This window comes from Prionailurus bengalensis, chromosome A2, assembly GCF_016509475.1.
Source record: "Prionailurus bengalensis isolate Pbe53 chromosome A2, Fcat_Pben_1.1_paternal_pri, whole genome shotgun sequence".
Lineage (NCBI taxonomy): Eukaryota > Metazoa > Chordata > Mammalia > Carnivora > Felidae > Prionailurus > Prionailurus bengalensis.
This window is the reverse complement of record NC_057348.1, coordinates 158,827,642-158,899,730: the sequence shown is the minus strand read 5'-3', so window position 1 is coordinate 158,899,730 and position 72,089 is coordinate 158,827,642.

Below are 72,089 nucleotides of genomic sequence, written 5' to 3'. Positions count from 1 at the left end.
TCCTAGAATGTTTTTGATATTATCTGTGTTGTCTTTGAGATCTCTTGCTTCCTGAAATGAAAAAAAAATACTCTGGAATCATCCTATATATTTCCTTCACTAAATGTAGAACCAGACACATGTCCAATGACTCTTTGTTCATTTACCACTATTCAGATCGGAAATATGGCTGTTGGGATGCTTCATGTGTTGGTCATTATTTTTAAATGTTTTTAGTGGAGAAGGCAAGGAAATATGTGGATTTCTTTTTTCATAAAATACAGTATGAGTTCATGATGATGCTTCTGATGCAAAATCAGAAAAATTAAAAAAAATTTTTTTACCTGATTTCATCAATCTTACATTTGTACTCCCTTTTTCCCATGACCTTAAGAGTATTCTCAATGAAATAAACACAGTACTTATTAGCTACCTTTAAAAAAATTTTTAATGTTTATTTATTTTTGAGAGAGAGAGAGAAAGGCGGGGGGGGGGGGACAGTACGCAAGCAGGGGACGGAAAGAGAGAGGGAGACACAGAATCCAAAGCAGCCTCCAGGCTTTGAGCTGTTAGCACAGAGACTGACACGGGGCTTGAACTCCCAAACTGTACTGTGAGATCATAACCTAAGCCAAAGTCCAACGCACAACTGACTGAGCCACCCAGGTCCCCTTTAGCTATTTTCTATAATACACACAAAAGAGTCTCGGATTAAATCTATCAAAAATACCATGAATCATATATTATGAGAAAGTAGCATAATTTTTTTTCAGTATTTCTTGTTTATCCTTAAAGCATATCCTATTAAGACATGTATAGTAAAATTTCTTTTCTGTAAGTTCACTTGGCATAGTTCTTCTTTGGGGGGTATGCTACCAACTAAATAAATAAAAGATTTTATTTTTTTCATTATGTCTTTATTATTAGTGATTGATTGTTTTACTTAACTATTTTTTAAACTCCAGTATAGTTAACATATAGTGTTCTGTTAGTTTTAGGTGTACAATATAGTGATTCCACAATTCCATACATTACCCAGAACTCATCATAAGTGTACTTTTAATCCCATTCACCTATTTCACCCAGCCAACCCCACCAATCTTCCTCCTGGTAATCATCAGTTTGTTCTTTATAGTTAAGAGTCTGTTTTTTACTTTATCTCTCCGTTTTGTTTGTTTTGTTTCTTAAATTCCATATATGAGTGAAATCATATGATACTTATCTTTGACTGACTTATTTCACTTAGCATTTATATTCTCTAGATCCATCAATGTTGTTGCAAAAGGCAAGACTTCATTCCTTTTTATGGCTGAATAATATTCCATTGTAGCTATACAATTTCTTCATCCATTTGTCTATTGATGGACACTTGGGATGCTTCCATAGTTGGAAGTAATGCTTTTGTAAATAATGCTGCAATAAACATAAGGATGCATATATCTTCTCAAATTAGTCCCTTTGTATTCTTTGGCTATATGCCTAGTAGTAGAATTGCCGGATAATATAGTAATTCTATTTTTAATTTTTTGAGTAACCTCCATATTGTTTTCCACAGTGGCTGCACCAATTTGCATTTCCACAAGAAAGCAAAAGATTCCTTTATTCTCCACATCCTCACCGACACTTGTCGTTCATTGTGTTTCAATTTTAACATTTTGGAGAAATGCTTGTTCATGTCTTCTGCCCATTTTTCAATTGGATTATTGTTATTATTATTATTATTATTATTTTAGTGTTGTTATATAACTTCTTTATATATTTCTGATTTAATCTCATATTGGATCTATCATTTGCAAATATCTTCTCCCATTCAGTAGGTTGTCTTTCAGTTTTGTCAATTGTTACTTTTGTTGTGCAGAAGCTTTTTATTTTGATATAAACCCAATAGTTTATTTTTTGCTTTTGTTTCCCTTGCCTTGGGAGATGTAGAAAAATGTTGCTAATGGCTGATGTCAGAGAAATGACTGCTTGTACTCTCTTCTAGGATTCTTATGGTTTTAATCTCACATTCAGGTCCTTAACTCATTTTGAATTTATTTTTGTGTGTGGTAGAGGAAAGTGGTCCAGTCTTTTGCATGTAACTTTCTAGTTTTCCCAGCATCATTTGTTGAAAAGCCTTGTCTTTTTCTCATTGTATATTCTTACCTCCTTTGTCAAAGATTAACTGACGTATAATCATGGGTTTACTTGGGGGCTCTATTCTGTTCCACTGGTCTGTGTCTGTTTTTGTGTCATTGCCATACTGTTTTGAATACTAGAGCTTTGTAGTATTTCTTGAAATTTGAAATTATGGTACCTCCAGTTTTGTTCTTTTTCAAGATTGCTTTAGCTCTTCGGGGTCTTTTGTGGTTTCATACAAATTTTAATATTTTCTATTTTTCTGAAAAATGCCGTTGCTATTTTGATAGAGGATGAATTAAATCTGTAGATCGATTTGGGTAGTATAGACATTTTAACAATATTTGTTCTTCTAATCCATGTGCATCGAAGGTCTTTCTATTTGTTTTTGTTGTGTTCAATTTCTTTCACCAGTGTGGGTTAAGCTTATTCCTAGGCATTTCATGATTTTTTGGTGCAATTGTAAATAGGATGTTTTCTTAATTTCTCTATCTTCTTCTTCATTAGTAGTTTATAGAAATGTAATGAAATTCTGTATATTAAATTTGTATCTTATGACCTTACTGAATTCATTTATCAGTTCTAGTAGTTTTTTGGTGGTCTTTTGAGTTTTCTACATACAGTACCATGTCATTGGAAATAGTGAAAATTAGACTTCTTTTTCACCAATGTGGATACATTTTATTTCTTTTTGTTTCCTGATTGCCGTAGCTAGGACTTCCAGTACTATGTTGAATAAAAGTGGTGAGAGTGGACATCTCTGTCTTGTTCCTGATCTTAGGGGAAAATTTCTCAGTTTTCACCATTGAGTATGATGTTAGCTATGGGTTTTTCATATATGGCCTTTATTTTGTTGAGGTATGTTCCCTCTAAACCTACTTGGGTGAGGGTTTTTATCATGAATAGACTTTGTACTTTGTCAAATGATTTTTCTGCCTCCTTTGAAATGATTATTTTTTTTCTCCTTTATTTTGATACGCTATATCACATTGATTGATTTGTAAATATTGACCCACCCTTGCACATGAGAACTAAATCCTACTTGATTGTGGTGAATGATATTTTTAAGGGTATTGTTGCATTTAGTTTGCTAATATTTTGTTGAGGATCTTTATGTCTATGTTCATCAGAGATACTAGCCTATAGTTCTCTTTTTTAGAGTGTCTTTATCTGCTTTGGTATCAGAATAATGCTTGCCTCATAGGTTGAATTTGGAAGCTTTCCTTTCTCTTCAAGTTTTTTGGGCTAGTTTGAAAAGAATAGGTATTAACTTCTCTTTATATGTTTGGTAGAATTCGCTTATGAAGCAGTCTGGCCCAGGACTTCTGTTTGTTAGGAGTTTTTGATTACTGATTCGATTTGATTGCTGATAAATGGTCTGTTCAAATTTCCTATTTCTTCCTAATTCAATTTTGTAGATTATATGTTTCTAGGAATTTATCCATTTTTTAGATTGCCCATTATTTGGCAGATAATTTTTCATAATATTCTCTTGTAATTCTTTTTATTTCAGTTGTGTCAGTTGTTATTTTTCATCTTTCATTTCTGGTTTTGTTTCTCTGAGTCAGCTTTATCTCTTCTTTTTTTTTTTAGTGAATCTGGCTAAAAGTTTATCAATTTTGTTTACTTTTTCATAGAACCAGCTCCTGGTTTCATTGATCTATTGTAGTGTTTTTTGATGTTTTGTTGTTGTTTTGTTTTGTTTTGAGTTTCTATTTATTTATTTATGCTCTTATCTTTATAATTATATTCCTTCTACTGTTTTTGGATTTTGTTCTCCTTTTTTTAGCTACTTTAAGTGAAAGGTTTTGTTGTTTATTTGAGATTTTTCAGGCTTTTTGATGTAGGGGTGTATTGCTATAAAGTTCCCTCTTAGAGTAGTTTTTGCTGCACCTCAAAGATTTTGGACAATTACACAATAGTGTAATGTCATTTTAATTTGTTTCCATGTATTTTTGATTTTCCCCTTGATTTCTTGGTTGACCCATTCATTGTTGAGTAGCATGTTATTTAAGACTTTTTCTTTGATTGATTTCTAGTTTTAGCATTGTGATTAGAAAAGATGCATGGTATAACTTTATTCTTACTGAATTTGTTCAGACTTGTTTTGTGGCCTAATATGTGATCTATTTTGGAGAATGTTCTATGTGTACCGAAAAGACTGTGTGTTCTGTTTTAGGATGGTTCTGGTTTTAGGATGGAATGTTCTGAATATATCTGTTAGATTCATCTGGTCCAATATGTCATTTAAAGCCACTCTTCCTTGTTGATTTTCTGTTTGGATGACTTATCCATTGATCTAAGTGGGGTGTTAAAGTCCCCTACTAATATTGTACTATTATCAATTAGCTCCTTTGTTTGTCATTAGCTACTTTACATATTTGGGTGCTTGCGTGTTGGGTGCATAAATATTTACAATTGTTATATCTTCTTGTTGGCTTGTTTCCTTTATGACTACATAGTGTCTTTCTTTGTTTCTTGTTACAGTCTTTGTTTTAAAGTCTATTTTGTCATGATGTAACTATTGCTACCCAGTCTTTCTTTTCACTTCCATTTGCATCATAAATGCTTTTCCATCCTTTCACTTTCAATCTTCAGGTGACTTTAGGTCTGAAATGAGTCTCTTGTAGGCAGCCTACAGATGAGTCTTGCTTTTTAAAAAAATGTTACTTTAGAAAGAGGGACAGAACATGAGTGAGGGAAGGGACAGAGGGAGAAAGAGAGAGAATCTTCCCTGCTCAATGTGGAGCCTGATGCAGGACTTGATCCCACAGCCCTGGGATTGTGACATGAGCCAAAATCAAGAGTTGGATGCTCAACTAACTGAGCCACCCAAGAACCCTGGCTCTTGCGGTGTTATCCATTCTGTCACCCTATGTCTTTTGATTGGAACATTTATCTATATTCAAAGTAATTATTGATAGGTATGTACTTACTGCCAGTTTGTTACTTGTTTTATGGATGTTTTTGTGGTCTTTTCTGTACCTTTCTTTTCTTACCCTTTTCTCTCATGGTTGGCTTGCTTTCTTTAGTTATATACTTGGAATCCTTTCTCTTTATTTTTTGCACATCTATGACTTGTTTTTGATTTGTGTTACCATTATATTTGTATATAACATCTTATGCATATAGCAGTCTATATTACGTTGATGGTCACTTAAGTTTGAACCCATTCTTTACTCTTCTTCCTCCTCCCACATTTTAGGTATATGGTGTAATACTTCACATCCTTTTATTTTGTGAATCCCTTCACCAGTTTTTATAGATATACTTAATTTTGCTGCTTTTGTACCTCCTACTTTTCTTACTTCTGCTTATGTTCTTTCGTTTCAACTCAAAAATTCTCCTTTAAAATTTCTTGTAGAGCTGGTTTAGTGGTCATCAACTCCTTTAGCTTTTGTTTGTCTGGGAAATACTTTCTCTCTTTTTCTATTCTGAATGATAGATAGCCTTGCTGGTTAGAGTATTTTTGGTTGCAGTTTTTTTTTCTTTCAGTACTTTGAATATATCATGCCACCCCCTTCTGGTCTGCAAAATTTCAGCTGAAGAAATAACTGGTTGCCTATGGGGATTCCCTTGTATGTAAATATCTTCTTTCTCTTGATGCATTTAAAATTCTACTTTATCATTTTATCATATTTGCCATTTTAATTACTATGTGTCTTGGTCTACTTCCTTGGGTTGATTTTGTTGGCAGGTGTCTCTGTGTCTTGGGTCTGGATTTCTGTTTCCTTTCCCAGAACTGGGATGTTTTCAGCTATTATTTCTTCAAATAAAATTTCTGACCTTTTTTCTCCTTCTGGGATCCCTGTAATGTGAATATATTATGCTGATGGTGTTGCTGAGTTCCCTAAGTATATTTTCATTTATTATTATTTTTGTTCTTTCTCCTGTTAAGCTTGATTACTTTCCATTACTCTGTCCTCCAGGTTGTTGATCCATTCTTCTGCTTCCTCTAGTCTACTCTTTATTACATCTGGTGTATTTTGAATTTCAATTATTGGGTTCTTCATCTCTGATTGGTTCTTTTTTATATTTTCTATCTCTTTGTTAAAGGTCTCATTGAGGTCCTCCACTCTTTTCTCATGTCCAATGAGTATCTTTATGACTATTACCTCAAATTGTCTGTCAGTCATATTACTTATCTCTGTTTCATTTAGCTTTTTTGCTTGTGATTCTGTCGTGTTTTTCCATTTCTTTCATATTCCTCCATCTGTTTATTTTGGCTTGCTCTCTGTGTCTGTTTCTATGTGTTAGAAAAGTCATCTATATCTCCTGCTCCTTAAAGAGGTGGCCTTCTTTTTTTTTTTTTTTCAATGTTTTTTATTTTATTTTTGGGACAGAGAGAGACAGAGCATGAACGGGGGAGGGGCAGAGAGAGAGGGAGACACAGAATCGGAAACAGGCTCCAGGCTCCGAGCCATCAGCCCAGAGCCTGACGCGGGGCTCGAACTCACAGACTGCGAGATCGTGACCTGGCTGAAGTCGGACGCCTAACCGACTGCGCCACCCAGGCGCCCCAAGAGGTGGCCTTCTGAAGAAGATGTACTGTAGTGCCCTGCAGTGCAATGTCCTCTGTTCACCAGAACCTGGTGTTTCAGGAGTGTCTCCTGTGTGTGTTGCCTATACCCTGCTGTTTTGGCTAAGCCACATTTCCCTTCCATCTAGTAGTCTGCAACTGGACTCTCTTTGCCTGTTGTTGACAGAGTTTGTCTCTTGTTGTTAGTGTGTCTGTCTGGGACTGCCTTGGGCCTGAATTGTCAGGCCAGGTGTTTGCCAGAGATGCAATAGCAACAAAGTACTGGGTCTTTCTCTGTTGTGTCTCTTGAGAATCTTTTGTTGGTGGGCAGGGCCTGCAGTCAGACCAGATGTCTGCCCCCAGCCCATGCTGGGGACATAGTGAAACAAGTGTGTGTGGTTATCTTCCTCTCTCCTTGGGAGAGGAATCACTTGGAATGGTGCTGGCCCATTAGGAATGCTTGCACACTTCCCGTCTTGTGGTACCACTTTGGATAGGCTCCAGCCAATGGCTTATTGGAGGATACATGACCATAGGAGAACACAGGGCAGGGTACACTGTAAGCAATTTAGGTAGCGATTGTTGGAGCTGAGCTAGTGCCTGCGGGTGTCCATGTGTCTAGGCTGGGGTAAAGAGTGTGGAAATTGTGCCTATCAGCTTCTGTTTTCCTGGAGAGGTTTCCTAAAAATACCTGCCCCTCTAGTACATGCTCTGAGATTAGTAAATAAATCTCCTTCAGGTATGCATCAGGCATTTTTTCAAAGTGCTTCTCTGTGATGTATCTAAGTGGGGATGTTGTGCTATATCTCGAATAGCAGGAACTCAGTTTCCTATCACCCTCCAAGTTGTTTCAGACCCGAGCTCATTGTTTTTTAAACTTCTAAGTGTTAAGCTCCACTGATTGTATGAGCTTGCGAAATTAGGTCCCATTGGTTTTCAAAGCCAAATCTCATGGGGATTTTTCTTCCCTGTGTGGGTTCCCCGGGTCTGGGGTGCTTGGTGTGAGGCTCTATTTCTCTCCTGTCTCCTTGTCTGTGGTGTCCTTCCCTCCTATGTATAGTCCCATGGATCTCTTTAGCTCTGGACCATGTCTTTGTCCCCCCTTCCCTCTTTGATGTGGACTCTTGTCTGCATTTAGCTGTGGAGGGCCTGTTCTTCCAGTTTCCTGGTTATTTACATTGATGTGGGTGCTAGATAGTTGTATTCAGGGGATGAAGTGAGCATAGGATCTCCCTACTCCACCATCCACCTACTCCAGTCCCTACCCCCAACACTGGGGAGACTCCTCTGTTTTACTTAAATTTTGTAATGTATTTTACATATGTCCAAAGTCAAATCTGCAAGCAAGGTATATTCAATAATTTCTAGCTACTATTTTTGTTCCTTCCATTCTATTCTTTCCTTCTTTCAACAAAAAGGTTCTACTGTTTATATACATATACACCTTTAAGTCTTCTTTATTTCAGAATGTCTTTTTTTTGAATTGTAGTATTATTGTTTGTTTTATTTTAGTTCCTTGGTTATGCTCTCTCCCTTCATTCTTTCAAAAAGTTATTTGTATATATTTCCCTTAACCCTTCTATGTCTCTCTTCATTTGTTAATGTCGATTTTTTCCTTTTTTCCAATTTGCATTTTTTATGGCATTATTTTGTTTGTCACGTTTATCCACTCTTATGTTCTTTCTGGCTTACCCTTTGTTACATATTTTTATTTTTTACCTAAGTAATTTAAGTTTATTACATGAATTTTTATTTCCACTTCTTTCTCTGTGTTCTCTTAGCTCTCTTTCCGATTTTTCTTCTCGCCCATTTGTGTTTCTTATCTAAATAGGATTTTTGCAATGCTTTCATACCTTTTAAAAAAATTATTTTAGCTCCTTTCTTAAAATGTTAGTTCACAGCTTTCATTTGTTGTGGGAGCACGTTTTTCTGGTATTTCTTCGTTTGTTTGTGTATACACTTTCCTGCTCATTTTTTGCTTCTTATGCTAATTTATTATGAGACTTGAATGTAACTATTTTCTATCGCATGTGTTGAAGTGAAGTGAGTCTTTTCCCCTACGTGCTTAGGAAGGGAGTGTGGCAGATAATGACAGTGCTGCACTGGATCTCGAGTCACTCCCCAGCATCAGTGTGATTGAGTTCCCAGCAGCCTGCACCTGTGTCCCTTTCTCAGCTATTCCTTACTTCATGCCATGAACTCCTATGCATTTGTGCTGAGCCCTCGTATGTCAAGTCCTTGGGAAACAGACCCTGTATGACCCTGTTCTGGATTATGCTTATACGCTATCAACTCAGGTGATGGGAATTTGAGAAGATTTTGGCAGAAGATAGAAAAGATAAAAGAGTGATAATAATGTGCAAGTCACCCCCAATAGATGTCGTTTAAGAGAGCAAAGCATTTCAACTTTTCTCCTGAGTCCTATCTTTGACATATCCTTAATCAGCCATGTAGAAACACTCGGTAACCTCACCGCGTGCTTGATTGGGAAAACACACACATCCTTACCAAAGAAAATAGGGACTTAATTAGAGATAATTGACCTTTTTATATACATTTTGGAGGATAAGTGAACACACTGAAGACTTATTTATTGATACCATATGGCACTGCCTCACAGTGATACTCAAATTATGTAGAACAAGGCTAATCAAAACTAAATAGTTCATCAAAAGGTCTTCCATTGTAAGATGCCGCTGTTTAATTTGGGAAGCTTTTAGATATCTCCTTGGACCCAAAAGTGCTTTCTACGTTCTTTTATTGAAAGCACGTCAAGTTTCTAGTAAGGCAGCCTGCAAAAGTTATCTATGATTTTCAAACCATAAGTGTCATTTTCCTGCTTAACATCATTAATTTATCAGATATATGGGCTTTTTGAGATTTGATGTCTGAACTTATTTATTTGTCACTCTCAGAAAATTTCATTTTTAACTGGACTCAGACTTAGAAGTAGAAGCTCACAGAGAGAATCGCCTCTGTCGTCTGGCAATCTGCTCCTGGCATTTTTCTTTGGCCTCTTCCATTCTCTTGGCCAAGTTGCAGCCTCTTTCTTATTTTCCTTAGTCTGTTTTTTCTTCAGAGTTATGAGGCACGGTAGTGTCAGTGAGTCCAGGAGTATCCTTCTCCCCTATTTTCACAATGACCAACTTGAGAACACGGAAACTGGCATCCACCATGCAACTCAGAACAGATGTCTGCTTTCTTTCTCCAGTCTACCTTGCTTTGTAGCAGGAATGTCACTTACTCAGCAGCAGGAGGACGTGGCCGTGGGTCAAGACACCCTGCTTCACGCAGATGCCTTGTTTGTCATTGCCACCACTGATCCGGACAACGAAAGCCTTCCATCCCTCACCCAGAGCATCAGCAGTAACGTCTCCAGCCACATGCTTCTCATAAAAAGTACGAAGTTTGCATTCACTGTCCACTTCAGTGAGTTTCTGGCATACAGTAGCTGGGAAAGAGATATGTTCAGCTTCAGCCCGAAGCATCCTACCACCTCCGAGGCACCACGATAAAGAGTCAAATATATGTTTTTAATAACACTTGCACAACTACTGTCATTTCTGTGCTAAAGATTTCAAAGGTAGCAGACACCACACCTGCTCTCAAAGAATTGACATACTTTGCCTTTGACATCTGATTTGCAAGAAAAAAAAAGATGTGTCTATGCAGGGTATGTGTTGGAAGTAAATGTTAAGAGAAGATTTGGGGTGGCTCATGGAACTTCTGAAAGCCTCGGCACTTGGAAGAACCAGGCTCAGAGAAGAGAAAAAGAGAAGCTGTCAAGTCAGACCCAGAATTAAAAGTCACAGCACATGAACCAGCCCAGTAAGGACACCACTGATGGTGCACTTTTGCAACTGTTCCTCTAGAGAATATACTTCTTCCGATAAAAGAAACAGCAGCAGTAACAAAAACTCTCTATTCCTGCTTTCCTGAATTTTTTTTGGGGGGGGGGGTTACTGACTCCAAAAGCAACATTTTAGGCAGGTATCTAGGTCATGTCTTTATCCAAGCTCTCAGGAAATGTAGCTTTATTAATGGGTGGCAGGCTCAAAATTTAGAAGATGGATAATTTCCCAAACATAAGTAGATGGTTCATAGAATATGGAGAAATAAAGACAATGAATATTGACTATTTACCTTTAACATGCTGCAACAAAATTCGAGGTAATATGGAAGAACATATTGAAATGATTTCCGATCAATAAAAATTAGAAAAATACCCGAGCTCAGATTTAAGAAACATATGCATGTATAATTTTAATGGCATAAAGTCATTATTTTACGGTTTCCTCCAAGCAGTAAATGAATACATTTTGCTCAGATGCTAGTAATTTAAAACATTTTTTTAGTATCAGCAATTATTTATAGAACGTTAAATATATAAAATATTATATAATAATACATTTATTAATATTATATGCAATATATGAAGTAATATTATATGTTGTATTTTATGTTATATATTACCTACAGATTACTTCACATTTCATATTTTTAAAAGAACTAATCAATTTACCTGCTCTTGAACTATGTAAGTATAAAGTCTAACTTTTTAGAATGGCATTAAAACCTTTCGTAATCTGTTCCCAACTTATCTTTTTGGTACCACATTCTGTTATTCTCTTCCATAAGACTTACGCTTTAATGTAACCTATTTTCTAAATGTGACATATATTTTTATAATTCTACGTATTTGCTTGTGGTTTTACCTTGACCTAGAAGATTCTACCTCCTACTTGACCTCCTAAGAGAATATAATTGACATGTTAAAACACAGCAGGAATGCCACTTTCCCTGTGAGCCTTTGCCAACTTTTCTGGAAAAGAAAATAGATACCCTCACAGTTATTTTAACTTTTACTTTTTACACTAGCAATATATCTCACAATGGTTTTACAGGTGAGTTTTTGCAAAGTATGAGGTCTTCAGGACATGGGATTGTATCTTATATTTGTGTATGTGTATGTAAAAGTGCCTAGAAAAATGTAAATGTTTAGTAAATCTTTGTTAAATTAATATTATTAACAAGGAATGGCAAGTGATTAGAAAATGTCTCTCGTCTGCTGATTTTTTTGAGAGAGAGAGAGAAAGAAAGAGAGAGAGAGTCAGTGGGAGAGGGAGAAAGAGAATCTTAATCTTAAGCAGACTTCATGCCCAATGCATAGCAAGATGTGGGATCACGACCTGAACTGAAACCAACAGTTGGATGCTTAACTGACTGAGCCATCCAGGTGCCCCTCTCATTGGCTGCTTCTTGAAATCTTACCGAAAATTCCAATGTGGTATATATTTATTATTTTTTGTGTAGAAGTTTTCCAACAGTGTATGAAATAGAGAATTTCCATAACCACTAAATAAAATTGTGATTCTTAATATATACCGTATTCAAAGATTAAATTATAGTAGTTTGAAGTGGGACAGTTGATAAATATTAAACTAACTAGAATGTAAAATTAGTCATTTATTGACTCTATGCATATTTATGCAGATATTACACACACTCAGTATGTTAAATGTCCCTTGTTGTTTTCATTCAATATCCACATATACTGGATTAGAGCCATACAGGAAACGAAGGAATTTAGGTTATGCTAGAAGAGTCAATTTCAGATGAATTATTTTCTCAAAATACACTAGCGTTTGTTTGGGACCCATGTGAATTTTGTCCTTTCTCCTTCACTTCCCCCAAGCCTCTACTCCCCTCGTTTTGTTATCTGTTAATGTGCTGGTGCACATCATTACATGGTCAGGTCACTTGTGAATATTTGCCAGGAAGTGATGGCATTTGAGGGCTTCTAGCATCCAGCCGAAGATAGTTGCATTCACCATCAGTTAAAATAATAACAACCATCATTTACTAAGTAAAGAGTGAGAGCCAGATATTGGGTAAACATGTTATAAGCCTTAACTGTTTTAATCCTTGAAACAACATTTTAAAAAGCATTGCAATGTTATCATGTTAACCCATGAGAAGATTGATAGTGGGAGTGGTTATATTATAGAATAATCAGGGCTTGAACCAGGTTTTACTGGGTTTATACATCTGCAAAGACTTGCCCTTTCCTTGCATTATCACTCATGGGGAAAACGTAATTCAAAAAACAGCTCTTGCAAGCTTCTTCAGATTCTCATCTCTCTATACGGCCTCTCCGTTAGCTGAGGTCTACAGTTATGATCATTATGGGTGTGCTTCTGCCTGGGCTGACTTTTCCCGTTGAGAGTTTGTATTATCACACCCATCTGGTTAATAACCACACTCATGTTTTTGTCCTATAAATGCCAAAAGATAAGAGATATCACTCAGGTTCTTATTCCAGGTAGGAAGTAAGGATGCAGGGTTAGCAAACAAAACCTATTATCTGTTAACAAACACAATCTATTTCCTTAAGTTGCTGGAACAGAATACTTGGTGGTCAAAGTAACTGAAGGCTAACTGACATGATCCTGACGTAGTGGAGTAGCTGATTTTAGACTTCCCTCCCGTAGTAAACAATTATGCAACTGGAAAAACTTATGGAGAAACAGTTATTATGCAGCAGATCATGAAGGACTGCTAGTCTGAAGTGAAATGAAGCTCCACATTTACTGCAGCTTTTTGCCTGGGAGCATTTTCTAAACTATGATGCAGAGAAATAAAGTACAAGAACAAAAGCCAATCTCACTAGATGAAGAAAACAGAGAATGGAGTGCAGAATTGCCAAGGCAGCTGGAATTTGCAAGACATGGCACTGGGAGGGTTTCAAGATTTACTATAAAGCTACTGTGTATAAAGCTGTGATAATTAAGAGAAGGTGGTTATCGGCATCAAAATAGAAAAACAGCTCAAAGGAATAGACCAGAGAATCCAGACATGGCCTTATAAATATATGGCCAATTTTAATTTTTGACAATAGCACCAAAAGAAATCAATGAGGAAAGTGAGTTATTTTCAACAAAATGGTGGTGTAACGCTGGATATTTTATGAAAAGAATGAAGTTTGATTTCAAACTGGCACCAAGGAAAAAATTGCAAGAGATAAATCTTTGACCTAAACATGAGAGCTACAATTTCGGAACTTTTAGAAGAAAGCACGGGAGAATACTTTTTCACATCGTGGTTAGCAAAGAGTGTTATGCCACAAAAGGTGCTGTTAGGGATTGCATTGTGTCCCCCTTCCCAAATTCTCCTGTTGAAGTCCTAATTCCCAGGACCTCAGACTATGACCTTATTTGGAAGTAAAGTTTTGCAGATGTAATTGGTTAAATTAAGATGAGGTCATTAAAGCGGGACCTAATCCAAAATTATTGATGTCCCTATAAGAAGGGGTCATTTCAAAATAGACTTACTCAGGGGCGCCTGGGTGGCTCAGTCGGTTAAGCCTCCGACTTCAGCTCAGGTCACGATCTCACGGTCCTTGAGTTCGAGCCCCGCGTCGGGCTCTGGGCTGACAGCTCAGAGCCTGGAGTCTGCTTCCGATTCTGTGTCTCCCTCTCTCTCTGCCCCTCCCCTGTTCATGCTCTGTCTCTCTCTGTCTCAAAAATAAATAAACGTCAAAATAGACTTACTCAGAAGGATGATGTAAACACACAGGGAGAAGACAGCTCCCCACAAGGCCAGGAGAAAGGCCTCAGAAGAAATCAACCTTCTTGATACCTTGATCACAAACTTCTAGCTTCCAGAACTCCAAGACAACAAATTTTTCTTATTTAAATCATCCAATTTGTGGTGCTTTGTTATGGCAGCCCTAGCAAACTAATACAGGTACTAACCATAAAAGGGGGGAGAAAACTCTAAAATGATCAATTAGATCTCCTATAAAAATTGAAAAAAAACATCAACAAAAGGCACCATTAAGAAGGTGAAAATGAAAGCAACAGAAGGCAAGAAAATATCTGTGGCATACGTATCACATCTATTTGACAAAGGACTCTTGTGCAAATTATATAAAGTTGTCTTACAAATTATAATACTCAAATAACCTAATTTAAAAATGCACAGAAGTCTTCAACTGGTACTTTATATAGAAAAAGATGCCAGAATGCCAAATACATAAATAAATACATGGTCAACATCATTTGTCATCAGGAAAATATACATTAAAACCACAATGAGATACCACCCTACTTTCACTAGAATTCCTAAAATTAAACACACACACGCATACACACACACACACACACAGGCACACACCCACACTGACCATACCCATTGCTAGGAAGGATATGGTTGCAAGCATGGATCTCAAAAGTTGATGGTTCATATTTAAAATAATGGAACTTCTTTTGGATACTATTGTTTAATTCTAATGCGTTTAATCTTACGCTAACCTTATGACACAACAATTCCACTCTGAGTCACCAAGCTTATGTCCACAAAAAGAATGATACAAAATATAAGCCTTATTCATAAGAACCTAAGCTGGAAATAACCCATACGTCCATCCATTGCAGAATGGACGGACAAACTGTGGCATACTTATACAATGGAATACTATTCTACAATAACAAAAATGATTCACTGATATATGCAAAAACATGGCGAATCTCAAAAGCATTATAAATTGTGAAAGAAGGCAGACAAAAAAGAGTACATATTATGTTTCTCCACATACATAAAGTTCAACAATAGGCAAATATTTTATATTGGGGACAGAAATTTGAATAGTAGTTGTCTATGTAGAGAGAAGCTATTGACTAGAAGGGGCCCTTAGGTATATTGAAATACATCAGCACTATCATATAAAGATCCAATATTAAAATAAAAAAAAATTGGGACATCTCGGTGGCTCAGTCGGTTAAGCATTGGACTCTTGATCTCAGCTCAAGTCTTGATCCCAGGGTTGTGATTTCAAGCCCTGAGATGGGCTCTGCACTGAGAATGAAGCCTACTTAAAAAAATAGAAAAAATACAATTAACAAAATTAATAAATCAAAAATAAAATTACCAATGAACTGGGATTGGGCATGTGGAGTTTAAAATTTGAAATGTGATAACTTCTCTATTTTCATGGCACAATGATTTTGATTAATCATATAGCTAAAAAATGACCTTTATATCCTCTTACTGGGCTAAAAAACCATTATTATAACCAAGGGTGACTGAAAAGATTGAAATATTTATGGGGCATGGTGAAGCAGACTGTAGAAAAATGATATATTTAGATAGTATCTCTAGGTACACTTATCTCTATATTTATACCTATAACTCTATCAATACCTTTATTCATATGTAAATTTCCATGATTGAGAGATTCATGGGAAGAAGAAACATTGGATCAAAGATAAAAGTTTCCTATGAATTTCTTTGACATTACACGTTTATTTTTTCCTATTCCTAACACATTTTGACTTTGAGTTCCACAATCTACCTATAGTGGTTCAGTGACTATTTCTTGATTAATTTCTTTTCAGTACTGATTAGATGTGTACAAACTTAAATATGTGGCCTATTAATCACTTCAGTATTTGTAATCAAATGCACTTTACCAATGATTTATTCACATGTTCAACAACTTCTGTTTGTAGGCTGCTGAAGACAAAAGGTTTTTTTTTCTAGACATGTTCAATGACCCCAGAGTCTACTTCATGCATTAACTGATGGTTAGCTATTTTTCTCATATATACCTGATAAAAATCTGTACAGAGTTAGATGAACTGGAAAACACTAAATATAAACTAACTTTTTTTGATAAGCTTTGATAGCAAACCGAAGCTCAAGGATCACGGAAGATTTTAGTTGGCAGGTGTTTGCAAAGGGTCATTTACATGTGATAAGGTGCAAACACCCGTTTCCACTTAAATCACTTAAAAGGATGGAAGAAGGTGACTTCTGCCATCTTTCTGAAACTTCCTAATGACTTCCAGGTGATAAAAAAAAATCGGCATAGAATTTTATCAAAAATTGTGCTCTAGAATTTTTCCATTTTTAGAAGTCCCGAGTCTCCAAATTTGGAGTTAACAGTTCCACATCTCTGTGAGGATTGAAATTGAAATCGTATTTTTGATGGTTTCAAAATCATCTCTGCTTTGGTTTTTTTAGAGTTACATGTGTATGCATCTTATGAGTGAAACACAACTATGGCTTTATTTTCAATGAACCTGCTTCTACACAGCCTTCAGACTTTTTTCTGATCAATAGAAAGCTATTGGACTTTATGCAGTAAACAAGAAATCCCATATGAAACTATGCAATATATTCACTCATTCTATCATTTCTACTGTTTGTTCTACCATTTCATAATTATAGAAACCAACTGTGAAAAAAATCAAGGTCACAAAGCCCAAATTTTTTATCTTCTAGGTGGAATATGTAAGGGAACAAATAATAGAAAAGAACGTTTACACTATAGGTATTTTGGCTCAGTTCTATGCTTATATTACCTTAGCTCAGTGCTTCTGATATGCCATTTTCCCCTCGTTTCAAATATAAACCCATTTATGCACAAAATGTTACGGGTTCAGCTTAAACATATACTCATGCAGTTCATTAAGGATCTGATGTTAATTTTTCTAAGAAGGACATACTGCCTTACTTACTTTTCACAGAATGAGAATAGGGGAAATTAATGAATAAAGTGCCCCAAAAAGAATTTAAGATCATTTTTCTTCTTACCCACTTTGTTCTGTATTTTAAGGTTATAATATTTGTTCTGGGATGAATCCTGGATCAGGCAGCCAAGTATGTGGATTTATTGAGGAGGGTGGTTGCCCTGAGTTGGAAGAGATATGTCACGAACAGGACCTACATAGGCCACTTGTATTTAATAAAGTTTATTTATTTTGAGAGCGAAAGAGAATGCACATGAGCGGGGAAGGGACAGAGACGGAGAGAGAGAGAAAATCCCAAGCACGGTCTCCACTGCCAGTGCAGAGCCCGGGGCAGGGCTCAAACCCACCAACAGTGAGATCATGACCTGTCACTAAGAAGTGAAGACGGCCACTGTACTTAAATTCCAGAGAAAGGAAAAACAGCACCCAAGATTAAGCGGTAAAGTAAGAAGTAAAATGAGTTTCTGGTATCACAAAAAATAAGGAACATTGCTTCAAGAAATAGGAAAAGCTTAATACCATGGAATGCCTCTGAGTAGTAAAGATGAGAACTGAAAATGAACTTTAGTGTCTTCAGCAAGAGCTATTTTAATGAAGGGTTTAGGCTGGAAGAAAGATTGAACTATACAAAGAAATGATTTGGAAATATCGGGGGGGGAAAGAAGGAAATGCACATTTCTAGAGTATGGACTGCAGCAGGGTTTCAAAAAGACATGGTAGCAGTTGTCCACAGGGTTGGAAGCGTGTGTCAGCCCACAAGAATCTAGATTATTCCCATTAAGTAAATATTTACCAGATCATAATTATTTAATCATACATTTTTTACTGAGTCTCCATGTGATTAGCCTGGCCGTGGCCCACCACAGTCGTACAACCCCTTTAGGTGAGGAATCTGCAAAAGCAGTTGAAAAAAATATACAGCAAATGTTTGAAAACATACGCCAATTCTTCAATATGAATTCTCCTAGATTTTCTTTTTTCTTTTTTTTTAACTTGTTTTATTATTTTTTTATATTTACATCCAAATTAGTTAGTGTAGAGTGAAACAATGATTTCAGGAGTAGATTACTTAGTGCCTCTTCCCCATTTAGCCCCTCCCCCCTCCCCCAACCCCTCCAGTAACCCTGTTTGTTCTCCATATTTATGAGTCTCTTCTGTTTTGTCCCCCTCCCTGTTTTTATATTATTTTTGTTTCCCTTCCCTTATGTTCGTCTGTTTTGTCTCGTAAAGTCCTCATATGAGTGAAGTCATATGATTTTTGTGTTTCTCTAATTTCACTTAGCATAATACCCTCCAGTTCCATCCACGTAGTTGCAAATGGCAAGATTCCATTCTTTTTGATTGCCTTGTAATACTCCACTGTGTGTGTGTGTGTCTGTGTGTGTGTGTGTGTGTGTGTGTGTGTGTCTGTATACCACATCTTCTTTATCCATTCATCTGTTGATGGACATTTGGGCTCTTTCCATACTTTGGCTACTGTTACTAGTGCTGCTATAAACATGGGGGTGCATGCGTCCCTTCAAAACAGCACACCTGTATCCCCTTGGGTAAATGCCTAGTACTGCAATTGCTGGGTCGTAGGGTAGTTCTATTTTTCTTTTTTTCGAGGAACCTCCATACTGTTTTCCAGAGTGGCTGGACCAGCTTGCATTCCCAGAATTATCCTAGATTTTAGAGAACAACTTAAGAGTCATTCTCAAATTACACCCTATCTTAGGTTACATTCCCAGTAAGCTAAAGCTGAGATAGAGCTTCAGGTGTAGAAAGTTTAGTAAAGATGATCCTTGGGGTTAATACCTGTGAAGGAGTAAGGAAAGTAGAACCAGGTGGAGTGAACTGCTATTCAATCACAAAAAAAAAAAAAAAATACAGCTGATACCTCAGGGTCCTCTGGAGCTGAAATATCTTCATAGCTGTCCCATCTTCAGGCAAGCATACCAGACTTTTTATACTTTCTATATCTAGTAGTGATGTTATTAGAGTAGCCTCAGAAGAGGTGACATGACCTTAAGCAAGGTGGTACTCTTAGGCTGATCGCAATCCCTAAAGAGAGATCCAGCTGAGAACTCTCAGTCACAATCCACAGTAACTGGAACAATGAGTAACCAGTCCTTAAATAAGGGTCTGGGGGCGGTGCCACAATATTCACTTGATCCACTTACTCCAAATAATGCATTCTGGAAAAAGCTCTTTCAGGATGTAGTTGGTTTCTTTTTCCTGGGAAAATCAACACAAGAAACGTTAACAGGTGAACTCATGGTCTTGTCGAGTCCCACAGTCAGGCACTTTCCTTCTTCCCGGGGCCAGTGAGGAACTATTTGTCAATTGATGTGAATCTTCTACTAAGAATAGTATACCCTAGCTTAGTGTGCTGTGAGTCTGCATTGTGATTCTACATTTGGGCATCCATAAACTCTACTCTGGATCTTTCTCCACCATTGATACAGCAACTTACATACCAGCCAGAAAGGCTGCAGAGCCCTGTCTTGCTCTGTACCTTAATCCAAGTAGGCAGCTTTCTGTGTTATCAGTTAAGTTGGTCAGAATGATAGTCTCAAGGGTGCAATATGCGTCTCCCAAAACTTGCAGAACCAAAAAAAAGTTTTCCGAATGACTTGAAGTAATTATGAATATGAATTAGATAAACTGTAAAAATTTATCTTTCCATCTGATGAAAATAGTAAGGAATGTGATTTTGATAGGACAGACATTTATGTGGAGTTAAGAAGTGTGATATTGATGGGACATCAATTTATGAGAATGACTCTTAAGTTCTCTAAAATCGAGGAGAATTCATATTGAAGAATTGGCATATGTTTTCAAACATTTGCTGTATATTTTTTTCAACTGCTTTTGCAGATTCCTCACCTAAAGGGGTTGCATGACTGATGGGCCATGGCCAGGCTAATCACATGGGAAGCTCTAATACATATGGAGACTCAGTGAAAAATGCGTGATTAAATAATTATGATCTGGTAAATATTTTCTTAATAGGAATAATCTAGATTCTTGAGGGCTGACACACCCTTCCAACCCTGTGGACAACTGCTACCATGTCTTTTCGAAACCCTGCTGTAGTCCATACTCTAGAAATGTGCATTTCCTGCTTTTTCCTTTTTTTCCTTTCTCTGAAATTTAAGTACAGTGGCCGTCTTCACTTCTTAGTGTACATTTGTTTCCTATAAGATTGCATTGAATCCTTAGCTTCAAATATTCTTTCTCTGCTAATAATCCTACTTATTAGCCCCACTGGATATCTCACAGTGATCTCAAGCTCAACATGTCCAACAAGTATTTGCTAATATCCAAATGTCTTGTAGTTTAAAACAAGATTCTTTTCAAATGTGTCTCAGCTCAGTGAATGAGACCACTCTCAATTTATAAGAGAATACCATAGACTGGGTGGCTGAAACAACAAACATTTTTTTCTCACAGTTCCAGAAGCTGGGAAGTTCAAGATCAAGATGCTGGCAGAATAAGTATATGATGAAAGCCCACTTCCTGGTCCTTCTGTTTGCAGATGCCCATCTTGTTGTCTCTTCACATGGAAGGAAGAGAGATCGTCTCTCTCTAGTCTGTTCTTACAGGGGCACCAATTCCAATCCTGAGGGCTCCACCCTCAGGACATAATTACCTTCCAAAGGTCCAACCTCCAAATACCATCACATTGGAGATTACCGCTTCACAAATAAATTTGGATGGGAGGGGTAATACACATTCAGTTAATAGAAGGCATCCTCAATCCTTCACTCTCTCAAAAACAGCAAAAGAGTCAAGCAAACAATCAAACAATACGCTGCCTAGGTTCCCTATATTACGTCTATCAAATCCACCTACTTGTATTCATCCCCATTGTCACTATGGTTTCTAGGTCATCATCTCTTCATGGACCACTATAATGATCTCCCTACTTGGCTCTCCTGTTAACAGGAAGTCACTTCAAAGCCATTACTTACAAGTAGGCAGAGTAATCTTCTAAAATGCAAATCCAATCCTATTTCCCAGTTTTTAGAAACCATTTAATGTTGTCTCATTGATTTTAAAGTTCTGAATAAAGTTTGCAAAGTCCTTCCCTGCCAGCTTCATCTTGGTTTAGCCACCTCATTTCATATCAGCCACAATGAACTTCCCATTCTTCAAATACACTAATTTCTTCCAAGCAGGTATTTTGCCCCTATTTTTTCTTTTCTGCTAGAATGTGCTATTCTACCCACCCCATCAATCAACCTCAGTTGCCTAATTAATTTCTATTTACCCATCAAACTTATACTTAATCATCATTTTCATAGAGAATGATTTCCATGGTAGCATATCTAGTAAAATCTCTTTGTTCTATGGTAACATATATGTTCCTTTACTTCTGAATATTTATATCAGGTTTTATATTAATGTGATTGATTGATTTTCCTCTTCGTGCTTCATTAGAATAACAGCTTCATGAAAACAAGGTCCCTGTTGGTTTTTGTTGATTTATTTCCTCAAATTTAGCCTATTATTTGACATAATGTAGATATTCAATTATTTCTTTATAGATAGAGTAAGTATATGAATAATTCAGTCTGTAATCAATGTTTTATGTGATTTAGGGACAATTAAAATGGTTCATAATGAAAAAAAACTTACATATCAAAAATAATGCAAAAAGAGCACTCTCCTAAAAATCTATTAAGGAGGCTTAATTAAATCCTCATAAGCCTCCTGGATGGATTGTATTTTCTAGTCACAGTGCATGACTAAACTCATGGCTGTTTCAAAGTCACTCCTTCACTTGAGCACTGGCCAGGGAGAAAGAGAGAGGATCTGCAGAGATTGATATGGAGGGACATTGGCTTGGAGGTGAAAAAGGCCAAGAACCATGGAATGGGAATAGGAGGGAAAAGTGAAGTGTTAAGATTGTTACTCTTCGTCTCTTATACACAGTCCTAGTCAGATCATTGCTGGTCATTGGATAATACAGAGGAAAAGGCAGTAGAGCCAGCTGGAAAAGTAAAAAATAAAACACAATAAGTTTACCCCCTGTTATTTAGAGGAAGGGGTAGAGATTCAATTGCAAAAAATTCAAGTGGGAGATGAGCTTATGAGCATACAACTCTGCTTCATCATTAAAGAAATGAATCCAGAAAAGTCAGAATACAATGGGACTTCTTAACTTGGTAAAGTTGGAATATAAAAACACTACTACAAGGATCATTTTAGATGTAGACATGTTGACGAATTCCTTTTAACTACTAAAAGAAGATAAGGCTGCCTTCTTACCTGTCATCACCCGTGTTTAATGAGAAGTTGGAGATCCCGGATTAAACAATAAAGCAAGCAAAGTGAAATAAGAGAAAAAAAGATTAGCAGGGAGGATCCTATGTTATTTTTAATATATAGGTTTACACATAAAAATCAATAGCATTCCTTTCTATCAGTAATAAAATAAAAAATAAGGAAAAAATAGAAAACCATCTCAAATAACAATAAAATCTATAGCATATCTTGGAAATTATCTAAAATAAACACAAAAATTTTATGGAGAAAACAGTTACATATTTACATTTTTTAAAGCAAATTATGTAGATCTCAAATGCATAAATGTTTAACAAAACTGAAATGTGTGTAATATATTTATTTGTAATATAATAGCATATGTGTATATATTTTTTAAAATTTTGTTTGTTTATTGAGAGAGACAGAGATAGCACAAGTGGAGGAGGGGCAGAGAGAGAGGGAGACAGAGAATCCCAAGCAGGTTCCATGCTGCCAGCGCAGAGCCCAACATGGGGCTGGAACCCAGGAAACTGCAACATCATGACCTGTGCTGAAACCAAGAGTCGTAAGCTTAATCGACTGAACTACCCAGGTGCCCCAGCACATGTGTATATTAAAGCACCCATACAGCAGAGGAGAATATCATTCAACGATTAACATCCAGTGGTGCTGGGTGGTTAGTCTGTTAAGTGTCTGACTTTGTCTCAGGTCATGATCTCAGTTTGTCGGTTCCAGTCCCGCATCTGGCTCTGTGCTGACAGCTCAGAGCCATGAGCCTGCTTTGGATTCTGTGTCTCCCTCTCTCTGTCTCTCCTCTGCTCATGTTCTCTGTCTCTCTCTCAAAATAAATAAACATTAAAAAAAAAAAGATTTACATCCAAATAAATACATGGTAGCTGGATTTTAAAAACCCACTTTATAACATCGCAGGAGTTACTTATAGGAGCAAGGGGGATGGGATTGGAGATGAGGATTAAAAGAGAAATATACACTTTAGAAATAAAAAGAATATTCTGTATTCTTGAAATGGTTGTATTACTTCTTAAGAATGAATAGGCCAGTAACGCTGGATCAGAGAAACCTCTCTGTCTCTGAATCTGAGCCTTTAGGATTCCATATTATTTATGCTTCAAAGTTTTTTTTTTTTAAGTTTTAATTTTGGAGAGAGAGAGAACGCTCTCAAATTATGTGACGTCCCGTAGAGTAAGAAATTGGACAACAATTTCTTTCCATATAAAAATCTAAATGTAAGTGAAGTTAAATAAAATAATTTTTGTTGAAAAAGAATTTCTTTCAACTATTTGTTCTTTTCTATAGACTGAAAGGCCTTAGGCAGAAACATAGATGGAGCCATGCAACTGTGGTGGACCATGGCCAGGGTCGCCACACGGGTACCTTGAATTGATACAATGACTTAGTAAAATATAAAATGGGATTATGCAATTATGGCCCCGTAAATATCTCTTTACATGGGAAATAGTGTGGTCCCTTGAGTACTACCGTATCTCTCCAAGCATGTAGTCAAAGGTGGCGTAAAAAGCAAAAGCTACGGGTCTGTACTTCTGGGCTCTTTCACCTGTGGATAAGGGTTCCGTAAAGCCTGCTTAGATCAGAGAAAATTGAATATGTTTTTATGAAGAATAAAGGAAAACAGCAGTGAGCCACATCCACCTCTATTAAGCTTAACGTTATGTGAGTCTTTGGCACTTCCTGTGTGCTAGGCTGATAGTAAACTAAAATTAAGGCCATTTGTCTTTCTCTCCAGTTCTTAAACCTGGAAGAGCTTGGAACTGGTCTCCTTTGACTGCATCATATTTTGTTTCAGGACCTGTCAATCACTGCCTTAGTAGCCTCCTGTGTTTTGATAATTAAAAGTCTCATGCTGCCTCTTAGATTATCCAAAAAAATCTATTTTGGTTTTCTGCTGAGATCTGCCCTAACTGAATAGCATCTCATATCTGCACACTTTTGTTCCTTTTCATTTGCATTGAAATGGGTCTGCGTCATGTCCCAAATCCCTTATGGTCCCTCTGTGTGCAGTCAATTACACTGAAAAAGCTAATTTGTGCTAAGTTTTTAATGGTCCATTTTACTGCCCTTCTGAGAAATCATATTTATCTACAATACCAATCCCAAGTAATATGGTCAACCTGAAGGAATTACAGTACCATTGGAGGATGAGACTAATGAAAGCATTTCACAGAATGACCACACTTATTTACTCTCCTAAATCTCCAAGTGGTAGAGAGAAGAGGCATTTATAGAGAGAATTTCAGAAGAAAGTGGTTGATGTGGTTGTTGCCGCTAGATAACGAAAGATAATAATTTCTCAGAGGATTCATAGTACAATCTCTTTCTTGTCTCCAGGAGCATCTTGATATGAACCTCAGTGCATAGAATCCTCCCATCTTAACACCCAGAGCATGACCCTTCAGACCTCTGTGCCTTATCATAGACTATTCCCTTTTCTTGCTTTGTCCTTTCTTCTCTTGTGAAATTGTGTTCATTCTGTAAGACCCAGTTACCACACTACCTCCTCTGTAAGACACCCCTGATGTTCTCGGGAAAACTTGATCTTGCCTGCTTGTTTTTATTATAATTTGGGCTCAAAGATAAATAGAGCAGTTATCACACTGTATAAAAGTGGCCTGATAACTTTCTTTTCTCCGCTGGACCCAAACTGTTCGCTAGTTGGAAGCCTTCCATGTTCAACCTTGCATTCCTCAGAATGTGGCGTGGTATCTGAACATAATAAAGTAAAGCCAATGAATGAATGAATGAATGAATGAATGAATATAAGACCTTACAAAAATGTAACATAATGAAGGGATGGGGGAAAGGGCTTCTAGCCGTTATAGTAACAAGGATTACTGTAATGGTTAATTTTGTGTGTCAGCTTAACAGGGCCACAGGGTGCCCAGATGTTTGTATCACACATTTCTGGATATGTCTGTAAGGATGTTTCTATTTAAGATTAGCATTTGAATTGGTCGGCTGAAAAAACAAGATTGCCCTCTCCAAGGTGGGTGAGCATCATCCAGTCTGTTGAGGACCTGTTAGAACAAGAAGTTTGAGGAAGGGAAAATTGACTGTATCTGCCTGCCTGCTTTGGCTGGACGTTGGCCTTCTCCTGCCCGCCGACTGGAACTGATCCCATTGATTTTCCTGATCCACAGGCCTTTGAATTTGGACTGGAACTATACTACTGGCTTTCCTGGGTCTCCAGTTTGCAGGTGGCAGATGGTGAGGCACCTTAGCCTCCAAAATCATGTAAGTCAATTCCTTATATCTGTATATGCATACAGATGACCCCCGATTTGTGATGGCTCCACTTAGGCTGTTTCAACTTGAAAATGGTATGAAAAAAATAGACCATTTAGGGGGAATCGCACTTTTAACTTTGAATTTTGGTCTTTTCCCAGGCTAGAAATACGTGGTAGGATAATTTCTTGTGAAGTGAGACAGCGATAGCAAGCTGCAGCTCCCAGTCAGCCGCAGGGTCAGAAGGGGCAACAGCCGATAAGTTTGCAACCATTCTGTACCCACACGAACATTCTGGTTTTCACGTTCAGTACTGTATTCAATAAGTTATATGAGATAGTCAATATGTTATTATAAAACAGGCTTTGTGTGAGATAATTTTGCCCAACTATAGGCAACTATAGTGGGGTCTTGTACTTTGATAAGAGTATATGAGTTCTGTTTTTGTTTCTTAGGCAAAAAAGGAGGCGGGGGGGGGGGAGGCAGAGAGACAGAAAGAAAAAGGTATTCTGACTGCGTTTTTCAACAAAAGAGAATGGCAATTTCACTTATGTAGATATTTATAAGAGTAAAGAGATGAAAAAGAGAAGTTTGTAAGTCTAGTGGCTATTCATTTATGTCTCACTCATTTATGCCTCACTAACCAATTTGGAACAGTATTTGCTTCAAAGAAACTTGAACACAAAAAGTTGTTGAAAACTCGTATTAGTCAATGAGTCAAAAACCTACCCAGTTGTGTGATAACTTCATGATGTATTTTGTCTCAAGCCAATGATATTAATCTTTCTTGTTCAGGGGTTTTTTAAATTCACTTTGGATCAGACAAAGCTATTACACTTTTTTTTACGCTTTGTGAACATCTGCTGCTTAATTATTCCCATTTTTGTTATTATTTCAGTTACTTCCAGAAAAGACAAGGTATTTAAATTGTAACTAAGGAGCAATCTTTATCCGCATGTAGGTATAAAAGAAGATTGTATTAAAATCTGGCAAGCACGTTGAAAAGAAAGACATTATTATAAAATTTAGAACTTCTTGTGTCTTGTATAACATATGAAATTTAAATTAATATCATAAATACGAAAATGTATGGCTTAGTGGGCATAGTTCACATTAAGAAACAAAACTGAAAATACAATTGTCGTCTCTTGTACTATTTATAACACGTGACCAAGTCTGCAAAGATACCTATATTCCTGGAGATGAAAGTTTTTCATTCCAAGATGTGGTGTAGTCCATGAAGAAAGAGCCACTCTGAAGACAGATAGCACTCCTGGGGCACCTGGGGGGCTCAGTCGGTTAAGCAGCCAGAGGACTGTTGATTTTGGCTCAGGGCATGACCCCATGGTTTGTGAGTTCGAGCCCCATGTCGGGCTCTGTGCTGACAGTGAGGAGCCTGCTTGGGACCCTCCCTCTCCCTCTTTCTCTGCCCCGCCTCCTCTCTCTCTCTCTCTCAAAAATAAATTAAAAAAAAAAAGATACATAGCACTCTAAAATACTGTTTGAATATAGGATACTTGAAGAGATTCACTATAGCAATATATCTGAAATTTGCCATCTAGTTGTAACAGTACCTTTTGAATTATTTTCTCTATTAGTCTAATTAAGCATGGAAAATAATATAAATTCATAACAATTTTGAAGTAGGCTTTCAAAAAATGTATTACTTTGTTACATTTCTAATTGTATTCTGAAGATTTCTAGCACACTTTAACAAATTCAAATATCTGTATACCAGTAATTTGTTCAGTATCTACATCAGTCAGCTATTTAATTTTCTCTGAATATTATTTCTGAGTCATTGAGCTAGACATCTTGCTAATCATGCAGTTTATCTGCAGAATATGAATAGATGGCTTTTAGGATTGTGGTGACCCTCAGGAACGGTATTTTTGATGATCACACAAATCCTAGGAAATCTCTCTCCTTCTACCCTTTCTCTGCCCATGAGTAAGCACAGCTGTGGTTATTAAAATCCTGGAAAAAAATACAATGCTCTAATACTAGCCCTGTTGATCCCAGGAATTAAGTAACGCTTACTTTGCAATAAAACCAACTGTTAGGGAGTCACAAGACGGGGATTCTCCTGCCAGATTCCATGTCAGTGAAAAGTAGGTTGAAATAAATTAACGGTATCTTGGTCATTCCAATTTGGCAAACAGAGGAGACATTTTCACATTTTCCCCTATCCTCTGGAAACATTATATATTGTTCCAAGTTGAATTAACAGTGCATCTATGTTCTTGACATACATGTGCAAATTGAGACTATTTGGTTAAGATATGATAATGTAGATATGCTGGGTGTGAAATGCTCACGCAGCTACAATCCTGTGAACACCTGCAGCTAGGGATCAGATTGTTTGTTTAATGTTGTTAGGAAGAATCATGGCATCTATTGGCCTAGTGGTAAGGGATAGGAAGTTAAAAACTCCTCTGACCGTGATGCTAATCAGGATGAACTCTTCACTGGCCGCGCACAATAGCAGAATATTCTACATGTAGAAAGTTGGCCATGACTTCTTAGCTTAAGCAAGGCAGCTAAAACCGTAGCACTGTGATGTTGGAGGCTGTGTTATGAGTTAAAATATGAAAAGCAGGGAAGCGAAATTAGACACAGTTCCCCATTCCTCCTCCTAAGTGCAGTTAGTTAAATATCCCTGAAAATTATATACAAAACAAATACTAGAATACTGACAGGTAGGGACAAGAAGGCAGACTGGTGAGAGATATCAGGAGCCACAGAGCTGGTACATGGTACCAGTTCCCTGGGTTTTCATTTGGCCTCATATGGACCCACATGGACCCCAGTGGACCCACACCTGAAGCTAAAGAAGCTAGCATTTCAGAAACTCCAATGTGGGTAAGATAAACAAAACAAAATTAAAAAAAAAAAACAAGCCTCAACTAAAGTTTATCTGCCCTAGCCCTAAGACTGGGCACAAAGCAAAGATATCCGTTGTTTCTGCGGTTATTTTATATAGTGCTGGAAGTCCTACTGAATGTAATAAGGCAAGATTAGGAAATAAAAGGCATATAGTTTGGACAGGCCTTCTCCTGCCCCTACTGATGTGTGTGTGTTTTTTGTTTGTTTGTTTGTTTGTTTGTTTGTTTGTTTTTTTGAGAAAGGAGGCTTGGAAGCATGGAGAAAGGAGATTAATGCCTAAGGCTTGCCAAGTGTTGACATGAAAGTCAGAGTGCCGAATGGCTATGTCTTACGGGAATGGGTGCTAGGTCCTCTGCAGTGAGAAACAAAAAGAAACTTGACTGAGACCCTATTGGGCTTGCCTACTTGTCACTTTGTTGCTTGACTACTTGTCGCTAAATTCAGAGTACCCTTGGGAGTGTAACTCTTCAAACTGAGAATGTATTTTAAGTGTTTGTTTATTGATTAAAAAATATATGTATATCAAAAATATTAGTGGAGAACAAGAGACTACAAAGAAAAGGCGGGGAAGATTTGAAAAGAATCCATAAAGGGCTTCTAGAAATGAAAAATAAATTAAAACATAAAATGACAAGGTAAAGGAAAAATTAGAAACAACCCAGTAAGGAAATCAGTGAACGTTAATAATTGTAAATAACTGTGTGTTATTTTCTAACTGCAGAGGTTAAAGAATAATATAGAACTAAAATTCTGAGAGGTTGTAACATATAATTGGTGAGGATTGTGATCTGATTTTGAGTCTTCCTAGGACTTTGTAATGTTAAGCAGAGGGGAAAGATGTTTCTTTTGGATACTATTAAGTTTGAATAGTAAACTTTAAAGGCTAAACATAAAAAGAATAAACATAACTTCTAAAATAGAAAAGAATTTTGAAATAGGGCAATATGAAAACACTTAAGCCAAAGTAAAGCAGAATAGTAGAAATAATCCCCAATACATGATTAATCATAGTGAGTGAAAATGTACTCAACTTTCCAATTAAAAGTTTGAGATAGATAGAATTAGAAATAAAAACAAAGCCAGCTCTGGGCTTCTACCAAAATGAAGTAATAAGGACACAGAAAATTTGAAATAAAAGGATGGAAAAATGACATAATAGGTGACTATTAACCAGAAGAAATATGGTATATGGATTAAAAACAAAACACGACACCAGAAAAAACTGGGAAACACAATGCATTTATAGATTGAGAGGAATTTTGTAGGAAGGTGCAATAATGGAAAATAACAGATAACCAACAATAATATAACCTGAAGGCATCTGAGACAAAAGTTGACAGAATTATTAAAGAGGAAATAAAAATTTCCCATCATAGTGATAGTTCAAAACAAGTTTTCAGGGATAGAACAAAGGAAAAGGAATTATAAAAGCATAAAATGTTAGAACAAAATAATTTTGGTCTAATATATGTATACTTTTATAGTTTTGTATTACAAATGGAAAAAAAAAGTTTTCAAGCACTATTGAAATATTATAAACAACCAAATAGAACCTACACTTGATTGTAAAGCCAGAGTCAGAAATATTTCTTTTTTAAAAAAAAATTTAATGTTTACTTATTATTTTTGAGACACAAAGGGACAGAGCATGTGCAAGGGATGGGCAGAGAGAGAGGGAGGGAGACACAGAATCAGAAGCAGGCTCCAGGCTCTGAGCTGTCAGCACAGAGCTGGACGTAGGGCTTGAACTCACCAACCATGAGATCATGACCTGAGCTGAAGTCGGACGCTTAACCGACCGGGCCACCCTGGCGCCCCCAGAGTCCGAAATAGTTCTAAAGATTTTTACCATTGATCGCTATCATTAGAAATCACATCTTTGACCAAAATAAAAATGAAGTGAGGAATAAATAATAACAGCCCCCTAAAAGCATAACACACTTGGAAACTATAAAATGCAATAGTAATTAACTTGTGCAAACAAGAGAAGAAGAAATATTATGGGAATGACTTGGAAGATAATACAAATATGCATCAAAGCTTGTGAGACAAAGCTATAGCAGAAAAACTAGAGTAGCCAACACTTTGAATAGGAAAGGGAAAAGGCTAAACACCCTCTGTATTATTTAGCTAGAAATGAAGCAGCTGAAAAAGTCAAAAGTAGTAGCAGGAAACAATCCAGCTAAAATTAAAAATTAATAATGTAAGTAAACAAAGAAGCAGGATCAATAATGGATCAACCCACCCCAAATGGGTTATTTGGAAATACTAACACAATTGAGAAGCCTCTGTTGGCGTTGTTTAAAAAACAAGAGTGCTAGAAGGAAAACAATATTAGCACTAAAATGAGACCAAATTGCAGCAAATAGAGTAGTGGCTGAACAGAAATAGAATCTGTTATTTAATTATTAAAGATGAGGATATTATAGCAGGTTTAGATATTCATACAGGTAGTAAAGAGATAATACAGAAGAATGAAGGGATAATTGCAGAAATGTAATCCTCAAGTAGGCATATCTTATTTGCTAGAATGCGATAATTAACAATCACAAGAATTCTAAAGTGTGCACTATTATACCAATGACAGGATTATTTCACACTGATAACAGCAAATTCATCATTTGGGTCACCTATCTCAATGATTAGGACACGTTTAATTTTCCTCAACCACTTTGAGGAAAATAAATGGTGCTAAAAATTTTCAGAATGCTGAATTAAAATATTTTTGTGAAATTTAGGGGCACCTGGGTGGCTCAGTCAGTTAAGTGTCCAGCTTCGGCTCGGGTCACGATCTCACGGTCCGTGAGTTCGAACCCCGTGTCGGGTTGTGTGCTGTCAGTTCAGAGCCTGGAGCCTGCTTTGGATTCCGTGTCTCCTTGTCTCTCTGTCCCTCTTCCACTCATGCTCTGTCTCTCAAAAAATGGATGAATGTAATTTTTTTTTAAATAAAATAAGTTGCTTGTGAAATTTAAAAGAGCAAGTAATTGGGTCTCAGATTATTAGTTAATTTATGTAACGATTATTATTTTTCTTCACCTGCTTGTTAACTTTATTTGACTAATTCATCAGTATTTTTATATCAGAAATATATCATTTTGGGGGCGCCTGGGTGGCGCAGTCGGTTAAGCGTCCGACTTCAGCCAGGTCACGATCTCGCAGGTCTGTGAGTTCGAGCCCCGCGTCAGGCTCTGGGCTGATGGCTCAGAGCCTGGAGCCTGTTTCTGATTCTGTGTCTCCCTCTCTCTCTGCCCCTTGCCCGTTCATGCTCTGTCTCTCTCTGTCCCCAAAATAAATAAACGTTGAAAAAAAAAATTAAAAAAAAAAAAGAAATATATCATTTTGTAACTGTAAATTGATCTAGACAATATGCCTTAATTAACATATCTAAACAGCTTATGTCATGTCCACATTGGGGAGGAAGGTAATTTTTTAATTTATTTTTTTTAACGTTAATTTATTTTTGAGACCGAGAGATACAGAGTGCGAGTGGGGGAGGGGCAGAGAGAGAGGGAGACAATGCGAAGCAGGCTCCACGCTCCGAGCTGTCAGCACAGAGCCCGACGTCAGACTTGAACCCACGTAGCAAGAGATCATGACCTGAGGGGAAGTTGGATGCTTCACCAACTGAGCCGCCCAGGTGCCAGGGGAGGAAGATAATTCAGACAAAGTAGAATTAAGATGTTAATATTATTCAGTAATCTGAAGCAAGGTCCAGTACTCGGTGAAAAAAGTTTTAAAGACAATTTGTGTGGTACTTTAAAATGTTGCAAGAGCTCATATGCATCTTGGGAGCTAAGTAGTTGCAATTTGTTAGGAGGCCTCAGATAAGCACTGTTTTCTTTTTAACTTTCCAGTTTATCATGCTTATTATGGGCCATAGTCAACATGAATACAGAAAGCAAGAGAAGAATAGTTGGGAATAGTTGCTGGGGGGCACGAGGATTTATACAGGAGGACTTGAAAGGATATATTGTAAAAGCATTTTTTGGGGGAGAAACTATACTTATACTGAAGTTAATTTTCCTTCTTTCTTCCAATTTATCTTCAAATAGTTTTCCATAATATTTCAGCCTTGCAAATAGATTCTACCAAATTAATCTATGAAGTGATGTCATAGGGATATAAAAGCATGAATGTGCAAGGCAAAACATGACGTCTGAAACCTTAAGATCACTTCACCTGTCAGGAAATCATGTCTAGAAACCTCAACTAAGGAGAATAGAGAAGTCTAATAAATATATGTCACAGTGTTCCATTATCTTACTCATGAGACTAACAATCATTAGATCCTCATTCCAAGACTATTTGTATACAATTCTCATAAGCCTGAACATAAAAATGTACACAGCTATAACAAATTATAATGGATCTGAGAGACAGTTAAGAGATAAAAGAACCATAAGTGACAGCAAAGATCCTGAAGGTAAAGGAATTATAAACCGTAAGAGTAGTCAATTAACTTTAAATGTGGCTTTTCTAGAATCAGAGGCAAGAATTGTATTCAAACAGTCTTAAGCATGTCATTAAATTACCTCAACCATTACCATGAGTCACATTTATAAAGAAACTGAATCATCATGTAAGTATTAAATTATGTACATTAAGTATGTTGAGCTTATTTAGAAAACCAAATATCATCAGAGTCAGAATAGTTTTCCATACTACCAGGCAATATCTATTTATCTAGATTGATCGATCGATTGATCTATCATCATCATCATCATCTTTTCAGTTTCTATATACAATGACATATCGATATCTAGAGGCTTGTTTTACTTCTCAAATTAACACCACCTGTAAGAGTCGTTAATCTAACCATTACTTCCTGTCCCAGCTAATTATAAATGCTGTTGAACAAGACTTGACCTAGCATTGATCCATGCATGTCTTACTAGAAATTTCCTTAAAATGCAGTGTACTGCCATTCATCATGAAATTTGCTTAGGAAGTGTCCTTTGCATTTCATTTCATGCTACAGTGCTCAGTCTAAGCTTATCCTTGGACTAGATTTTCAGCTGGTTTGAACACAAGGCTCGTAAGGTCAGAGAACCGATCCTTTGAACTCAGCTAACTTTTCAGTGAACAAATCTGCCGCATAGTCACGAGTCCTACCTCTCTCTCCAGTTGACAAAATTGTGTTCCTATGTGGACTCTGAAACCTCTGGGGAAATAGTTTTTAAAATTAGTTGAAAGAAATGATAACTATGGAATAGTTTTTAAAATTAGTTCAAAGAATGAATCCTATTAATTTTTCCTTATAGACGAAAACCTAAAACTCTTAAAGCTAAACATCTAGCTGTGACAATTCATATATCCTCAGTGGTATAGGGCATCCATTAAGACCACTGACTTTTGAGCAACATTTCCTTGGTTTGGATCCAAGATCTTTCACATATTGAATATATGACTTTAGGAAATCTATCTAGCCTCATCATTACAATTGAATTTTCTCACATGTCAAATAGAGATAATGTAGCTTATACCACATAGAATTTTTGTAAGGATCAAATCAGTTAGTGTATATAAAGCCCTTAGAACCATAACCAAACACATGGCATTTTTGCTATTATTGTTTTTGTTTTTGTTGTTTTTATCATACTATAAATAATAAAATGTTGCCTTTGTCATGTTCAATATCACAAGTGTAGCTTTCTTAAGATCAGTGTGATGACTCTGGGTTCTAATTGCCTGGATCTGTAATCTCAACATTTTCAAAAAAGTCTTATTCCAAAACAGACACAGTAGGATTATAACATAGTTTTCAAAAAAATACATACATGCATATATACATAATATGCATACATTTATACACACGCATATAGATAAAAAGAAATATTTTATAAGCTCAAGTGAGTTTTTTAAAGTTTTTTTAATCTATTTTTGAGAAAGAGACAGTGTGTGTGCGCTAGCGGGAAATGGGTAGAGAGAGAGAGGGAGAGAAAAAAATCCCAAGCAGTCTCCGTGCTGTTAGTGCAGAGCCCATCACAGGACTTGATCCCACAAACTGTGACCTGACTTTGTTCATCAAAGAAGAGGTTTAGGAAGAATAAGAAAAAGGAGAGGTAGGTGGATAAGGAGGGGGGAGTATTTAGAGTATTAGATTGTTACACGTGTGCCCCTTGCTATTCTATGTGCTTTACGTGTCTTCGCACACTCCCGTCAGCAATGATGAAAGTTAGCAACGTGGTCAACTCCATTTTGTACATGAGGAAGTGGAGACCTAGAGACTGCAGACAAATTGCTCACGATGGCACAGCTATTAAGTGGTCCAGCCTGGGTTCACACTCAGTGCAGGAATTTTTGCTCTTACCCTCTCAGTACACTCTCTTTAGAGGCAGAATCCACTCAATATTCTTGCTGACATCAATGGTTTCCCCTGAAGAAGCACACAAAGACCCTTTACCTGGTAAGTATAGTAACAGGAAATACTGGCTGCTATCATGGGTAAATCTAAAAAAGAAAAAAACAAAAACAAAAAACCAAACAATCAAAAAACAACACTCACAGTAATATAACTTAGCAATTGTATTTAGTGCTCAAGTTCTGCTCCGATGAGGTGTTCCTGGTGGGGGGTGCTCATCCGAGCAGTAATTCAGTAATTTCTTCCATAATGTGACCAGGCCATTTTCAATTCACAGCTGTCACAATTTCTTCCGGGGGTTGTCTGCATGCCAGGAACTCAGAAACAGAAAAGGACATGTAGAATCACATGTCTACACTAGGCAGGCCTGAAGGTAGAACACATCATCACCCAAAGCTCTTCACACGAGCACTCCTAATTTCAAAGGAAGCCAGAGACATAACGTGGCTGAGTGCCTAGAAGGAAGAAGAGAATGTTTCGTTGAAGATTTAGTTTTCTCTACAACTGGGAATATTCATGGTCTATGACTGTACTCTTTCCAAGTAGAGAAGACATTTTGAGGTTTGTCTTAATAGTTCTATTACCTATATGTCTATCTGCCTGCCTACCTATCATTCTATTCTATATTCTTTTTTTTTTAATTTTTTTTTTTAGCGTTTATTTATTTTTGAGACAGAGAGAGACAAAGCATGAATGGAGGAGGGTCAGAGAGAGGGAAACACAGAATCCGAAACAGGCTCCAGGCTCTGAGCTGTCAGCACAGAGCCCGACACGAGGCTCGAACTCATGGACTGCGAGATCATAACCCCGGGCCGAAGTCGGCCGCTCAACCGACTGAGCCACCCAGGCGCCCCTATTCTATATTCTTTTTAATGTGTATATTAATTTATTTCATGGTTATAGTTAGGCCATTCTCGAATTCATAAACTGACAGATGGCCTGTCAACAGCAAGAAATTTGTTATGACAGAGTAGGGGCAAGCAATACAAAGTATTGCTCACAAATTTGTAGTCAATATTGTGATCAAACCTTTTAATAGTTATTATACAGAATGAATGCATTAAGAAAAACTGGGATGTTGTCGATTTTGAAGGTCGCCCACAGTTTCAACAAGATTAGGTAGTAAATTTAGTTTCTCCAGCAAGGATCTCCTATATGTTTTAAATATTCAAATTATCATCACTACCATATTCTTTTCTGTAAATTTGAATCAATCATTCATATTCATGTCGCTTCTTTTTTGTTTTTCTATACCCCTGTGACAAATTACTCCCAAAGTTAGCACTTTGAAGTAACAAATAGTTCTTTTCTCGTAGTTACTGTGGGTTAGGATCCTGGTAATGGCTAAGCAGGTGGCTCTGACTCCAGATCTCTCTTGTAACCAAGAGACTGTAACCAAGGGGTCAGCCAGGGATAAAGTCATCAGAAGGTTCAACTGGGGAATGATCCACTTCCAGGTTCACCTTCGTGGCTCTTGGCAGGTCTCATGTCCTCACTGGCTTTTGACTGAACACATCAGTTCCTTGCCATGTGGCCCGTTTCTTCCCCTCAGTGCAAGAGCCCGAAGAGGGTAAAGAGTAAATGAGGGTGCCCATGACGAAAGCTTCAATCTTCTTAAGATCTGATCTGAGAATTGACATCTGCCATTTCTTTTGTACGCCATCATTAAAAGTGAGTCATGAGAACTGCCCACAGTAAGGGGAGGAGACTCCAGAATGGCATGAGTATCAAGAGGCAGAGATTACTCGGCACTATTTTAGAGACCTACCATACCTTTAAAACATTCATTAAATGTTTGCCAGAAGAAAACTCAGGAAAAAAATACGCTATCTTAGAAATTAATCAAATAGCCTGATATGCTTCCATTAGATTTCTCTGAGTTAATCATTTACCCTTTGCACAATTCTGAATTTAATAAGTCCTTCCAGCCTATACAGCAGAATATTTCTTTGAAATAAATTGCTAAAACTTTGTGATTTCCTGTGGCATCAATTTACTAACTTTTATTCCCATTGACATTTTGTAAGCTTCCTTTTTTTCACTTTTCTCCCAGTGTTTCTCTTCATTATCTGAAAATCCCAAAGTGGCCTTGCTTTGATCTTTCTTTCCGGACTGAAAGTTCTCTTATCTCCAGGATATTTAAGCTAATGCATATTTTCATGTACAAAAGATTATTATACTTTTCAGGGACCTCATGGAATATGTGAGATTGATCATTGACATTGTTTTTGAGGTGCATTTGTTTTGGTAGATAGAGCAATGAGTTGTATAAGAGCAGTAATATCATGGTTCTTAGTGGTCATTCAGGAAGGCCTACATTAAATATTTTTAAAAACTTCTAAATATATCATAAATGGTATAGAGTCTTCCTTGGACATTTTATTATACTATCTGGAATATTTCTTTGTTTTTTTTTCCCCTCAAAAGGTAGAATATTTTTCTTTCGAAGTGAATTTAATGAGTTCATCAGCACACTTTCCATTTTTCTTAACTTATTTTAATTAACAATAAACTGTAATATTGCAGAAAGCCTGTTTTAATGTGACTACAGGGCAAACATATATTTATTATACAATGCTTAAAGAGGAAACATCACTCTAATGCAGAATATTTGAACTAAGATTAAGAAACATGATTCTTTCCTAAAGGGCCTGGAAATTCTTTATATTTGAAAAAAAAATTCAAAGAACATTAAAATGAATACTAATAGTATATGTTTATAGCAATGTTAATTTATATCATGGTTAAGAAAACATTGAATACCACACTGCAGTTAATTTAAGTAAAGTAATGGTGTCCAATATATTAAATACTATTTGTAGCATGGATCAAAAATATTTTTAATTAGGGGGCATCTGGGTGGGTCAGTTGGTTAAGTGTCTGACTTAGGATCAGGTCATGATCTCATGGCTGGTGAGTTAGAGCCCCATGTCGAGCTCTGTGCTGACAGCTCGGAGCCTGGAGCCTGCTTCGAATTCTGTGTCTCCCTTTCTCTCTGCCCCTCCCATGCTTTCTCTCTCTCAAAAATAAATAGAGAGATAAATAAATACGCAAATAAACATTAAAAACTTAAAAAATTAATTCCTCTGTCTTTATAAATCCTGTGATAAATCCTTTATAAATCCAGCTCACTGAAGTAAAATGAAGTTTGTTTTTGTATCTGAGAGAATAATTAGCTCTTAGGCATAGAAGGGATTTTAAACTGCATGTAATCTAATCAGCTGGGGGCCCGTCTGGTGACAGAAACCACACGATATTTGGAACAGGAAGTTGAAAACAAAAAGTAACTATAACAGGGCTTGAAGTCCTAGGGGATGGGATAAAAAGAAGCAATGAGAACTGTAGTGAGTTAAGTAAACACAGATATAAAGAACATCCACTTTCCCTAAGGCTGAAGCAAGTGCCTAAAAAGGGGTACCTGGTGGGTTGAGATCCACACCTTTTCAGAGGAGGCACCCCCTGTTCACTGTATGTGGAGAAATCAGCAAGGTACTGTGCCAGTGGAACTTGCTTTGAATGTTCCTTCCAATCCCACGTAAGAGAACCCACTGGAAAGCCACCCAAAGGAATGCTATTTGTGGCGTGGTCCTTCAACTGTGGCGTTCCGTAAGAAGATGGTGGGTGTGCCTGAGGAAACTGCAGGAAATAGAGTCTGGAGAAGCCCTTCATTTTAGTAGGAGATAGTTGTTGGAGAAATCATACCCTACAGGAGCTGAGTGGCTGGTGAAGCTTTTCAGGTGATATTTTATGTTTTTTTCACCTATTACATTCCTATGGATACTATGATCAACTAACCACTGCTAAAATCTGTAAGGGTCAAGGCATTCTGTGGAACACTACAACCTTGCTTTCCTTGAGTGAACTCATCTGAATGCTGGCATCCCTTAAACTCTCTCACCTAAAAAAGGAAAACAATCTCAGAGTTTTTTAAGGATATAAATGTTCTCCGCATGAGTGAATTTCTCAATGCCTTATTGGAAGATGTTTCTTTTGGAACTTATTTATTTATTTATTTATTTATTTACGAAATGTATCTGGAAGATGGGTATGCATATTATATGTGACAAGTCCTATCTTTGGATTATCTCCTCCACATCTTTCCAGGAAAGATCTGGCTCCTGACTCATTAAATATAAGCCAGCTTTGTTCCCAAGGTTTAGTAGTTAGAGCCCCCTCCAGATGAATGAGTCAGCATTTTAAATCTGGAATCTCCGTTACGTTCATTCATATTAATAAATTAAGCCTGATCTAACACTCTTGGAATCATTTCTCATGTATGTTCTCTAAGTTTCTGCTGATACATCATTAAGATTTTGGGGTAATCTTTTTTTGATGTGTAAACTCTTTTTGGTGGGGTCAGTTTGTTTACTTGTCTCCTGGACCATAACTAGAAGTTACAGGTAAAGTGACCACAGGAATAGTTATGGGGAATCATGGGTAGAATGATCATTCTCTTTCAAGGCATCTACCTCAGTTGAATGTAACAGTTTTTGTTTGTTTGTTTTTTAAGCAGAAAAAGTCCTGTCTCCGAATACATTGGAGGGAAAGGTAAGGAAGGCTCAGAGTGATTTGGAAGCTCAATACTATCTTCTAGATCCAACCAGATGTCCTCATTCCAGATTTCAGGATCACATTTTTTTCCAGTCATTACTCTTTCACATGAGGAATTAGTGGTAGTGGGCCTCTGAATTCAACTGTTTTTATAATCTAGCAAACTGCACAATTAAAGGGGTTTTATGTGCGGCAATATCAATCCTGCAGCTACAAGAAATAAGAGATTCATTTTGGCTCCCATGGACGTGTTCTGGTTTTGGCTCTCAGAACATGACTCGAATGAAAAGTGACAGATCTGGACTTGTCATTTCCTTTTTGTATGTGCTTGAGTGCCCTGAAAGATATCCATTTCATGCTACAGTCCTGATGGTCATTATTACTGTTATTATGGTCTAGAGCAGCAGACAGCTGGACTCCCAAGGCACTTTCTACAATTAGCACCTCATCACAATCAACCACAGGAAATAGCATAGTTAATTAGGATGCCACTGCATCTCGTAGGTTACCAGAACCCCTTTCCCACTGTCAAGTGGCATAGCACTATACTTAAGCCACAATCAAAAAAATCCCCCAAATCTCACCTTTCAGAGTTTATCTATTTTCTATCACTCCAGATCCAACCAGGAAACAGAACCCCACAGTTTTTGGATAAGAAAGCTTAATGTAAAGCAGGGATGGGAAAACCATACCTCATGGGCCAAATCTGGCTTTCACCCTGTTTTTGTAGAGCCTATGACCTAAGAATCACTTTTCAATTTTTACAGGATTTGTTAAAAAACAAACAGAAGTAAAGAATGAAAGGTATACGAAAGGGACCATAGTTGGCCGGCAAAATGTGAAGAGAGAAGTCTCAAAATTGGAAATAAAAAGGAAACGGTACAAGTGATACCGCAAATATACAAAGAATTATAAAAGACTTCTATGAACAACTACACGCCAATGTCAATCTAGAAAAATCTAGAAAAACTGAATAAATTCCTAGAACTGCGTAACCTACCAAGAATGAATCATGAGGAAATAGAAAGTCTGAACAGACCTATAACTAGTGTAGAAATTGAATCAGTAAACAAAAACTTCCTAGAAAGAAAGTCTTAGGTCCCTACTGCTTCATCAGTAAATTCTACCAAACCTTTAAGAATTAACACCAATCATGGGGCGCCTGGGTGGCGCAGTCGGTTAAGCGTCCGACTTCAGCCAGGTCACGATCTCGCGGTCCGGGAGTTCGAGCCCCGCGTCGGGCTCTGGGCTGATGGCTCAGAGCCTGGAGCCTGTTTCCGATTCTGTGTCTCCCTCTCTCTCTGCCCCTCCCCCGTTCATGCTCTGTCTCTCTCTGTCCCAAAAATAAATAAACGTTGAAAAAAAAAATTAAAAAGAATTAACACCAATCCTTCTCAAACTCTTCCAAATCATTGAAGAAGACAGAGTATTCCTCAACTCATTTTATGAGGCCAGCATTACCCTGATAGCACCAAAGCATTGAAAGGACATCACATACACACACAGAAACTACAGGTCAATACCCCTGATGAATATAGTCGCAAGACTCCTCAACAAAATACTAGCAAGTCAAATTCAACATTAAATTCACATGAAAAATCCCATCCTGACACTGTGGGATTTCTTTCTGGGATGTAAGAATGGTTCAATGCATGAAAATCAATGAATGTGATCTACCACATTAGCAGAATAAAGGATAAAAATGACACGATCATCTCAATATGTGTCGAAAAAGTCCTTGGCAAAATTCAACTTGCATTTGTGGCAAAAACTCTCGGCAAACTAGAAATAAAAGTAAGGTACTTAAACGTAGAAAAGGCTGTAAGTGACAAGCCTGTGGCTAACATTATACTCGATAGAAGAACTGAAATCTTTGCATCTGAGATCAGAAACAAGGCAAAGATGTTCATTCTTATCATTTCTATTGGACATAGTGCTGGATTTCGTAGGCAGAGCAATTAGGCAAGGAAAAGGAATAAAAGCATCCAAATCTGAAAAGAAGAAGTGAAATTGTTCCTGTTTGCAAATGACATGATCTCATATATCAAAAACTGTAAAGATTCTGTTAAAAAAAAAAAAGACAGAACTGTTGAATGATTTGAGTAAATTTCAGGATACAATTCAACTCACAAAAACTCAGTTGAAACCTGGCAAAAATATTGTTCAAATGTTCATACTACCAAAAGCACTCTACAGACCTAATGTAATCCCTGTCAAAATACTGACATCATCTTTAACAGAGCTAGAACGAACAATCCGAAAATTCAGACGGAACCACACAATACCTTGAGTGGCCAAAGGAATCTTGAAAAAGAAAAAGAAAACTGGAAGTATTGCAAATCCAGGTTTCAAGTTATATTACAAAGCAGTAGAAATAAAAACATTATGGCACTGGCATCAAAATAGACACATAGATCAATGGAATAGAATAGAAAACACAGAAATAAACCCACAATTATATGATCAATTAATCTTCAACAAAGGAGGAATGAATATACAGTGGGGAAAAAGGTAGTCTTTTCAGCAAAGGATATTGGGAAAACTGAGCAGCCACAGGCCAAAGAATGAAACTGAACCACTTTCTTTCAGCCTACACAAAAATAAACTCAAAATAGATTAAAGATCTAAATGTGAGACCTGAAACCATAAAAATACTTGAAAAGTAATTTCTCTGACATCAGCCATAGCAACATTTTTCTAGATGTGTTTCCTGAGGCGAGGGAAATAAAAAATAAACTATTAGGACTACATCAAAATAAAAGTTTCTGGACAGCAAAGGAAACAACCAACAAAACTAAAAGGCAACCTATGGAATGGGAAAAGATATTTGCAAGTGACATATCTGATAAAGGGTTAGTATCTAAACTATACATAGAACTGATAGCGCTCAATACCCCAAACACAAATAATCCAATTTAAAAATGGCCAGAAGACGTGAACAGACATCTTTCCAAAGAAGACACCAGAGATGACCAACAGACACATGAAAAGACACTCGACATCACTCATCATCAGGGAATTCAAATCAAAGCTACAATGAGATGTCACCTCACGCAAGTCAGAATAGCTAAACTCAAAATCATAAGAAATAACAGGTGTGGTGAAAATGTAGAGAGAAAGGAACCCTCTTACGCTGTGGGAATCCTCCTACACTTACAAAATGGAAACCGGTGCAGCCAGCGTGGAAAACAGCATGAAGTTTCCTCAAAAAATTAAAAACACCCTATGATCTTGTCATTGCACTTACTGGGCATTTACCCAAAAAATACAAAAATACTAATTCAAAGGAATACATGCACCCCTATGTTTATTGCAGCATTATTTACAATAGCCAAATTATGGAAGCAGCCCAGGTATGCATCGACAGATGAATGAGTAAAGAATATATATATGGTGTGTGTGTGTGTGTGTGTGTGTGTGTGTGTGACACACACATACTCACACACATACATAACTCAGCCATAAAAAAGAATAAAATCTTGCCATTTGTAGCAACATAGATCGAGGTAGAAAGTATGATAATGCTAGGTGAACTAAATCAATCAGAAAAAGACAAATACCATATAATTTCATCCAGGTAGAGTTTAAGAAGTAAAACAATCAGCAAATGAAAAAAAAGGAGAGAGAGACAAACCAAGAAACAGACTTAACTATAGAGAACAAACTGGTGGTTACTAGAGAGGAGATGGATGGGGGATGGGTGAAATAGGGATTGGGGATTAAAGAGTACACTATCATGATGAGAAAAAATAAAATTATTAAAAAAAATAAAAGAACAAAAAAACCCCCAAAACTCCCCAAATTCCGGTGTGTATATATACGATAACAATGAACTGTCTGAAAAGGGAATTAGGAAAACACTCCTATTTACCATAGTTCTAAAAAAGAATAAAGTGCTTAGTAATGAACTTAACTAAGAAAGTGAATGACTTTTGAAATAAAAACTACAAAACATTGATAAAAGAAATTAAAGAAGGTGTAAACAGATGAAAAGACATACATGTTCATGGACTGGAGAACTTAATATTCTTAAAATGTTTATACTACACAAAGCAGTCTACAGATTCAATGCAATCCTTATCAACACTTGAATGGCATTTTTTTACAGTCATAAAAAACAACCCTAAATTCAAATGGAACCACAGAAGTCTATGAGTTGCCAAATAAATCTTTAGAGGGAACAAGCTGGAGGCATCACATATCCCGATTTTACAGAACTCCAGTAATCAAAATGTTATGGTACATATGGTACATAAAGACAGACAGATAGACCAATAGAATAGAATAGGGAGCCCAGAAGTAAATCCACACATACATGATGTGATAGTTAGTTTTGTTTGTCAACTGGAGTGGGCTAAGAGATGCCCATATAGTGGGTAAAACATTATTTCTGGGTGTGTCCATGAGGGTGTTTCTGGAAGATACAGCATTTGTTTCAGTAACCTGAGTAAAGAGACTCGTTCTCATTAATGGAGTGGGCATCATCCAATCATTTGGGGGCTCAATAGAACAAAAAGGTGAAAAAAGGGCAACATCTCTCTCTTCTGAGGATGGGACGTACGTGTTTTTTCTCCCCTTGAACATCAGAGCTTCTCGTTCTTGGACCTTTGGACGTGGACAGAATTATACCGCCAGCTTTCCTGGTTCTTCAGTTTGCATATGCCAAATCATCGGACTTTTCAACCCATAACCATCTGATCTAATTTCAGTAATAAATCTCCTTACAGCTATATAGTAAGTGCCAAGAATATCCATTGGCAAAAGGATAGTCTATTCAATATATGGTGTTGGGAAAACTCCATATCCACACGTAAGAGAATAAAGTGGACCCTTATTTTATACCATACACAAAAATAAACCCCAAATGGGTTAAAGACTAAGACATAAGACCTGACATAAAAACTTCTAGAAGAAATTACAGGGGGAAGCTATATGACACTGATTTTAGCAATAATTTCGTGAATCACACAAGAAACACCAGCAACAAAAGCAAATACAGACAAGTAGAACTTCACCACACTGAAAAGCCAATGCATGGCAAAGAAAACAATCAACAGACTGAAAAGGCAAACTAAAGAATGGGAGAAAATATTTGAAAATCATACATCTTATAATGAGTTCATCTCTAAAATACATGAGGGACTCATACGGTATTTTGGCAGAGCAGATATTTTTAATTATAATGAAATACAATGAATCATTTTTTTTTCTTTTGTGGTTAGTGCTGTTGGTGTTCTAAGAAAATTGTACATATCACAAGGTCAAAAACAAATTCACTTTTATTCATTTACGGATGGCTTATTGTTTTAGCTTTAACTTTTAAATCTATGATCTGTCCACATTAATTTTACAAACGATATGTAGTAGGGAGCAAGGTTTATTTATTTAGTTTCCTAATGGGTGTTGTTTCAACATCATTTGTTGAAATGACCTTCCTTACCCATTGAATTGCCTTGGCACCTGTTTCAAAAATCAATTAACTATGGATGGGGCTTTGTCTGTATTCTGTTCATTCATTCATTCATCCTCATTAGAATACTATACTCTCTAGATTATTGCATTATCTGTCTTACCTCATTTTTAATATTTACTCAATTTACATAGTAAAATATGACACAATGTGTTCATTATATTATTAACAAAACTGTTAATAAAAATACTGTTATGCTCAAATTTTTAAAACATTAGTTTTTAATTTAAAGATAGTTGACGTTATATGATAGTTACATATAACGTTATGTAAGCTTAAGGAGCACAACATGTTGATCAGATTTGTATATTGTAATATACAATTTTTTTGTAATTTGTATATTTGTGTATTTGTATATTTGTAATTTGTATATTTGTGTATTTGTATATTGTAATATGATTGGCATTGTAGTGATAGCACCTCTCTAAAGTCATAATCATATTTCTGATTTCTTTTTTGTGGTGGGAATAATTAAGATCAACTTGAAAAATTATATTGGAAAAAAAGGTAGTGCTTATAGCGATTTCTGATTTGGTTTATAACAGTAACAAAAATAGCTTTGGTATTTTTCCACTTAAGATGGTGCTTACTTTTCCTTTCTGGGTAAATATTTTGTTTGATTCCATCGAGAGCTTATTTTAAAGTTCTCTCCAAAGCTGTCTTCCCACCCCTCAATTCTAGCTCCCAGTATACAGGTTAAAATTAGTGATTCGTTTTCCTAGGCTCTCTTGCATCTATGGGTGGCTTTGTGTAAATATCCTTAGGGTTTTAGTCAATATTTTTCAAACTCAAAATCGTAAGTGTAATATGAAATAAATGTAATGGCTGGCAACCAGAATTTTTTGAAAACAAAGAACAAAAAGGAAATATCAGAGTGTAGTGCACGTAATGTGTGGAACCACAATTTTTGAACCATTTACTTCAGTTTATATGTCTGGATACATGTACACATTAATACATCAGGTTTCATACAAAATATTTCTTTACATGGTTTCTGTTCAAAAACTGTGATGTCACGTGTTTAAATCATAGTTATATGGATGAATGTCACTCGTAGCTAAATGTACCTGAACTGGTTCCAAAATTGGTACATAGGAACAGTGTGCTTTGGGTTAACATCCTTTAAGACTTGGAAGTAGTTGTGTACCGTTGGTAAGGAGCCCGTTCATCTGTTCCAGCTGGGAAATCCATAGCCCTGGATACGAAGTGGAGAAATGTTTTCTCAAACTCTTTCTTACTGTGTCTTAGGATGCGTGACACAGGTGGTGTACTCAAACCAGTTGACTGAGGAGCATTTTATGAAGGGAGTAATTTACCAAGATGTTAAGGAAGAACAACGATAAAGCATTCCAAGGAGAGCAATAGCAGGGAGGCATTACCAATGCCACGCCTGAAGCGGTAGGGGGCGAAAGTGACACTGGTCTGTAGAAGACTACTCTGCAGTAGTTGTGGCCTCTGGTAGAGAAGGACTACCCTGCCCTGAATCTATTTCTGGTGCCTTCATTTGGTTGAATCTAAAACAAAGCTAGACTCAAGGAGCTTAAGCCTTGTATCCATAAAGATTGGATCTAAAATGCAGCTAGACTCAAGGAGCTTATTAAGCCTTGTGTCCATAAAGATTAGCCTCTGCCTGAAGGAAGAAAACATTGGAAATGAAGAGGATCTCTCTAGACCGATCAGAAGTTCAGTAAGTAAAAAAAAAAAAAAAAAAGATGTAAAAACTATAAATTTATGTGCGCCTCTTATCAGCCTTAAAAATATTTAAAGAAGTCACGGAATACAGGGGGGGAATGGACAAATGTACCATTTGAATGGCAGGTTTTTAATATACCTCTCTTGGTAATTGATAAAGTAAGCAGGAACAAATCGCTAAGTACATAAAAGATTTGAATAATGCAATCAACTAATTTGATCTAGTGGAGGAGTGTACATTACACTCAACAATAGAATCCATTTCAAGCTTGAAAGAGGGTTTATGAAAAATGACCACATACTGGGGTATGAAGAAAAGCTCATCATATTTCAGAGTTTTGTCAGGCAGAAAACAACTCTCTCTGTACACAATGAATTAAATTAGTGACCAGTTATCCGCCCCCCCCCCAAATAAATAACGATAATTGGAGGATCAAAATTCCCAGGGAGAGGGGAGAAAACGCAACATTAGGTCAGGCTGTGGTATCAGATTCCTCAAGAAAGTAGCCATTGAGGAAATCCTTGAATGTAGATATCTTGCCACTTGATTCTAGGCAGATTGAAAAACTGAAACAATGGCCTTAAACATGGCTTCTGTAACTTAAACATAGAGGCCAGTCTGGAGTAAAATGAGCAAGAAGTAGTTCAAAAGTCCATAACATCACAAAGGGGCTTCCAGCCATTTTTAAAGACTTTGGTTTTTATTCTAAGTGAATTGAGGAGCAAGATTCGCAAGTTACAAAATTTTACTTTTGCGTTGGTAAGATCACTCCATTCTGGCTTCTTCGCTATAAACAGACCAGAGGAGGAACAACATGGTATCGTTTGGGAGGTTTATTAGAAAGTGTTTGCATGATCCAGATGAGTCATCTTCGTAACTCAGACAAGAGGGTCACTCGGAAATAATGAAAAATGATTGTATCCGGATATATGTCGAAGACAGAGTCAACATGATTACTTATGGTATGAGAAAAAGGGTGACTCAAAGACTGTCGGCCTGGGGCGCCTGGGTGGCGCAGTCGGTTGAGCGTCCGACTTCAGCCAGGTCACGATCTCGCGGTCCGTGAGTTCGAGCCCCGCGTCGGGCTCTGGGCTGATGGCTCAGAGCCTGGAGCCTGTTTCCGATTCTGTGTCTCCCTCTCTCTCTGCCCCTCCCCCGTTCATGCTCTGTCTCTCTCTGTCCCAAAAATAAATAAACGTTGAAAAAAAAAATTAAAAAAAAAAAAAGACTGTCGGCCTGAGAAACTAGGTACGAAGAGTTGTGAACACGTAAGACATGAAATTCTGCAAGGAGAGTCAGTCACGTGGGAAGGGTGAGGAGTTCAGTTTGGGATATATTTTGTTTGAAATGAATATTGTAGGGGCGCCTGGGTGGCTCAGTCGGTTGAGCATCCAACTTCGGCTCAGGTCATGATCTCGCTGTCTGGGAGTTCAAGCCCTGCGTCGGGCTGTGTCCTCACAGCTCGGAACCTGGAGCCTGTTTCAGATTCTGTGTCTCCCTCTCTCTTTGCCCCTCCCCTACTCATGCGCTCTCTCCCTCTCTCTCTCTCTGTTAAAAATAAACATTAAAAAAATTAAAAAAAAAAGAAATGAATATTGTATATCCAAGTTGAGATATTGAATAATTAGTTGGCAATGTAAATCAGTCTGGAGTTAGGGAAAGAAGCCTGTGCTAGACCTGTAAATTGGCAGTGGACAGCAAAACAAAGCAAAGCAAAAAAGCATTTAAAGTTCTTGGATTGGATGATATTAACAAGGGGATACATATTAATAGAGAGGAGATAAAATATATCAGAGTCCAATGCAAAGAGAAGCAATCAGTAAAGAAAAATGAGAATGGAGACAACTGAAGAAAGTGAATAAGAAGAGAGAATAATGAATTACGTGTATTAAGTTCTAATAATTGGTTGAATACTATGAGCACCAGGGGTTGATGTTATATTCAGATTATTGGCATCTTAAAGAACACAGTTTCACCAGGTGATATGATGTGAAAGCTTAGTTTAAAGTGGTTTTAGGTGAGAATTGGGGAAAAGGAATTAGAAAGACCAACTATAGACAAATGTTTGAGGAGTCCAGCGAAGCAAAGAATGGATCAGTAGTTGAAAGGGGAGTAGAATCAGGAAGATAAGTGTGTATTGTAATAAGCAGAGCATGAAAAACTCATGATGTATACGTTATGTATTCATTATTGTTCTGTGGATCCTAGGCAGCATAATAGAGGAAAATGAAGAAGAGAACAAAAAAAACAAAAACAAAAAAAAAACTATTCACTTGAAGAAAGGGATTACTTGGGAAATACCCCCATGGGGATAGATGGAAAGTCCATGGGCATCCATGTTAACGGGTATACCTTACCCATTCTCTTAGGCACTGTTTTTTTTGCTTAATCTTCCCCATCTTTTTTGAACCCTTAGTGATATATTCCTATTCTAAATATCATATTTGAGCCATTATCAGTTCTATCATCAATTGCATTTGCTTCTGTGAGTCATTAAACTTGGCCTTCAACTAACTCTTTTTTTTTTTAGTTTTTTTAAAAAAAATTTAATATATATTCATTTTTGAGAGAGAGACAACACAAGTGGGGGGGAGGAAGAAAGAGGGACACAGAATCCGAAGTAGGCTCCAGTCTCTGGGCTGTCAGCACAGAGCCAGATGTGGGGCTTGAACTCACGAACTGAGAGATCATGACCTGAGCCAAAGCCCAAGGCTTAACCGACTGAGCCACCCAGGTGCCCCTACCTTCAACTAACACTTAACTTCACCCAGCATTTTCACACCAAGTGTACTGAACTAGGAACCGCTTGTTACTGCCATAGGCTGTCCTCTACAGGATCCAGAATGCCTGGTTAAATCCTCCCAGGCTTCTACTGTGGGAGAGAAACTAGTCAAACCCTGAAAATAAGTCCAATGAACTCTTTCAGGCTTTTCCATTCCTATTCTCATGGTATTTATTAATTATTTTGGTCATCATTGAAAATACCTTTTAAAACATATAATTAAGAAAATCGCATTTACTATTTGAAGTTTTCCTGAAAATCAAATAAAATATACACTAATCAACCTCTGGATTGTGGAAGAATATGTTTGTCTTCATATGCTGGCCTTATCAAATGTTTTGTGACCTGTGTTTTTTTGTGGAGTATGCCTACAGCTGAGATGGTCACCTATTCTCCATTCCCCCTTTCTTGCTTTAGTAATAGAATATCTCAATAAGTTGGGCCCAAACTCTCTTTGCATATTCGCTTCATTCTATGTCTCCGCTTAGAGAAAGATGTTGTCACATGCCCTACAAATTCTGACGAATAGGACGCAAACAGAAGTGATTCATGCTGTTACGAGATTGCATTCTTTAAGCTAAGGATTATTTTCAATGCTTCTCTTTTTCTCTTTATGCATTGGTTGCAGGGGAGACACTATCACAGAGCCAGATCAGTGATCTTGGCCCAGAAGTTGGAGCTCAAGATAGTCTGGCAGTACAATTAGATAGAAGGATCTGGGCTCTAATGACTGTAGTGATACTACCCGTCTAGATGGTCTACCCAGACTTCTTAGGTAAAGGAGACGTTAATTTTCCACTTTGTTAAATTCACTAGTAATGTGAATCTCTTGGTGATGCTGCTGAACTGATCAAAGTGTGCCCTGTTGCCTCTACTTTATAATAATACTAAGAGATCACAAGGAATATTGAAGCTAAATAGATCTGGAATGTTCTCTAAGTCAGAAATTAAATACTTCTGCATAAGCGATGACATTTTCCAAACCAGAAATTTTATATTTTCTAATTATCAGGAGAGGTTGCATGTTTTATAAATAATCATCTGCACCTGATGGTGAGTTAGAATAATGTTGGGTATTCATAGATTGCTGATTTACTGTATTAGAGATTAGGTGATTGGAGTCTGTGTATGGTTAAATATGAAGCAATCCTTTAGCTGTTTCACATGATTAATACTGGAACTGGCTCAACATTTCACTCATTGCCTATGTATACTTGTCTACCAGGATGATAAAGCACTAATAGATTCTTATTACTATCCAGGGGCAAAATGTGTTTCTCTTAAGCATTTTTGTGACTATCCTAACATTTTACAATGAATGCTCAGGGCAAAATGAAAGAGTTGGACTATAATAGAGGTGAAGCAAAAAGTAAATGACAAGGCAGGGTGCAGATAGAAATTTTCTAGATAAAAATTATTCAATATAACTCTTTTCTTCTGGGTTATTAGAATCTTTCAAATTACTATTTTATAGAATCATAGGTGTTAAAGCTAAAAGGCATGTGGAATAATAATCTGTTGCAAAACCCCAGCTCCCAAGCAGGTGAGGCATTAATATCCTTGGTCCACACACTGTTTTATAGCATTTCCTAAGACCATAAAGTAGACAAGACAGAATTAGAACTAGATTTCTGGACTCCTGATGTATGAATTCTTGTAACTTCTTGATAAAGTGATGTAAAGTTAGATTTGGTGATTCACTTATTTTTTTATTCATTTATTTACTCAATTCACTTTCTTTTAAGGACCTAAGGATATAGGTAGGGCAATAGCTAAGGATCTAGGAAACGATGATACTGTGTGACCAGTGTAACAATGATATATATCAAAGCATTAGGGAAAACTTGGTAGAAGCCAGATCAATTTTAGAAGGTAATCAGTTAAATTTTTACAAGAAGGATAGGTCTGAGCTTATTATTAAGAATATTTGATGTTTTAGATGGGGGCGATAAAGGAGGACCTTCCATCCAAAAGTATCTTGTGCAGAGGAAAGGAACCATGAAAGACCACAGTGTGGTTGAAAATACGAGCAGCCTAATGTACATCAGACATTGAATGAATTGGTTCGAGGTGTTGAATGTGTGTCAGCGGGGAGAGTGTGTAGCCTAATTGTGAATTGCTTTGTAAGCCAGCTAAGAAATTTGAATTTGCATCTCCTGTAGGAAATAAAGAAGCAAAAAAGATTTCAAGTAAGAAAAAACATGATTAGTCTTTTTTTTTTTTGAGATGACCCCTGTTATCTTCAGAGCTGAAGGTTAATTGAAGTGAAGGAATACTTGGGGTATAAATAACATACCAATTTTAGACATAATACAAACATTTCCTGAGGTGGGACAGTGCTGATGGAAGGAAAAGGACAGGCTTGATAGGAATTTCTAAATTAGAATTTACAATTAAATATGGGGGCTAGAAATTGGGGCAATGGTGACATTAGTAGAGATTGAGGGTACGAGATGTGATTGAGATTGATTGAGAGGTGGTGAGAACACATTTGTCTCTGCTAAATATAGATTTCCAAAATTACTTAGTCTTTCTGAGGCTCAGTGTTTTTTTTTTTTAAGTAAGCTGGCAATAAATATCTATCTCAAAGGGTTATTAAACTAGATACCGGGCATGAGATAAGTAACCATGAGCACCAGCTAAGTGGTAGTCATGGAATAAAAGGTAGTTATGGATTATTTCTTATTTTACCACTGTTATTATTATGGCAGATTTAGAAATAAGCATCCTAGAGGAAGACGGACATAAAAATCTGAACCTTGGAAGAGAAGTCAGGGATATAGATGTCTATTTGGCAGTCATTACTGTAAAGGTGTAATTAAAAACACAAGATTAGGTGTAATTCTAATAGACTTTTGTTCTTTCGTTGTTTAGTTGAAAAAGAAATTGAGTTTTATGAAATGTGAACATCCTAAGTTAAATGAACAAGCACACGAGCCTGTTAGTTCTTAGCACTCAGTCTACAGAAAAAGTGGGGCTGCTGCATTTGTGTCTATGCCTGAATAAATAAATTTCAGCCTTCAAAGCATTCTGTGAGTAATAAAGCAGGCTGGCTTTAGGCCAAAATTCAAAATATGCAAAGTTTGTCTTTAGATGCTGCCTTTTCAAATCCATGGCATGGAGTGGAGTGGAAGGGGTGGGTTTATAGAATGGGACTTGAAAAATCCCTAAGGGTTTTTAACTTTTAGGCATATCATAGCATATTCTCTTGTTTCCATCATATATTTTCATGAAAGTAAAATCAAGTTAAATGAATATTTGAAATTGAAGGAAAAAGGAAATCACAGAAGGGAAACAGTATTAGGTAAGCATATGGAAGTGCGTAGGAAACTTGACTTTTATAAGGATAGTAGATAGTGGTTATTGGTATATAAAACTCAAGTCATTTGTAGCAGCCACTGACAGAGTCATATCCTTTGCTGACAACAGGCTCAAGTCTCTGCTAAAACCTGAGATTCTGGTGAACTCAAGACATGATCTCCAAAGACAATGTTCCCAGATTATCTGAGATACATACTTGCTTTCCATAATTGGGCACCACAGACAGGTGAATCTCTCCTTCCATTCTTAAAAGGAAAAATCACCACCATCATCAGAACTATCCTTATAATCATGGTCACAGACACAGTACACTTGAGGCAGACCCTCTTTCAGCTACATTTCAGTTATTAACTCATTTGACTCAACAGCAACCTTATGGGGTAGGCACTATCAATATCTCCATTTTACAGGTGAGACGCTCAAGGTATAGAGAGTTCACAGAACCTTCCCAAGGTCACCTGGGAAAATTCCTTCATTTAGTTGGCTACCATTTCCAGGGACCAAAAGTATCTTATGGCTATTCTGACTCTCCAGGGCAAGTGATCTGTTTATCTACTGCAAGAGGCAGTGCCACAGAGTGGTTAAAAATGGTTGCTGAAGCCTCAAAAGACCTGTACGGGAAAATGGGTCATGCTCTGACTGGCTCTATGGCCTTGGAAAATATATATATATATATAACCATTTTGAACTTGAATTTCTTGATCTGTAAAATGAAGATAAGGGTAAAGGAGAAAATGGAAGTATGTTAGGTCACTGCATATTCCCCTATTTGGCCCTATTGGACATCCCCTAAATCTTTAAGTGCAAGAGTAGACAAGGGGGATGGCCCCAGTGCTTTTTTATAGCAAGAGTTCCACTTATATGGTCAGCATAGAGAAACAGCTCACTGAGTAGCAGAACTATTCTTGTAGATGACTGTCTACGTTCTTCCTGGGAACAACATGGCAGTGAGCACACAGCTCATGATTCTTTAAGCTCATTAATGTCTCAGTCTATCAAAGCTGCCAAGACCACCGACCTTCAGGTGCATTTCTTTGGGAAATGGTGCAGACAATGGGGAGACTTGTTCATTCACCAGCATTGTTATCTGGTTTATGTATCTTACTTCATTTATTGGATGACTTCCAAGAACATAAGCTTAAAATAATGAATAAAGTCTAAGTAAGTTTTTCACTCACACTGGGCTTTGAAAAAGCTCATGTATTCTAATCTAGTTCAGTATATCAATAATTTAGGAGTCTACCTATCGGTACATATCAAAATTGCTGTAATATTTTAGAAAGGAAGGTACTTTAGAAGATTTTTCAGATTATATCATCTCTGCACCTGCCTAATTATCATATAATTAGAATGTCCCTTAGTTTCTATGAATAGTAAGCAACACTGTATTTGTTTTTACAGGTTAGGCTTAAAACTTTCTTGGTTTGAAACTCCACTCTGAAATTAAGGAACTGTAACTTTTTCAACACTCACCAGTACCCTAATTTATAACTGTAAATCAGTGCTGCAATACCATAAAATTATGTTGAATTCAGCTGAGCATATCTTTTTCCCTCCTGCAAAATATTTTTTTATTTATTTGCTTATTTTTCTTGTATTTGCTTGCTGAACTTGTGCTAATTGAGACAGATAGTATTTTTTAAATGTTTATTTATTTTAGAGAGGGAGAGACAGAGCTCAGAGTGCAAGCAGGGGAGGGGCAGAAAGAGAAGGAGACCCAGAATCTGAAGCAGGCTCCAGGCTCTGAGCCATCTGCACAGAGCCAGATGCGGGGCTTGAAGTCACGCACTGCAAGATCATGTCCTGAGCCTAAATCGGAAGCTCAACAGACTGACCCTCCCAGGCGCCCTGAGACAGATAATATTATGATTTTTTTTTTGACATTCCATCTACAAAATGAGACTTCCACTTGACCACAGATTTGAAAACTCAAATATTTTCCTCATCGTTTTGTATTTTCCCCATAAATTCCCTGAAATTGGTCAACATTTTGAGTTGGAGGAATTGAGAATAGAGTTAGAGTATTTGCAAACACTAGAATAAATAGAGAAACAATTCACAATCAAGATGAGGTAAACCAAATCAATCCGAAATGAATTTAAACACATTTTTACAAATATTATTAGATTGTGACTCTAAAAACTAACTGATATTCCATTAGTGGAATTATTGCATTTGTTAGTATTTTCACTAACTATTTTGGCAGATTTAAATCTCCTTCATGGACTACTTTAATCCTACTTGCAAATCTGCCTGGGTTATATATGACTTCAGTTTGTAAGCCTCAATCTCAGAAAAACTGCAACCTGGGCAAGAGCCTGGTGTGTGTGTGTGTGTGTGTGTGTGTGTGTGTGTCTTTGTTTGGATAAAAAGCTGTTTCTGTGTCATTCTAACCTGTTATCAATCTTATATAGAATATTCTTCCCATCTGCTCTAATATCTGCATATATCTTCTATATCTTAAGAGATTTGGAAACAAAGAGCCTGGGTTTTTCCTTGTAGAATGATTCACTGTAGGGAGAGGGAAGGTCTCATAATGACTTACCTAGTAGCTTTTTATGCAGTCATTTACAAAATATCTGACATCTAGAGAGATAAGATAATTAATTAGTTCTCTCAATATTTTTTATTGAAGCATATTTTGTGTCAGATAATCTATTAGACATTGCCTTCAAGGAAATTAATGTGAGACTTGGATGATTACAGTTCAGCTTCTTTGACATAGTTTAATGCTTTGGAGATGTATTCATATTGTTGCATGTGTCTGTTTTGTTAATTTCGAATATTATTTTCTTGCATGAATATTACACAATTTTCTATTCATTCACTAGTTGAGGGACATTGGGTTGTTTCCAGTTTTTCTGATTATGAATAAAATGGCTATAAACGTTTGCACCCTTGTCTTTATGTGAATGTGTGCTTTTCCTCTTTGGGATAAATTTCTAGGGATGAACTAACTACACTAGCATGTGTGATAGCACATGGTCGAAGATATCTCAATATACAAGAACCTGCCAAGTTTGTTTCCAAACTTACTATGCTGTTGTGAATTTCTATCAGCAGGGTATGAAAGTTTCAATTTCTCCACGTGTTTGTGAGAAAATGGTACTGACAGTCTTTTTAATGCCAGCTAATCTACTCTGTGTAGAGTAGACCCTGTCATTTCAATTAGCATTGCGGTTGTGGTTAATAATGCTAAGCGTTTTTCATGTGCATATTTGTTACCTGCATAACTTCTTTCAGTGAAATGATGTTTATTTTATTTTTGTTCACTGTTGAAATTGGGCTGATGACTTCATTTTATTACATTTTAAAGGTTCTCTGTATGCTGGTTATAAGTTTTTCCGAAAAAAATGTCGTTTGCAAAAATTTTTTCCCAGCCTGAGTTTTATCTTTTATTGACTTGAATGTCTTTTAAGGAACAGAATTTCAAAATTATGATATAGTTGAACTCATCATGGTTTTCTTTTATGTTTCATGTTTTTCTTTTTATCATTCATAAAAATATTTGCTTATCTGGAGGTTATAAAGATTTTTCCTACTTTTTCTTCTGGAAGCTGTATAGTGAGCACTTACATTTAACTCTGTGGTCCATTTAAAATTAAGTTTTACATATGGTGCTAGGTAAGGTAATTGTTTACATATAGGTATAGCTATGTTTTCATTGTACTTTTTCTCTATGGTGTATCCAAGTTTTTTGCATCTCTGGTTTCTTGTCCATCATTAATTTTGGAAAATTCTTGTCCATAATAAGGTCTTCAAATATTTCTTCTTCTGTTTCCTCTCTCTTTACCTTTGGGGCTCCAAATGCATAGGTATTGGATACTTCTTTAAAAAAACTTGATTTGATTTATTTCAAGAGAGGAGAGCACACAGGAGACACAGAGAGAGAGGAGAGAGAGAGAATCCCAAGCAGGCTCCAAACCATGAGGACAGAGCCCAATGTGGGTACTGGATACTTTAATATTGTCCCACAACTCCTTTCTGTTCTATTTTGCTTTTGGTTTTATTGCTTGTTTGTTTTGCTTTTATTTTTTTTCTTTGTGTTTTAGTTTGTGTAATATCTGATTTTCATTGTTCAAGTTCACTAGTTCTTTACCTAGTGGTTTTCATTCTGCAGAAGAGCCCATCAAAAGAATCCTTCATCTATGATATCATGTTTTTTTTTTTTTATTGGTAGCAAATGTAGCTGACTTGTAGAAAATAGTTTCCATCCGTGCTCTCAAATTTCTCATCTGTTCATGGACATTGTCCACCTTTTGCACTATAGCCTTTAAACAGTCATAATTATTTACAATCCCAGTTTAGTTGTTCCATCACTGGGGCCATTTCTGGCGCTAGTTCTGTGAATTCCTTTATGTCTTGACAGCCGTCAGCAGAACCACATCTAAACATGCTTTATTCTCTTTCCTGTGTCTTACGGTTTTTTACTTTATGCTCAACATCACGTGCATAAGAACAATAGAATGTGAGGTATAATAGTTTTGCTTGGCAACGGACGCTCCCTTCTTCCCTCAGGCTGTTACTATGATGAATTGAGCCAATCTAGACATTAGTTTGTCTGATTTGGAGTCGTTTGTTGTTGTTACTATAGCTATCGTCAGTGCTGCAGTGTTTAAATTCGTCCACCATTGGGCGGTGACTCTTATGTGCTTACTGGGGGGCTTGGAGAAACAGAGACTTTTTTTTCAGCGTCTCTGCCACTTCCTAAGTGTTCGGCAGGCACCGCATTCTCATTGCTTCTGCTTTTCCCTATTCTGATAAAAAAGCTCTGCCATATATTGTTGGTAGTATTGTTTTTATTTTGAAAGAGATCTTCTGTTTCATATTGCATTATCTCTTTTAATTTTTTGGTAATTAAAATAGTTCCTAGAATTCTCTCTTATTTCTATGTTTTGCTTTTTTACCTGATACGATACTTCGGTAATCTCATCACCTACGTATTTGAAAAACTACAATACACAAACATAAAAGCAATACACTGTGCTCTTTAGAAGCCATGAGGCAGCTGTACATATGTTGGTTACTGTGAACTGAAAATAGCAAGTTGCAGGGCAGTGTGTATATTTCACTCTATATGAATGTGTGAACAACATTCATATATGTATTTATATATGCATAGACCATTTTAAGAATGGTGACTCTTGGAAGGGAAATCTGATCAGTGCAGATTTTAGAAGACTTACTTTTCACATCACACATTTTTATAGTTTACATGTCCTATCATGTGCAAATATTACCTACACAAATTAGCTAAAAACAGTAATTTAAGCAGGACAAGTTAAATACTTCAACTAAGTCTATAGAAAGGGTGACTTAAATCATAATATTCCAGGGGTGCCTGGGTGGCTCAGTCAGTTAAGCTTCCGACTTCGGCTCGGGTCATGATCTCACAGTTCATGTGCTCAAGCCCCACATTGGGCTCTGTGCTGACAGCTCAGAGCCTGGAGCCTGCTTCGGATTCTGCGTCTCCCTCTCTCGCTTCCCCTCCCTGCTTACACACACGCTCTCTCAAAAATAAATAAACATTAAAAAAGTAACCGTAACTACATTCTATTGTCAATACTATACTGTATTCTATTCTACTGTATGTAGTGAATGATGTGTGTATATTTTCTCCTCTTGAAGGATATAATGGATTGTTTCTTATTCGGGGTTATTACAGACAGAGCTCTCATAAATTGTCTTACTATGGCATGTTTTGTTTGTTTCTTTTTGTTTATATAATTTGTTGTGGTTAGAGAATAGTTTTTTTAATATAGTTTTTAAAAATGGTGGATGAAGGGTATCAAATCATTATGGAATTTAAAAGCTAGTTGATATATTTGAAAGACTGATGTCACAGTTCTGTTTCTAAATGTCAACACTTATGCCCAAAACACATCATTGGTAACTATACTCAATGAATATGTTTATCTGTCAATGTAAAATGTGTGAAGGAATATCTAGTTTTCCAAGCCAAGGATTTCTTCTTTTGTGAAATGTCTAATCATGTTTTTCTGTCCATTTTTTAAATTAGGACATAGAAATAATGTATTTTATCTTTTGATTTGTAAAAATTTTTTACCCTCAATATACATCTTTTGTTGTATATGTATATATTTTCCATATTTGAGACTCATAGTTTTACTTACTTCATAATGTCCTCTTAGGAATAAATTTCTTAATTTTAATTAGATTAATGTTTTAATGTTTTTTATTATTATTAGTGTTATTTTGTGTCTTGTTTAAGAAAGCCTTCCCTCTTTCAAGGCTATAAACTTATTCTCCTGTGTTGTCTTCTAGGAGTTTTATTGATTGCTTAAACTTTTTTTTTAAGTTTTTTTTTTTTTTTTTTTTGAGAGAGAGACAGAGAAGGTGGGAAGAGGAGGGACAGAGACAAAGGGAGAATGAGAGAATCCCAGGCAGAGCCCTATGTGGGGCCTGAACCCATGAACTGCAAGATCATGACCTGAGCCACAACTGAGACTAGGACACTTAACTGACTGAGTCACCCAGACGCCCCAGGATTGTGTCTGAGCAGGTCCATCCATGTTTTTACAAATGGCAGGATTTCCTTCTTTGGGGGGGAGGGCTGAACAATATTATTTTACATATACTATATATATCACAACTTTTTATCTATTCATCCTTCATTGGACACTGAGGTTGTTTCCATGTCTTGGCTACTGTAAACAATGCTGCTATGAATACGGGAATGCTATGTCCTTTAAAGATTATTTATTACTATTGGGACTTTACCAAGATAAAAGTCTTCAGCACAGCAAAGGAAACAACCAGCAAAACTAAAAGGCAACTTTTGTAATGGGAGAAGATATTTGCAAATGAAATTCTGATAAAGGGTTAGTATCCAAAATCTGTATAGAGCTCATCAAACTCAACACCTAAAAAGCAAATAATTCAGTTAAGAAATGGGCAGAAGACTGGGGCGCCTGGGGGGCTCAGTCGGTTAAGTATCCGACTTCGGCTCAGGTCATGATCTTTCAGTTCATGGGTTCGAGCCCCACATCAGGCTCTGTACTGAAAGCTCAGAGTCTGGAACCTGCTTCGGATTCAGTGTCTCCCTCTCTCTATGCCCCTCCCCCCCATCTCTCAAAAATAAATAAACATTAAAAAAATTTTCTTTAAAAAAATTAAAAAAAAAAAGAAATGGGCAGAAGACATGAATAGATATTTTACCAAAGAAGACATCCAGATGGCTAACAGACACATGTCAAGATGCTCATAACAGGGAACTATTTTGTTATTTTTAAAGTAAAAATTGTATTTTTAAAGTGTACCACATGATGCTTGGATATACATATGTACAGTGAAATAATTAGTACAGTGAAGCTAATTAACATACTGTCTCCTTATTATCATTTTTTTCTGCGTGTGATGGTAACACCTGAGATCTACTTTCTTAAGAAATTTCCAGTATTTGGTAAGGTGTTATTGACTATAGTCACCGTGCTGTTCATCAGATGCCTAGACTTATTCATCCTATATAACTGCCACTTTGTTCCTTTTGATCAACATCTCCCCATTTTTCCCACCTCGCCACCCCTCGTAACCACTTTTCACTCTTGCTTCAAAGTATTTGCCCTTTTATAGATTCCACAAGATTCCGCAAGTAAGTGTTTGGCTTATTTCATTTTGCACAATGTCCTCCAAGTTCATCCATGTTGTTGCAAATGGCAGAAACTCTGTCTTGTTTTAAGGCTGAATAGTGCTCTATTGTGCATACATACCACATTTCTATGCATTTTCATGTGTGATGCTCTCTGCCCTATCCCCTCTTATTCACCAAGTAGACTCTGGCTTATACCTTAGACTCAACTGAAGTATCATCTCCTCTAGGAAAATTCCCTTTATCTCTTAGGTAAAGCTTGACACCCCTTTTCTGTCATATTTTATGTGGTAAAATATAATATTAATATTTTGTTTTTATTATTTATTTACCTGCAAAAGTTACCTTCAGTTATATCAGCGGTCAGCATTTTTTTTTCTATAAAAGGCCAGGGAGCAAATATTTCAGGCTTTGTGGGCTATGTAATTTCTGTCACAACTACTCAACTTTCACAGTAGTGTAAATAATAAGCCACAAGCAATAAACGGCCATAAACAATATGTAAAAGAACATTCATGGCTGTGTTCAGGTTGAACTTTATTTATGAAAATGGGCAGCCAGTTGGATTCGGCCTCTTGGCCATAGTTTGACAACTTCTGAGTTAGGGCACTAGGATTTACTTGTGAGGCTTGCTACAAAATGTACCTGATGAGGCACTTGCATTAATTGTATCTTAATAAAGATAGAGTCCTTAAGAGTCTCTTACGTTTTGGCTCCCTCCCTCTCTAGCCTTTTTTTTTTTCCCTGAGCACTGGGTGTTGTATGGAAACCAATTTGACAATAAATTTCACATTAAAAAATAAATAAATAAAGATAGAGTCCAGTCGGTGAAGTTGACCTTGACTTCCCAGTGAAGACCCTTTGTCTTCAACTGGCTGTTTCTGATCATGACAATGGATTCTGGAATACCATAGAACTAGAGCATGATACATTCTATGAATAATTATGTGTACTATAACAAAAATTAGGCACAGCACGTTTTGTTATGAGACCGTTCAGAAAATGGCTGTGAAAGGAATCTGTCAAGAAACCCACATCCCCGGGGCCCCTGGGTGGCTCAGTCAGTTGAGCGTCCGACTTCGGCTCAGGTCATGATCTTGTGGTTCATGAGTTCAGGCCCCGCGCGGGCTCTATGCGGACAAGCTCAGAGCCTGGAGCCTGCTTTGGATTCTGTGTCTCCCTCTCTCTCTGCCCTCCCTTGCTCGTGCTTGGTCTCTCTTGCTGTAGAAAATGAAATGAAAAAATTAAAAAAGAAAAAAAAAGTACATCCCCATTATATGCGAGCCTCCCTGTGTGCATTTTGTAAGGTACCAGATGGGTGCTTCACGGTGCTTATTCAGAGTACCACTTTACCCAATCTGCCTCACAGATTGTGTTCTGAGAGGTTCTTCACTCTTAAGAGTGTTACAATTTGTGAAAGAACAACGTAAGGACAAAAATTCACGCACACTCAAAAAATGGCATTAGCTTTATTTTCATGTCTATGATTTTAGTTTATAAAAATAATGGGATAAGTTTACCGTCGACATAGTTTGTTTTTTCCCAATGATACCTGCACAGGGTATCATTTTATGATTTTTATGATCGCAGTAAGTTATTCTGGGGTCTTGTGTCAACAATAATCTTTCTAGCCTTCAGGTAGTTATAATTCTGTCTTTGACCTAAAAACTGGGACAGGAACAATACAGAAAACATTAAAGCATGCCATACAAAGCCTACAGTAACAGATTGCTTTATTTTAAAGATTAAGAACCTTACAATCAAATATTGGTTTCATTTAAGTACAATAAAGTAGAAGATAGTGAGAGTTTGAATTGTATAAGAGCATGAATTTCCCAAGATCTTTGAAAATGACCTAATAAAGGTTAAACTAATACGGCAATCACTTGAAGACCGCTATTAAGTTGAAATGAGAGAATATTAGTGTTTACTCTATTTCAATAAATAGAAAGCCCCAGAGGTATTTTCTATTCTAAATTTAAATTATTTTTACTCCCAAGGTTTTCATGAGGGACATTAAAGTTAAGATGAAGTGGACCAGTAATCACAAGGATTTCTCGTGTTCAGCAGGTGTGTGCACATGCGTGTTTTCAGCTCATTTACGGCTTATTTGGAATAGGTATTTTTTACCCTTGCCTGAGATGGGGTCCGTAAGCTTTGGCTAGTTCCCCATTGCAACGGTAGCAAATTTCGACAAACTGAACAATTTAAACACAAGTTTCCTATCTTACAGTTCTGGTGGTCAGAAACTTGGTGTGGCTCCCGTAAGCCCAAAATGGGGATCCCAAGGTGTTTTTCTCAAGAGGTTCCAAGGAAGGGTTAGTTTCTGTGCTTATTTGAGATGTTAGTAGAATTTTGATCTTTGTGGCCACAGAACAGAGGTCCCTAACAGAGGTTGTTGGCTCTCTCTCAGCCGAGAGCCATTCCCAGCTTCTAGAAGCCACCGCAGTGCCTTGGTTCAGCGTCACCTCTCTGCATCTTCAAAAGCAGACAAGGCGATAGAGTTCCTGTCAAGGTGCCTCTCTCTGCTACTCCCCCACCTTCTGCTTTTAAGAACTCATGTCATTACATTGGGGCCACTTGGATAATTTCCGTATCTTAAGTTCAGTGGATTGGCGAACTTCATCCCACCTGTAGCCTTAACTCCCTTTTGTTTTGTAACATGACATATTCACAGTTTCCAGGACCAGGATGTGGACATCATCTTTTTAACCTACCATATCTGGTAATTCCCAATATCAGTAGCAGCAATAGTCAATCCAGATACTGACCACAAAACTTTGGGATGATGATGATGATGATGATGATGATGATGATGATGATGATATTGGTCACATTTTGTACTTTGGCTTAAAATTCTCATAACAAATTGATAAGGAACCAGAGATGCAACAGAAACCTACACAAGGTATCAGATATGGAGACTGACTATATGAGTCATGGTCAAAGTTCATTGCAATTTTATCAACTGTGCCATAGGTGCTTCTAATTTCTACAATTTAAAGGAAATAATGTTTATAGCTAATAATTTCTAGAACTATGATAGCTGCTGAATGTGAAGAAAGCTTTTTTTGTGATTTTTGTTTTGTTTTGTTTTGTTTTCGTTTCAGAGTAAAAGTTACATTGCAATACACATGTGGATCCTGGAGAGTATTTCTTAGTTAATGATGCAAGGCTTTGGTGCAACCACCCAAGAAGGTCTGCCTGAAAATCTATTGTTCTGTGACAATTTCTCAAGGATGGTTGCCCACAGTACTATCTTACTGAATGTTTGAAAGTATAGATTTGATTTCCATTTTATCTTTGGATAGCTCATTTTTTCATCCCTATAGAATACATGTATAACATTTTGTGTTGGTCGTGTTCCTCTACCCTGAATCTCGGGAGTAGTTAATTATTCGTTAACAGTTCCTTACATGTTTTCTTGGTTTTATATCTTCAGGCGAAATTTTTGCTACCTCAATTTTTTGATAGTAGCATGGATCAAGAATATGCTGAATGCATGAGCCAAAGGGACTTTATCTTTCATTAAACCTGAACACTGATCAGATCATTTGTTTTGCGTTGTGTTTATTTTGGAGTATTACATTTAGGAAAGAGTCACACTCGAGAGTAAGTATGTCCAAAGGGGAATGAACAATGGAGTTAGTGGGTCTGGCAATTATATTTTGAAAAAGGTTGGTTGCAAGTACAAGTGTTTTGTCTTGGAAAAAAAATGGGTGACACGTTATTTTTCTCTATTTAATTGGCTTTGTTACTGAATGTTGATGCTCGTATTGTTAAAGTATTTTTATTATCTAATAATGACACATTGATATTGTAACATTATTAAAATTGTGGAAAACCGCTCTCCAAAACACTGAAGACATATAGTTTTTGCCATTTAGCAATATGCTTAGAAAGGCCTTTCACACATCACAAATATTTAAGTACCTACACTGTACGAGAATATTCTAGGCACACAGGACTCAATGGTTTACTAAGAAAATGAACAAAACAGATTAAGAAAATTGTATCATGCATGTACTAGAGCCTAATTGCCCCTCAATATTTATTTCATCGTCTGGGAGTGTATCTGTCAATGATAGTCTATATTTTCCAGCTTCGAAGGCAGCGATATGGGGTCATGTGCCTAAATTCTTATCAATGAACTATGGGTGAAATATTTGCACAAACCTTTGGCAGCCAATGTTAAAGGAAATCTCCTGAAGGGTTGCCCTTCCAGCAATGAGAGACTAGCCGATGCAGCACAAACCTGCTCAGTGTGAGCAACTGAAATAGCAGAATAAAATATGTAATAAAGAGTATCTATTTATAGACATTGGAGGATGGGGCACCTGGGTGGCTCAGTGGGTTAAGCGTCCGACTTCAGCTCAGGTCACGAACTCGCGGTCCGTGAGTTCGAGCCCCGCGTTGGGCTCTGGGCTGACCGCTCAGAGCCTGGAGCTTGCTTCCCATTCGGTGTCTCCCTCTCTCTCTGCCCCTCTCCCGTTCATGCTCTGTCTCTCTCTGTCTCAAAAGTAAATAAACGTTAAAGACATTGGAGGAGTTTCAAGGCCAAGAGTACGGATAAAAGAGAATTCCAGAGAGATGAACCCCATGTTTGAGGCCAATTTTCCCCGCTAGATATTCTACCATTTAAAAGCATCATGGGACACCTGGGTGGATCAGTTGGTTAAGCCTCCGACTTTGGCTCAGGTCATGATCTCGCAGTTCGTGAGTTCGAGCCCCGCGTCAGACCCTGAGCTGACAGCTCAGAGCCTGGAGCCTGCTTCAGGTTCTGTGCCTCCCTCTCTCTCTTTCCCTCCCCTACTCATGCTCTGTCCCTCTCTCTTAAAAATAAATAAACATTAAAAAAAAATTAAAAGCATCATGTCTGAGGGGCTCCCAGGTGGTTCCGTCAGTTAAGTGTGTCACTCTTGGTGTCAGCTCAGGTCATGATCTCATGGTTTGTGAGTTCGAGCCCTGCGTTGGGCTCTGCATGGACAGTGCGGAGTTTGCTTGGGAGTCTATCTCCCTTTCTCTCTACCACTCCCGGGCTCCTTCTCTCTCAAAATAAATAAATAAACTTAAAAATAAAATAATCACGTCTGAGGGACTAGCTGAAAGCAGCAGGGAAAAGACGAGATACTAAACTGAACTCAGTAATTTTACAAGGAAAAGGTAACAACCATAGGAGTTTGTAGCTTGATAAGAAAAAATCTGATAAGAAGAAACTTATAGCTTCATCAGAAAAAAAAATTTGTGCTTCCAGTCGTGACCCTACAGGGCTATCTCATGGGATGCACCAGAAGCACACCCACATTCTAAGAACCGAAGCCTTGTTTCTTATCAGCTTAATTTCTGAATTAATGAAATTCATCTGTTCCTAGCAGTATCATCTGCAGAAATGAAATTACACCCCATCTGGGGGACAATAACATCATCCAGAGCCTCAAAGGAGTCTATTTTTTTTCATAAAATGGGGTTATCTCTCAATTAAACCTAAGTAGGCATTAAAATAAAATAGAAATACAGAAGAAAAAAAATCCATAATGAAATAGAAGTGTAGAGGACCCTTACATTGGAGTTATCAGTAATCATTTAAAACCACTATATTTAATATATCCAAGGCATTAAATGGCATGATGGAGACTTTCACCAGAGAAATTAAAAATATAAAATATCAGATATGATTTCTATAATGGAAAATAAAATTAATAGTTCAAGGGTGGTTTCAATAGTAGATCAGGCACATTTGAAGAGAAAATGAGTAAATTGGAAAAAAGATCAGAAGAAAATACTCAGATTAATGCATGGAAGACAAAAAAAAAGATATAAATTTTAAAAAGAATAATAGATGGGACAGGGTTTAAAATTGAAATCGCACGTTACCAGAGTCCTTAAGTAGTAAACAAAAATGGTGGAAGATGCAGTATTTGAAGATAAAGCACATAAAGCCTATTAAGCATTATTGATCTATAATCTTGGTCTGAAGTCTTTCTAGCGCCTCTGTTGTTTCAGCTGTTACCTGTTCTGCACAACTTCTCTGCCTGGAATCATCCCATTGGCTTCTCTGAAAGGCCATCCTCCTGAGAAGGAATTTAATGAATTAAGTTTGTTTTCCAGACCACATAAATCTTTTTCTAATTTTTGTTTGTTTATTCTGTAATTTTCTCAGAGGGACATATAACTATCTATTACTATCTCCATGTTACTATTGGACCATGACTGGTCCTTTTAGCTCTTTGGTAAACATGTTGAGGCTGTTTAGACCACCCAGGTGTCGGGAATGCAGGCTTGACCTCAAGAGGCTGATTTGCAAGGACCACCTTATAATTACAATGTCTCCAGGAAGTTGTTTTCCTGGCTCAGTAACAACTCAGTTTTCTTTGTAACTGCCTGAGGACCTTACCTGGGGTTCAACCGAACAATGAAGGACTCATCTCCTGATCTTCAACAACAACAACAACAACAACAACAACAACAACTACATCTTTGGGAAAAGGTACTTTGTTTTAATTTCTGTTCTACTTGCCTCATAAAGCCATCAAACCTAAAGTTTAATTGTGCCTGGTTCAAGGTAAAAATGGCGTTGGTACTCCTTGTACTTCTGTGGGTTCTGGTTTTCTCACAGATTTTTGACTGGCTAATGCCTTCTTATCCTTTCCGAATTTTGATGCATTAAGATTTATATTAAATATTGATCCAGGATATTAAAATCTTCCCTTTCCCAAATGAACTATCAACTCCAAAAATAGGAATTTTTCTCACAGCTTTATTACTTTCTTCTCTTAAATGTTTTTTTTTTTTTTTAGTTTTATGCTTGAAGTTCTTTGTAAAAAAGAAAAATTTTTCAAGGCAGTTCCAGGTTTACAACAAAATTGAGATAAAGGTACAAGATTTCCCATATACCCTTTGTTGCTCCCTGGGGCCTCCCCCATTACCAACATCATTCACAGGAATGATGTTTTTTACCAAGGATAAGCCTACATTGACACACCATAATGGCCCAAGTCCATAGATCAACGTTGCGTTCATTCATGTAGATGGCGTAGATTCACGGCAAAATTAATGGGTAAGTACAGAAATTTCCTACACTCTCTCTGCCCCCACAGATGCATGTAGCTCCCTTATTATCAACCCCCCTCAACAGAGTGCTACATTTGTTGCAGTTGATGAACCTACATTGGTGGCTGGTGTACATTATGGGTTTGGACAAAAACACAATAAGTTTATCCATTGTCATGGTATCATACAGAGGATTTTCACTGCCCTAAAATTCTCTGTGCTTTGCCAATTCATCTCCTCCCCCAAGCACACTATGAAGGCGCACAGGTGAGTCGTGTCTTTCTACAAGTTGAGCTGTGTTCGGTCATAAAACAAGGCGACATGAAGCAGATTCAGGATTCCAAAGCCAATGACCTTTCACCACCTGCTTAACGTGGCTTCTTACGTATCACACAAAGCGGAGCACGAGACAAGTCCTGCAACAAATGAGATGAAAGAGGGCAGGCAGTTAAGGGACCAGATGCGAAGTCAGTCAGTCTGGGAGCATGCAGTTCGAGATAAGGCCTCAGTCCGGTCGGGGTCACTTCTCCGCACCTCTTGCTTATTATGTCCAGACAGTGAAGGATCTCTGTTCTGCTCAGAGATCAACTGGACAGAGCCTTTGGGAACAGCAGCTGCCTCTTTGAAGTGCTCAGAAAGAGGGGTCAGTGTCTGAAGGGTCTGACAGTTTGCTGCAAAAAATCCTCCCTTTTTAAGGGGATTTAATCAGTCGTGAGCCTTTGCAGACTCCCTCTGCTTCTGCTGGCTGTCCGTTCTGAGTGCGTCATCAGCTGGGTCTGGTCTTAGCTGCAGTGCCCTTTGCTGCTTGGTCATTGCTTGACATGAGTGACTCCATCTTGGTCTGTACACGATCTTCATAGTTTTGTCCTTTTCAGAATGTCACATGGTTGGGATAAGATGGTGTGTAGGCTTTTCAGACTGGATTCTCTTACTTAGTGATAAGCATTTAGGGTTCTTGTGTGCCTTCTTACAGCTTGATGGCTCATTTCTTTTTAGTACTGGGTAATAATGTTCCACTGCCTGAATGTACCATGATTTATTTGCTCCTCTATGGAAGGGCATCTTGACTGCTTTCGGGTTTCTCCACTGTAAAACTGTTCTTTGTACTACCTTTCCAGGCTATATTCTTGGGAAGGAAATCCCTGGACAAAACCTCATGTAAGGAATTGGGGAGTGTTTCTCACTGGTTTTTATCCTTGGCCATGTCAAGTTTACTGATGGTTTTGATGTTTAAAATTTCCCTTTGATTCTTGATGAGAGTTCCCTCTTCTGCCCTTACATTACCCGTGTATCCTTGTATGTTGTCTCTTCTTTCATTTAGAGCTCTTAACATGAATCATAGTTAAACAGTTTTTTTTAATGTTTATTTGAGAGAGAGAGAGATTGAGGGACAAAAAGTGAATGGGGGAGGGGCAGAGAGAGAAGGAGACACAGAAGCCAGAGCAGGCTCCAGGCTCTGAGCTGTCAGCACAGAGCCTGACATGCGGGCTCGAACTCATGAACTGCGAAATCATGACCTGAGCCGAAGTCGGACGCTTAACCGATGGAGCCACCCAGACACCACGATCATAGTTATTTTAAATTCTGTCTGATAATTCCAGCATCTGTGTCATCTATCGAGTCCGGTTATAATATTTTTTTTTTCAGACTGTACTTTTTCTTGCCTTTGGCATGGCTTGCATTTGTTGTCAAAACCTGGACATTAGGTATCAGGTAATACAAACTGAAGTAAATCGGGCCTCCGTGCGAGAGTTTATGTGAATCTGGCCAGGAGTCAGGCTGTGTTTAACGTTTGCTGTGGCTCTTGGTGCCCGAAGCTCCAAATTCCTCTTGTACCCCCTTTTTTCTCTATTGCTTTGGGCCTCCCTAAGCACCCCTCAGCCAGTCTGCATCTTGCACCTCTTTCAGCTAGAAAACACTTGCTGTGCTGGTGTGTCAGTAGGGTGTGGGAGAGCGGGAACATTCTACACTTAATTTTTCAATTAAACCTTAGTATTTCATGGGGCTTGTGTTGGTGGGATATACTTTTCACAATCTTGTTTTGGTGGTGTTTGGGGGGGGGGCCCTCCATGCCTTAAGTAAGACAAGAAGGCTAAAGGAGGCTAGTGTGAGAGGGAGAGGAAGAAGGTTCTTCCCTCGAGTGGGATAAGGTTCTGGTAAATTCTTTTCTCCCAAGCTTAAAATTCTGTTATGGAGGATGTTCTGGGAATATTTCAAACATCTTCCTTTCCCTCTGTCCAAGCCACAAGAAGTCTTTCTTGGTTCTTCACCATGAGAAACTGGACGGGGCCCTGTAGATACAAATCCAGGAAGGTTAGGGGGCCCCTAAGCCTGCAGTTCTAGGAATTTCTCACGTTCATGCTGGTCCACACTCAGACCCCAGCAATTCATCGAAATTGTCATTTACATGTTCCCACCAGTTTTTGGTTCCAGCCGCTTCTGTTTCAGGGACACCGATCTCTGTTGTGATTCACTGGATTCATCTGCCTTTTTTATTTTTTAAATTTTTTTCAAAAAAAAATTTGTTTTCATTTATTCTTGAGAGCGAGAGAGAGAGACAGAGAGCACATGAGTGGGTGAGGAGGAGAAGGGCAGGGAGAGAGAGGGAGAGAGAGCATCCTAAGCAGGCTCCATAGTCAGCATAGAGCCCGATGAGGGACTTGAACCCACGAACCGTGAGACCATGACCTGAGCCGAAATAAAGAGTTGGACACTTAACTGACTGAGCCACCCAGGCGCCCCATGTGTCTTTTTAAATTTCAGTGCCACTCTGCCTTGTGACCTCAGTTTTCCGAGGCGTCCAAGAACAATCAATGATTGCTTTTCGCACATCAGAATTGTAACCAGAAGTTCTCATCACTGGAATTTTAAGGGATTAGTTTAACATGTTTATTTTTTGATTAAACAGTACATTTACATGGCCAAGTGTTTACATTAAAACAAGTGTAAAAAGAAATGCATTGTAAGATGCCCTCACTTCTTTATTACTGGTGTATTTAATTTGTATAATTCCTTATAGGAAACTATTGTTACTGTTTACCCTTCTGGATATTTTTATACCAGTACAGCTTTATATTCTATTCCCTCTTTACACACAGAAACACTTGTAAAATATATTTTCACTTTGATGTTACACTTAAGGTGCTGCTAATTCCAAAGCAATTTATTCCAAGTTGATCTTCATTTTTATTTAAGTAGCATTCCGTAATATGGATATGCCTGACATTTGTAAACAGTTTGTTTTGGCATACATTTGTTTCCAAACTTTTGCTATTATAAAAGTTCTTAACTGAATAATCTTGTGCACAGGACATTTTCCATATGCGGAATGATATCTGTGGGACAAATTCCTAGAAGTGAAATAGCTGGAGAAAACTGTATATTCATTGCAATTTTTGAGAAATATTGACGTAAGGGTTGAGCAATTTACACTATCTCCATTAATGTATAAATTTCTTTCTGAACTGCTTTACCAATGTAACATGTGATTCAAATTTTATATTTTTGCCAGTGTGATTGGGGAAAATTGTATCTAAGTGCAGCTTGAATTTGCATCTATCTTATTTAAAAATCATTTAATATCGTTAAAACCACTTTTATACCACTTACCCAGTTTTTAATTTGGCTCTTTCTCTTTTTTTTTTCTCACTGATATTCATGAGATTTGGAATTTTCACCATGTGATATGAATTGCAAATAATACCATGCAGTTTATGAGTTCTCTTTCATCTTTGTGTGTGTGTGTGTGTGTGTGTGTGTGTGTGTGTGTGTGTGTGTGTTGTATGCAGAAATATTTTAAGATGTATTGATTTAACTTTTTAAAACAGTATAGAACTTCTGGACTTTGTGGCATGGTGAGATAATTCTATTTAACTATGAAGTGATAACATACTTCTCTCATCTTTCATTATTTAAGTCATTGATATATTTGGAGTTAATCCAAGTGTAGAGTTTGGAGATACAGAGGTATAGATTGAATTCGTTTTTCTAGATTTCTTTCCCTTGGTCCCAGTATCATTTACTAAAGATTCTGTCTTTTCCCCACTGACTTAAAGATGTAAAATGCCACCTTTGTCATATATAAAGTCTACTTCTGGATTTTTCAATTCATTGATAGTGTATACATTCATGAAATAATACTATAATGTTTTAATGACTTAAGATTTATGGTATGTTTTAATATATGATAGGAGAATCCCTCCTTATTACTCTTGTGTTTTAGAATGTTCCTGGATATTTACATATTACCTTTAAAATCACCTTTTATAATCTTAGGACATGTTCTTTTATTAAGATTTCATTAAATATATTGTGGTGCCTGGGTGGCTCAGTCGGTTCAGCATCTGATTCTTGATTTTTGGCTCAGGCCATGGTCTTGGGGTTTGTGAGTTCGAGCCCTTGCATGGGGCTCTATGCTGACAGTGTGGAGCCTGCTTGGGATTCTCTCTCTCTCTGACTCTCTTTCTGTTCCTCCCCCACTTGTGCACTCTCTCTCAAAATAAATTTTTTAAAAACTTAAAAACTTAAAAGATTTTATTAAATGTATCATTTAAATTGGGAAAACTGGCACTAAATTTAATGTTAAAAGTTGAAGTTATAGGTTCCTGGGTGGCCCAGCCAGTTAAGCATCCAACTCTTAATTTCAGCTCAGGTCATGATCCCAGGGTTGTGTTAAGCCCTGTGTCTGGCTCCAAGTTCAGCATG